Source organism: Diplodia corticola, assembly GCF_001883845.1.
Source record: "Diplodia corticola strain CBS 112549 chromosome Unknown scaffold64, whole genome shotgun sequence".
Taxonomy (NCBI): Eukaryota; Fungi; Ascomycota; class Dothideomycetes; order Botryosphaeriales; family Botryosphaeriaceae; genus Diplodia; species Diplodia corticola.
The window spans coordinates 1-52,812 of record NW_017971543.1 but is presented as its reverse complement, the minus strand read 5'-3'; the positions used below and the strand labels follow the sequence as shown (position 1 = coordinate 52,812).

General features: G+C 56.0%; 15 protein-coding genes across 15 annotated transcripts; 9 read left to right on the top strand and 6 right to left on the bottom strand.

Annotated features, from left to right (window-relative positions):
* Nucleotides 1-10,459: 10,459 nt before the first annotated feature.
* Nucleotides 10,460-12,598, top strand: BKCO1_6400015 (chromo domain shadow; the record flags this gene model as incomplete). Its single annotated transcript, XM_020278166.1, has 2 exons — nt 10,460-10,555; nt 10,676-12,598. The coding sequence occupies 2 exons, from the start codon at nt 10,460-10,462 to the stop codon at nt 12,596-12,598; spliced, it is 2,019 nt and encodes a 672-aa protein (XP_020126491.1).
* A 495-nt stretch (nt 12,599-13,093) lies between these two features.
* BKCO1_6400014 (uncharacterized protein) lies at nt 13,094-14,251 on the top strand (the record flags this gene model as incomplete). Its single annotated transcript, XM_020278165.1, has 1 exon — nt 13,094-14,251. The coding sequence occupies one exon, from the start codon at nt 13,094-13,096 to the stop codon at nt 14,249-14,251; it is 1,158 nt and encodes a 385-aa protein (XP_020126490.1).
* A 635-nt stretch (nt 14,252-14,886) lies between these two features.
* Nucleotides 14,887-15,714, top strand: BKCO1_6400013 (uncharacterized protein; the record flags this gene model as incomplete). Its single annotated transcript, XM_020278164.1, has 2 exons — nt 14,887-15,162; nt 15,325-15,714. 2 exons carry the CDS (start codon nt 14,887-14,889, stop codon nt 15,712-15,714), a joined length of 666 nt encoding a protein of 221 aa, XP_020126493.1.
* Nucleotides 15,715-21,495: 5,781 nt separating this feature from the next.
* On the bottom strand, nt 21,496-21,966 carry BKCO1_6400012 (uncharacterized protein; the record flags this gene model as incomplete). Its single annotated transcript, XM_020278163.1, has 1 exon — nt 21,496-21,966. One exon carries the CDS (start codon nt 21,964-21,966, stop codon nt 21,496-21,498), a length of 471 nt encoding a protein of 156 aa, XP_020126492.1.
* Nucleotides 21,967-22,599: 633 nt separating this feature from the next.
* BKCO1_6400011 (uncharacterized protein) lies at nt 22,600-23,955 on the top strand (the record flags this gene model as incomplete). Its single annotated transcript, XM_020278162.1, has 2 exons — nt 22,600-22,961; nt 23,013-23,955. 2 exons carry the CDS (start codon nt 22,600-22,602, stop codon nt 23,953-23,955), a joined length of 1,305 nt encoding a protein of 434 aa, XP_020126495.1.
* Nucleotides 23,956-25,991: 2,036 nt separating this feature from the next.
* On the top strand, nt 25,992-26,415 carry BKCO1_6400010 (uncharacterized protein; the record flags this gene model as incomplete). Its single annotated transcript, XM_020278161.1, has 2 exons — nt 25,992-26,183; nt 26,287-26,415. 2 exons carry the CDS (start codon nt 25,992-25,994, stop codon nt 26,413-26,415), a joined length of 321 nt encoding a protein of 106 aa, XP_020126494.1.
* Nucleotides 26,416-27,167: 752 nt separating this feature from the next.
* On the top strand, nt 27,168-28,304 carry BKCO1_640009 (uncharacterized protein; the record flags this gene model as incomplete). Its single annotated transcript, XM_020278209.1, has 6 exons — nt 27,168-27,245; nt 27,305-27,427; nt 27,489-27,633; nt 27,694-27,809; nt 27,877-27,991; nt 28,039-28,304. 6 exons carry the CDS (start codon nt 27,168-27,170, stop codon nt 28,302-28,304), a joined length of 843 nt encoding a protein of 280 aa, XP_020126498.1.
* Nucleotides 28,305-33,770: 5,466 nt separating this feature from the next.
* On the top strand, nt 33,771-34,943 carry BKCO1_640008 (uncharacterized protein; the record flags this gene model as incomplete). The annotated part of the gene is made up of 2 exons (XM_020278208.1): nt 33,771-34,042; nt 34,100-34,943. 2 exons carry the CDS (start codon nt 33,771-33,773, stop codon nt 34,941-34,943), a joined length of 1,116 nt encoding a protein of 371 aa, XP_020126497.1.
* Nucleotides 34,944-35,197: 254 nt separating this feature from the next.
* BKCO1_640007 (uncharacterized protein) lies at nt 35,198-37,335 on the top strand (the record flags this gene model as incomplete). The annotated part of the gene is made up of 2 exons (XM_020278207.1): nt 35,198-35,759; nt 35,864-37,335. 2 exons carry the CDS (start codon nt 35,198-35,200, stop codon nt 37,333-37,335), a joined length of 2,034 nt encoding a protein of 677 aa, XP_020126502.1.
* A 388-nt stretch (nt 37,336-37,723) lies between these two features.
* On the top strand, nt 37,724-39,539 carry BKCO1_640006 (glycosyl hydrolase family 43 protein; the record flags this gene model as incomplete). Its single annotated transcript, XM_020278206.1, has 3 exons — nt 37,724-38,242; nt 38,613-38,783; nt 38,847-39,539. 3 exons carry the CDS (start codon nt 37,724-37,726, stop codon nt 39,537-39,539), a joined length of 1,383 nt encoding a protein of 460 aa, XP_020126501.1.
* A 2,971-nt stretch (nt 39,540-42,510) lies between these two features.
* BKCO1_640005 (uncharacterized protein) lies at nt 42,511-43,741 on the bottom strand (the record flags this gene model as incomplete). The annotated part of the gene is made up of 2 exons (XM_020278204.1): nt 42,511-43,342; nt 43,419-43,741. The coding sequence occupies 2 exons, from the start codon at nt 43,739-43,741 to the stop codon at nt 42,511-42,513; spliced, it is 1,155 nt and encodes a 384-aa protein (XP_020126500.1).
* A 583-nt stretch (nt 43,742-44,324) lies between these two features.
* BKCO1_640004 (uncharacterized protein) lies at nt 44,325-45,612 on the bottom strand (the record flags this gene model as incomplete). The annotated part of the gene is made up of 2 exons (XM_020278193.1): nt 44,325-45,333; nt 45,401-45,612. The coding sequence occupies 2 exons, from the start codon at nt 45,610-45,612 to the stop codon at nt 44,325-44,327; spliced, it is 1,221 nt and encodes a 406-aa protein (XP_020126499.1).
* Nucleotides 45,613-47,054: 1,442 nt separating this feature from the next.
* On the bottom strand, nt 47,055-48,020 carry BKCO1_640003 (uncharacterized protein; the record flags this gene model as incomplete). Its single annotated transcript, XM_020278182.1, has 1 exon — nt 47,055-48,020. One exon carries the CDS (start codon nt 48,018-48,020, stop codon nt 47,055-47,057), a length of 966 nt encoding a protein of 321 aa, XP_020126505.1.
* Nucleotides 48,021-48,654: 634 nt separating this feature from the next.
* On the bottom strand, nt 48,655-49,893 carry BKCO1_640002 (uncharacterized protein; the record flags this gene model as incomplete). The annotated part of the gene is made up of 1 exon (XM_020278171.1): nt 48,655-49,893. One exon carries the CDS (start codon nt 49,891-49,893, stop codon nt 48,655-48,657), a length of 1,239 nt encoding a protein of 412 aa, XP_020126504.1.
* A 1,149-nt stretch (nt 49,894-51,042) lies between these two features.
* Nucleotides 51,043-51,987, bottom strand: BKCO1_640001 (uncharacterized protein; the record flags this gene model as incomplete). The annotated part of the gene is made up of 1 exon (XM_020278160.1): nt 51,043-51,987. The coding sequence occupies one exon, from the start codon at nt 51,985-51,987 to the stop codon at nt 51,043-51,045; it is 945 nt and encodes a 314-aa protein (XP_020126503.1).
* Between the last annotated feature and the right edge of the window lie 825 nt (nt 51,988-52,812).

The window sequence follows — 52,812 nt, the reverse complement described above, 5'->3', positions numbered from 1 at the left end:
GCTTACGACTGCTTTCGACCCTCGCCTTCCCTCCTTCCGATGCAACGAGCTTTTGGGCTCTGGGATCTCTTTGATCTGGCATCTTGGGCGACTTCGAAGCCGACGCCTCTTCTTCCGGCTTGCCTTTCTCTCTTCCCGGTCTTGCTTCTCACTTCCTCTGAGGCGGACCATTGGCATACGGCGGTCTTGCAAACCACAGCGTTTCGACACATATTTCTCTGACATCACGGCTCTCCGGCAGCTTGGACTCGTGCTCTCTCACTCTCTCTCTTTTCGTGCTACGGCGGTTTACGATCATGACTTCTCATTTCTGATCAAGCACGTTGCCTGAGTCCACAGCTTACGCCACCCGTCACCGAGGATCAGCGCTCTCTATCTGGTGCTTCTGAGCTTTCCACACCACGATCACACCCTTCCGATCGAGCACCTCGCGCAGATTCTCCGACGATTGTCACTCAGTGCTTCTCTCTCTTCATGTCCTTCGGTTTCTCTGGGACTTTGAACAGCACAGAGCGACGAACATTGCCACTTGTCAAGACTTTTTTTCTTAGCGGATATTCGACTACCGGACTTTCCACAGGCTTGGACTCGCGCTTCTTCTTTCAGGTGCTGCGGGGATTTCACACATCGTTCGTTCTCTTGCAACGATGTAGCACCTTGCACGAGTCCGACCAACGCCTCTTCCGAACTTCTTCTCATTGCAGCCAAGACTCTTGTCCATACCATCGGGCGTCGTCTAGCATGCTGAGGCATCTCGGAAAGCCGGAGTCACATTTTTCACATGGCGGATTTACGACACAACGGGTTCTCAGAAGCGATGACTTGCGCTTTCTCTTTCAGGTGCAGCGGGGATTTCACAACACGATCGCTTTTTTACGATCATGCACCTCGCGCAAGTCTTCGGCTTATGCCTCATTCTCATCTGCTGTTGCTCGCCTTTCTTTGAGCTTTCAGCGAACAGCTCACCTCTCTTTGGGCTTTCAGCGAGTAGAGGCTCGGAACACCGGTCGATCAACGGGATTTCCTACAACCAATTGGCGACTTTTGACAGATCTTCCTCATCTCAGGATGAGCCGAACTTCACTTGACTCTCATCAATGGCTTTCACCTTCAGTAAGCCGAAGAGAGACATTGTCGTCCCAGTGGGATCTCCCTTTTACATTTTCAAAGCGGCTCCAAACGATAGTCTCAACCGGTCTTCAACGTTCACACAATCTTCTCATAACTATGGACACAAAAATCAGACCAGAGACACGAGCGAGCCGCCGGAGACGATATGCCTTGCTTCAATAGCCTGGTCTCGCGCTTCACCAAGTTGTCCAGTGAACTTCGCTCAACACTTCACCCTCTCAGGGTCGGACACAGTGCGTAGGACCTCAGCTTTATGGCAACTACAAACATACGCTGCCAACGACCTTGCCCCAACTTACAAACCCACGACTCAATCGCTGCTGCCTGAACTGCAACCTCTTTGCTCTTATCCACAATCCAGAGTGCCTCCAATCGCTCTTCAAGACCTGATCAATGCGCTATCAAGCATACGGTCAAACGTCCAATCAAAATCACAAACAAGCAGAGCAGCGGCACTTCTCAAAGAAGATCTGGCAAGGTCACAAGCAGGCAACGTCTCCTCATTCAGGACTTGGTCGCGTCCTCATTTTCAGCTTTCCTGCTACCACGCAAACCACATATCTCGTTCGTTCCAGATTCTCTTCGAGCCCACTCTTTCATCTGGCCAGATCGAACTCGGTAGCAGGCAGCTCGACTCCTCAGTATCACGCAGAAGGGCTCAGCACAAAGTAGGTTTTCCATTCAGATCTCTCATTGCAAGGCATTTACTGACTTAAACTCGAACCCAGATTTTATCACTACCTCTCGCTTTGCCACTTCTTGCTAGCCATTTCTGGCCCCTCAGTAACATCAATGATCCCGGCAGCATCATGCTGCATTTCACGATTTTCTTTTGGCAGTGGACACAACGCGAATCGGACGACGTCAAATCAGGACCTCTATCTCTCCAGACTTCCTCGTCCCGACAGCCGTTTCACTGCCCAGTGGGAGAACGCGCAGGAACTCATCCATCAGAAGCGCCCAACTCCCTCCAAGCTGCTCCATCTGCCTTCCATCAGCCACGCACGACTACATCTGCGAACTTCGGCTTTGGCACAAGCAGCAAGCTTCCCGCCTTCGAGACCTCACTCAGTTGACTCCACGAAACCCTCACAATCGGGAATTCAACGCACTCAGGCGGAAGCACAACTTTGTTTTGCAGCCTCATAGAAAACATCAGCTTCGGCAGCAACACTGCAAGCTTCCCGCCCTCGAGACCTCAACAACACCGCGAGTGTTTAACGCCACGAGACATGTATCATTGGCGAATCAACACCAGCAGAAGAGGAACTCGGGCAGAAGCATAACTTCGCTCCGCAAACTCAGGCACTCAGCTCATCTGTCCGTCCGCCCACAACCACCCTTTGGGCTCTGGACATTCACGAAATCTCCCGACAGCCCAACAACTCTGTCACACGAACGCCGGCGCAAATCCATTCAGCCGCGTTTGCCCATTTCGGAGAACCACGAACTCTTGTGCTCAGCTCACTTACCATCCGTCCGCCCAACTCTACTCTCTGGGTTTCGGACATTGGCGAACCTCAGTGACCGTCAAATCAACACGTCACTCGACAACCGGCTCCAATCTTTCTTGCCGCGTAACGCCGTTTCGGAGAAGCGATACCGGGATCTCGCTTCATCCTTTGAGCAAAATAAGAGCACTTGACAAGCATGACAGGAGCACCGCGCCCATCGAGCGCGACACCGGCATCCAGCAGCACACCATCTAGCTGTGCAGCATCTCAGATCTTGGGAGCACGACTCGACTTGGCTCTCTCTCTCTCAAAAGCCACCAGGGACTACCTCCATCTGGTTCCAGTCGTCAGAGTCGTTGCACGAAACTCAGATCTTGAGTCTGGAACTGGCTCTCTCTCGAACAGCCATCAGGAACGATCTAATCAAGTTCCAGCCGGAGTCGCGATCGCGGACGCAAGGGAAGGGAGGCGTACGGTCAACCAGTCAGTCAGCATCAATCAGAGCAGCAACGACAACTCAGCTACCTCAAACCAGCTACTTCAGTCAGCTGTCTCGCTCGCACGACTGTACGGACCAGCGCTACGCCACCGATATCACTCAAACAAACTCCAAATCTCGGTATCAAAGGCAGCCCATCAAGCAGCAGCGCACAACGCCTTCCTTCCCACCCCAATAAAACCCTCAAGAATGAAGAAAAGAAAGTAAGTAAGAAAGGTGAAAGAAAGGGAGTGCCACCAAAGCCACTCCCTCAGTGTCCGAAAACCTAACCAAAAGGGACGCAAACGACCGACAGCGCACCACCACCCATCCACCCAGCGCGCGGTCATCACGGCAACAAAACAACGACCGGGCAGCAAACCAAAACGCCCGGTCTCAGCTCGACAAGAAGCAAGAGCCACCAAAAAGAAGAAAAACAGAGAGATCCGGCAAAAAACAGCCGGACAGGACTAATCTCGCCAAGGGGAGGAGAACAGAGGAGAGGAGAAAAATTCAACTTCAGCGCCGCAATCGCCGCCACCCAACCGCATCACTCCAACAGCCGCCGCACCACCATCTCCAAAGCCCGGCTGTGGTGTTCACTCCTCACAATCATCCTCCTCCTCCCCGGCGTGGACGGGTAAGCAGCCACGGCAAAAGCCGTACCGTGGCACCGTCTCAAAAAGAAAAGAAAAAGAGGGGAAGGGGGCGCCATCAAAAGCCCCGGGGGAAGCGTGGAGGAAAAAAGAAAACTGATGACCTGGGGGGAAGCCCTACGAGAGGGCGAAGGGGCCGCCGTCCGCGGGAGGACGGTAAGGGGGCCTCGGGTTCGGCAAGGACTAGTTTGGTGCTGGGGGGAAGCTCCATAAGGGAGCGGAGGGGCCGCCGTTCGCAGGTGGACGGTAAGGGGGCCTCGAGAGGGGAGGATTACTGGTGCTGGGGGGAAGCTCCATAAGGGAGTGAAGGGGCCGCCGTTCGCAAGGGGACGGTGAGGGGCTTCGAGAGGGGAGGGTGTTGGTGTGCTGGGAGGTTCGGGTGGTGGGCTTTGTGGTGGTGGTGGTGGCATGGAGTTGGTGACAGGCAAGTCTTCCCTTCCCCCTCTCCCCTTCCTCCCTTCTTGATCGTTTGTTTGACGGACTGTTGCTGACACATTCACACGTACGAGGGCGAGCGGATCGAGCCACAAGGCGACCGACCGAACGATTGACTGACCGACCGACCGACCGACTGATCAATGCGACTGCCTTCGTTGTCGACATGGTGGGCACTGAGACAATATTGGATGGGCTGTGATGGGAAGCGGTATTGATTTTGGATTTGAACAATGTGAATGTCGTGGGGTCTGGTGGAGGAATACACATTCAGAGACACAGTAGTTAGGCTGAAGGAAGCGGCTTCGGGCAGTTTATGGAGACAACACAGCTTGAGGAATTTAGATAGCGGTCAAAAGGACCAGAAGGTGGACTTATACCATGGGCACGACTCTGCAACACCAAGTAGATAGGAAATCAAGCAGAAGGCAACGAAACTATAACCCTCGTCACTATATGCTGCCTCCAGTGCTTGATGAGCAGTACACCGTTCCACGGGCTGTTACATAGACTCCATTCCTCTGCGGTAGAAGAATGCCATGCAGCTTCAAAACATCGCGGGATTCTCTACATTGCAGCTGTGGCAAGCTAAGACACCTCCGCAGAAGCAGTGGCGGACGATATTGAGGAACGTGACTTGTTAAGAGGCATCCGGGGATGTACAGAAACAAAGAACAAAGGATTTTATCAACTATGGTGGTTTACTCAGAGCTGAATGGAAACAAAGCCATGTTCTCGTACCTTCAGGTGCTTCTCATGGCGCTGTTACCTGCAAACAAAGGCCGTTCCAAAGAACGCGAACAAAGCAAGCCGCAGCTGGCGTCTGCTGGAGCTGAAGCTGGAGCAGTTGAAGCTGTCGAAGGCCAAGGCCACCGTAGCGTGGTGAAATTCGAGCACAGAATCAGCCCTGATGCGAACAGAAGTGCCATGGGAATTAGCAAAAAGTGCTACTCCTGAACCGGGGCAGAAAGAAAATTCTGATACGGGGACTCTGGGCAAAACAGTGATGAAAATTACCGCAACATGAAAACCGGAACTCAGAACACCCCGAGCCAAAGATCTCGGCGAACGGAGTAGGGGTTTGCTACGTCGAAATGGCGACCAGAGAATGGCAGAGACAGAACCATCACTAAATGCCTCAAGGCGAGCGGCGCGCGGATGCAGTATTGGCCCAGCGTTCAGGGACAATCTTTGTCAACCCGATTGATGGACAAGGTCCGCAATGAACACACCGCCTGCCGCAGCCGCAGGGTAGTAGGACCCTCTGAGCGGGCTAGCGGATAATGCTGTTGGCCTTCGGGTATGCTGCGGACGAAGCCGCCCTCAGAGCCGGTTCAGCGCGATGCTGGGCGCTGATCTACCGCCGCCCGCGCGCTACGCGCCGACAGAAAAACTTCACCGTGAGGTACGCAGATCGTGATGCGTGATCGGTCGGAACGAGAACGCGGGATACCATGGGTACGGCCAGCCAGAAGCCGAACCAGTCATGCAGTGAGCTGCGCTTGAGCCTCACGCGGCCTCCGCCAGCAGCGGCGCCACTCAGAGCGCCTGCAAAATCCAAAGTGAAGCAGAGAAGCACGGCTGTTTGACAGGCCGCAAAATAAAGAAATCCACGAGGGGCTTATTTCAGGCGGGTACGCGCCCGCATAGCCCGCTGAGAAGCCCCGCTGCAGCAGTTGAGTTGCGCTGTGTGGCTGCTTGGCTGCCAGCGCCTAAAAGACAGGCCCGGTCGCGCGAGTGCGTTGGGGGGGAGTGCGCCAAAAACGAAGGCCTAAGTTAGGCCCCTTGGCTCCGCGACCGGGGCCTGCTGGGCCAGGCTCCAGGTAGCCCACGCCGCCGCCGCCGCCGCCGCCGCCCATGCCACCCACCGAGGCGCCAAAAAAGCGCAACACAATCACGTCCAACCGAACTGATGCTGCTGCTGCCTGGCCGGAAGATCAACGGAAGTCGTTTCTGGATTCGCGGGTTGCAAAAAGTCAAAAAGTTAAGTATCAGGGACCAGGGTGGGATTCGAACATCCGCCGTCTCCAGAGTCCTAAGCCTCAAGATCCTAACTAATGCCACTAGCCCAGAGGTACTACGCAGCACATGTTTACATGCGAATGGCATCTTCTGGCAGTTAGAACCGCCGGCTACCCTTATAAATCAACCATTTCTGCCCAGCCACGCCTATGCGCGCCCAGGTGCCGGCGCAGCAAGTGGGACGCGCCCGCCACCCGGTTTCCGGTTTTCCACCCGAGCGCGACCTACCAGCCATACTGGACGGCGCCGATGCTGCATCGAATCGGCGATGAGCCGCGGACCCGACGGGCTGGCCGCCCACCAGCGCGCATATTGGGTCCACCACGGCGGATACAGGGTCTTCACATAGTGCACCATAGTTTGGGGGTGCTGATCCACGCGCGTGGTGCCGACGGATGGTTCTCGCGGCCTTGGGCACCACGCTCTCCAGTGATAAGCTCCCTACTGGCATCCAAGGAGAGCTTCGGCTCAGTGAAGTGTGGTCCCGCGCTTCTGTCCAGAGGAGCCTTGCGTGAATTCTTCGCCTTGTGGGTGCTTGAGTGTGGCGTGCGATGCCGCGGTTTGCCGCCATCCCGCTCCCGCCCGTGGTAGCGATGCTGGGCGGCTTCTATTTGTTTTTTTTTCCCGCTTGCTTGGTCCGCAACCTGAGACGCAAAGCTTGCTGGATGGATATGCCATGTGGCTGGCCATGCTTTACTACCTGGCGCTGTTCGATTGCTATATTGGTTCTGATCTTATTTAAACTGACACTGGACCATTTTATCGATTCCGCTTTCACCTCTCTGCTGAATTGCACAAAAATAAGAAAACTCTGTACCGGCACGACAGTGGTCTTTCAAGCGGAGCTAAGAGATGACTCTATTTTCGAAGCAAGGGACATTGATTGTGCAGCTGGCGGTTTCATGCTTGGTGCAGAGATCACGAGCATGAATGAATATGATGGTACCGTGATGGTCAGATGGAGCTTCTCGTACCGCGGGTGCAGCGTCCGGCTGGGTCTGCCGCGCCGTGACTAAGCCGCGCCGTGAGCAGGAGAGAACCTCACTCCATGGTGCGGTTGGAATTACATTCGGCTCAGAGACAGGCTCATGGTTTGGACGAGTACTTGTCCCGTTACTCTCCGTGTGGGTTGAGCCGCCGGCGGCTGCTGACGCATGAGTTAAACGCGCACCGCACACCTGAAGAAGAGTAATGCAATGAGCCTCCGTCCCGACCAGCCTCGCTGGAGCATCATATGCCAGGCCGTCCTGCCAGAGAAACCATGAGCGGACCGTGCGCCCGAATTCTCATTTGACCAGTCGCGTGGGCGCACCGCCTTGCGGGTTGCGCAAAACGAACGCGCCGCGCGCGCGCTTGTTGATCTGCCCTCTGGTTGATCTGCACTCTTGGACTGTTGCGCTGGCCGAACGGCTGCGTGGCTGCCTGCCCGGCCGAGTGTGATCAGGTTGATCGCGGGAGGCAGGCGCGACGTGATGGCCTACGCACGTGCGCAGGCCGGGGCTTCCATGTCAAAACCAATCTTCGGATCCAACCTAACCTTTCCCTCTTCATCCTCCTCCCACTCTCCTCCTTCGACGTTCAGCTTAGCTTGACAGCTCGCTTTGCCTTCTGCCTTGAATCAAGATCCACTCCCGTCTCCTTCACTCATGCCTTCCACCTCATCCTCCTTCGCTTTCCTCGAGCTTCGTCTCAGATCTTCGGTAAGATCCTTCTCTCTCATCACCTCACCTGCATACCCAATGATGACCAAATTTCACTTGAATTGAACAACAACCGGCTACGGCAAGGCGCATCACTCGATGTGGTGTCTCCATGGTTGTCCTTGAGAAGACTAGAGCTGCCTGACATCACTTCACTCTGCATTCACTCTTCCCGCCTTTTCGTGTCAGGGCTCTTGCTAACGTTCCTCAACTTCCAGATCTTCTTCAAGTTTACTTCATCTGACTTCATACCACAAGTGAGTCATGTTTCCCTTCACCAGCACCATCTTTCGCGCGATATGATGATACCCAAAGCAACCACTTGCTTGCAGGTGCTTGCCGCGAGACAACCACGGCCTGCCAGAACACTGCCGATTTGGGTTGCAATGCCGAACCGAGAGCTAATTTGACCCGTCGCACTTGGCTTCCTTCACCGTTTCTGCTCGTTTCTGACTGGAATATCTGACTGACTTCTACGATACCTCAGGTTCTTTTGTGCGTTGCGTCTCACCTGGCCTCGCTCCTTCTGTGCTGGTGCCCTCTTCAACGCCGCACTTGCCACACCTCACTTGAGAAGCATCACAAATCAAGGTAAGCCCTCGCTGTCCCCATTCCTTGTTGGCATATGATGAGGGAGCACGTCTCCCCAGAAGGCAAAGAATCTAAGAAAACCAGCTACGGCGGGACCTTCTACAGGGAGGTCAGGGTTTTCTATGGGTTGCAATTGAGCTCAGTCTGACCATGTCACCACATTTCCATGATGCTGCACGTTCGTTGATGTTCCATCGCTAACCACCTTGCAGGCGCCTCGCACTTTGGCCCTGTTGGGCACGCCCGACTTGTTTATCTTTGTGGGTTCTTCCTGTTTTTTGCCACTGTTTCACTTCACATGATGACCGACTACACTTGTCTAAGTCGACCTTTTCTGAGCATGCTGCTTGACAACACGTTACGAAGCAGCTTCCCACATCGCCAAATGTGAGGATCGCGCGTTTCTGGCGGCGTTGCTGGCGCAGGTTATGACGAAAGGTCGGCGATGGAAGAAGCGGAGCTACCTGACCGTTCCTCATCCAACTTCACTTTATTTACCTAAATTATCTTGAACTTGCGCTAATGACGAGGTACCATGCAGGTATCCCATCGGGCGCCTCTGCCACGAGTCCTCCGACCGCCTTCACTCCAGAGAGTACGTCACCCGCATTTCCAAACACACATACTGCACACATGATGAGGGTCTTTGCGCCCGAAAGAACAGTTCTGAGGACTGGACTGCCCACCTGCCATTGCGACACGGCCGTCCTCTCATCCCAGCCTCGTCCTTTGGTTTCAAGGTGCGGAGGCCGTGGCAATCTTCTGGAGCGTCTGTGACTTCACCATACAGGGCTGTCGTGGGCCGGGTCTCGCCTAGCAGCTTGATTCCCCAGCAAGAACCCGGTCGTTGTCGAGCTGCTCTATCGACATTTGCTGCTCTTGTAACCGGGAGGCCGGTGGATACGTGATCGCGATGGGGGAGGTGTCTGGTCCGGAGACGACGCCTCGTTGGAGGCCGAGCTAGCTGAGCCGTGTGCTTGTTTTCATCTTCTTCTTCCACTGCTTCCACCTATTTGGGAGATGCTGCTGCTGACTTTTGCTCATACCGCAGACAATCTCACCGTTCCTTTGTCCTCGGCGACCGAGAATTGGGACATAGCCTCATTGAACGATCGTGGGGGAAAGCGTCAGCGGACACATGAGGAGCCAAAGTGGATTGATATCAAAAGGCGGGATAGCTAGTGGGAGGACAAGCCTGAGGGCAGGTAGGGAGCTCACCAACGGAGGTACATGCCTCAGGGAAGGGAGAAGCCAACCAATGGAGGTATTAGATGACTTGGGAAGGTCAGAACTCTTTTTTTTTTTTAGCAGAATGAGACCCTTAGATCTTCGTGTGTCTGCTGTGTGACCGCTTGTCTTGCTTTTTCTCTACCAGAATGATTGCTGCTTCGCGTAGAGGTGGCTGCGTGCCGCATCACCCACGCAAGCCGGTGTTGAATGAGCCTGGGCATGAGGAGCCGGCATAGCCAATGCCCGAATGACAGATGATGGCTTCCATGCTGTCGTCAAGGACCTGGAGATGGTGGCCGGGCAAATCCCTTGTCCAAGCTGTCGGGAACGTCCATATCCTACATGCTTCAGGCCACAGCACGCATGCAACATCGCGATCATTGGGAAACTGGACAAAGGAAAAAAAAAAACAGCGCACGCGCAGCCCACATCGCTCCCTCCCTTCCCTTCCATCTCAGCAGTCCAGTAAACTGCGACTTCGTGGTGCGAAAAGCCCAATCAGCCCAAGGAACGCAACCGGTCGAACAAAACGAGGCGAAGGAAGCCACGACATGTCGTCGAAAGAAAGCCAGCTCGGTGACGGAGCGAGAGATTTTCCCGCGCTGAGGGCAGGGGCCGGGGTGCGCAAAGAGCGCCGCAGGAGTTGATTGGCCGAGAGGTGAGCGGGCGGGAGCGTTGGGTCGGTGTTTTGCGCGAACGCGTCCCGCCGAGCTCTCGAGAATCGCGTCCATCCTCCGACCCTCCGCCGCCCGCACCTTTACCATGTCCGACACCTCGCGCCCGGCGAAACGCGCGCGCAGGACCCCAGCGCCCACATCGAAGCCGCACCACGCCTCGCGCGCAGCCTCCTCGTCCAAGGTAAGCAATCATCCCATCCTCCTCCGCCATTGGCCCCGAGTCAGCAGCCACCAAGGTACCGCTGGCTCGCTCGCCCGCCCGCTCGCTCGCTGACCACCCACCCCACCCTCCTCCACACAGCGCAATGGGGTGAACAACAACTCCACCACAGCACCCAATGGCGCCACCAAGACCACAACCTCCGCCAGAAGACCCAATGGCGCCGCCGCCGCCGCCGCCGACGCAGAAAACGACGACCGCCCAGCCACGCCGCTGCCCTACGTCCCCAACCGCGCGATCCCGCCCATCGCCCCCACGCCTCCGTCCGCGTGCCCGCTGCCCCTCCCGCCCGGCCGCCGCGCCAGGATCGTCTCGCGCCGCTACGACCCCGTCTCCATGCAGCCGCTGTACCGGGTCCGCATCGAGGCTTGCTCGTCGCCGCCGGCGCCGGCGCTGAAGCAGCAGCAGCGGCGGAAGCAGCGGTATGAAGGTTCGCCATCATCGTCGTTGGGCGGACGCGGTTACCACGACGGCTACGACGACGATGACGACGACGATGCTGATCGGGGCACAAGCGACGCTGCGATACGGATGACAACAACACAAAATGGCGGCGGTGCACCGCCAGTAGTATTGCCCGCGGATGACAAGGACGACAATGACGAAAATGACGATGATGACGACGTCGAAGAACACACGGCGCCGCTCGCGGACATCCTGTCGTGGGTGTCGGCGGCGGAGCTGGAGCGGTTCGAGCTGGCGTGGGAAGACGACGTCGTGGTCATGGTGGACGAGGAGGGCGCGGTGCTGCTGGTGAGCAGGGAGGCGCAGCGGGCGATGATGGGATGGCGGGCGCAGGAGCGGCAGCAGGGGCAGCAGGGGCAGCAGCATGACGAGCGGAAAGCGGTGGCGAGTGCTGCTGCGGATGGTGGGGTGGAGGTGGCAGCGGCGGCGGCGGCGGCGGCGGCGGCCATGTCGGAGGGGGAGAAGAAGGGGAGGAAGCTGAAGGGGAAGAAGAAGCCAACGAGGGAGTTTGTCGATTTGCTGCCGCCGCGGAGGAGGAGGGGGAGGACGCCGAAGACGGCGAAGGTGATGATGGGCGTTGTGGGTGTGGAGGAGGAGGCGTTGCAGACGGTGGAGGATACGGTGGAGGGGGAGGGGGATGTGGATGTGGATGTGGATGCCCTGTCGGAGACGGCGGAGTATGGGGAGTGGGTCAACCCGGCGAAAGTGAGGGGGATGGTGTCCGAGAGTGGAGCGCCGGATCGCGGCAGCGGCGGCGGTAGCAACGAGAAGGATGAGCTGGCGCTAACGGATGCGAGCGAGGATGAGCATCATTTGGGGAAGTGGAGGGCTGGGGTAGATTTGCTCTCGGCAGAGCGGTCGGAGGCGTCGTCTCGTGCAAGTACCACCCAACGCTACATGACGACGGGTGATGGCAGCACACCTTTTGACGATACGCTCATGCCAGCTTCCCCGGTTCGTCGCTCGATGTCTAGTAGAGGTGCCTCTCTACGACGCTCGTCGTTGGCGTCCAACAATTCAGCAGCCCATTCTTTCCGCACCGCCGATAGCCGCATACGATCCAGGCAAGCCAGCGCCGCTCTTTCGCGGTCAAGCTTCAAAACGGGAGCGGAGAACGGAGCAGCCAGCCTACTTTCCGCCTTTAATTCGACTCAAAACTCATCGTCACGGCGGCAAGGCGCACAACAGAACATCGACGACTCTGACGCCTCGGCGGGCTCGAGCAAGCAGGCGGCCGCGAAACGAAAAAACTCGGAACGCCGCCGTTCACCAATCACCGTCCCTACTACGTCTACTCGGCACCAAGCGTCGAGCATGCTGCATCCTCCCGCGGAGGGCTCGTCCTGGGAGCCAGAGGTGGCAGAAGAGGAAGAATACGAAATAGAGTCGATCATAAGAGATCAGTTCTTCGAGGGCAAGCGGTACTACCTAGTCAAATGGGCGAACTGGCCACCGGACGAGATGAGTTGGTTCGCGGAGGAAGAACTAGACGGCGCTCGGGAAGTGCTGGATGCCTACCTTGAAGGCCGGGAGGAGTAAAAAGGCAAGAGTGATGGATGATGGTATGGTGAGGTATGCTGGGGATTGGTCGGGGCGGCGGAGGTATTGGATAGTTTTTAATTCCGTTGCTACACGCTTCAGAGGCTTGGGTGACATTTGCACGCGGCAAATAAAGGTAGAGCGGATACAAAAAAAAATTTCTTCCATGGTAGACGTAGCTGCTGCTTCTGCGACGCGACGGCTCTTTCTGTAAATCGCAACGACTTCTGACCAGCTCACCCAACACGCTCATTGCCTCTCTTCACACCCGCTACCCGTATGCGTCCTCGGGCTAACTCTAGTTTCCACTTGTCGTTGCATTTTTCGGGGTGTTCGTTCACCGTGGTTCCACTATCTGACAAGTCCTCGGCGCGCCGTGGCGACCACAGATCGCGGGTCTTCGGCGCCTACGGTAGCGTGACACCCTGAGCCAGTCCTGCAGCGCCCTGGATACCTGCTCTCACCTAGAGTCTCTGGCCCAAATTCGCGGAAATCATGAGGTCTTATAAGCCGCTGCCGCCGCAAGCGCCGTCGTTCGAGTTCGAGTTCTACACACCCCCGAACTACCCCAGATACCCACCTCAGAACAATATCCATGGCATGACGCACAACAACGGAGGGCGGCCAGTCTTTAGTCATGGCGACATGAACTACCGGCCTGCGTCACCCAATCCCAATGACGCACGGCATCAACCTCCTGCTCCTCCGACATACTACAACAACCCCGGGGTTCCCGTACAAGCAGCACCTCAGCTCCCACCTCTCTCCCAAATCTACAATGCACGACCGCCGCTAGGCTCAGCGGCACGATACACACTACCTCCACCACAAGCCATGCCACCTCGCCCGCGCCGCCACCTCGCCAGCAGCAATGCTCCGCATCCCCCCGGCATTGCAAGAGCCACACGCCAGCACTACTATCTCCCAGCGCCAGCGCCACTACAGCCGCCGCCGCCGCCGCCTCCCACACCCATCGCGCCCTGCACCAACCGGCGCTGCCACTTCCACCGCCTCCGCTGCGGTCACGTGCTCAAGACGCCGCTCACCGAGCCGCCCTCCTTCTGCGCCACCAACTGCGCGACGGAGCCCCTGTCCACCGCGTTCCGCGCCCCGTCGTCGTCGTCACTCTCGAGCCAGCGACACCACCCCCGCCCCGCCGCCGCCGCCGCGGACCCAGGCTTCGGCCCCGCGCCCTTCGAGTGCCCCGTCTGCAGGGCCAAGCTGTTCGCCGCGCTGTGGAAGATGGACGTGCAAGGCCTCCGCAAGCAGATGCCGCGGATTCCGTTCGAGGACTTCGCCGAGTGGGTGCATGACAACTACAACCTCGTGTGGGTGCAGCGGCGCGAGCGGAAGCTGGAGCAGCTGGTCGGGGTGCCGGCGGCGTCGCGGCGCACGTGCGAGCAGCTGGGCCCGGGGGAGGCGGGGATGGTGGCGTGGCGGCCCGGCGAGGCGCGCGCGCCGTATCCGGTCGAGGAGCTGCGGAGGCTCTATGAGATGAGGGTGGTCGAGCGCGGCTTTTTCGACTGCCGCTGGCAGGATCATACGGTGGTGGAGGATGAGCGCGGCGGCGAGGCGGAGCCCGGCGTCGTTTATCAGAGCGTGGAGCTGCTGGGGAGGGACTTTTTGGAGCACTGGGCGGTCGTGCGGGATTGATTGGTGGATGACGGACAAGATGGGGGAGATCGGTCTTGTTGAACTCATGTCTGAGAAGAGCCACTCGCTTCGGGAGCATTATTACGGGATACGTAAGGTAATGGATCAGCTTGGGGAAGGTCTTGGGGCATGTTACATGATCTGGCTAGTGCAGGCAGACACAAAAAGCACCATCCATTGTCAAAGCTGCCTCGTCGTTGCAGGAAGCTGCTCCATGTCGAGCTCACTAGTACTTTTCAGGTCTGCATGTGGAGTCTAGTCTCTTGTCGGAGAAACTTGATAGACTCTCAGGGCTTTGGAAGCCGACTCACAAAGTAATCGATCGCCTCTTTGTAGCAGAAATCCAGACCAGACCTTTCTGCGAGGGGCGTGTGGGATGTTAGGCACGCTGTGACACTGGTTGGCGCCTGACGCACACTTCAGGCGGTGCTTGATCCGCAACGAGCTGCGCCTGCCAATTCGGGTATCTGCATCTGCGCTGACCTGCCATCCTCGCTCACTCCCCTCACTCCTCTCGCTCTTCATCAAGACATCTTGTCACATTATTCGGCATCCCAGCATCGCGTCTTTTATCACTCCCAGTCTTTCCATAACACCAAGCAGGACGTCCCTTCGTTTACCACCCAGCCCAAAATATGGAGCGGTTGCCTGCATTCTTGTTTAACCCTACACTAGAGGTACCAGAGCAGAACGACGAGCTCCGCTTTTTCGCCGAGCTCCCCTTTTTCCACTCCGAGCTCGACTCCGAGCCCGAGCCCGAGCGTCCCATCATTGCCATGCGCTTCGACATGCCAATACCCACGCCACACTACATCACGATTATGCTCGCCCCTCATTGCGACCAGCTGCACCCGCCCAACCCTTCGCCTTGGATCTGGGAGGTGTCTCGGGACGCGATCCCCACCTACGAAGTACGTGCACCCCATTCACAACAACCATCGTTCGCCACTCATTCCCAAAGCATACCAAAACCAACACATTCACCAAAAGCCCCCCTCCCTCCTCCTTTCCCACCACCTTCTCCCCCCCCCTCCTCCTCTCCCTCGACAGATACTAATCCCCTCCCGCCACAGCTGCTCAAACGCACCGTCATGAACCTCATGCTCATCGGCAACTCCACCCGCTTCTTCGGACCCAGGTCACTGCTAGCGCTGCCCGAGCTAGAGCAGACCATGCACTTCCACATGACTCCCAAAAGACACCCGTGCTTCTTCGAACAGACAGCGTCCGCCAGCGAGCAGCTCAACCGGGAGCGCGGCGGCGGCGGCAGCGGCAGCGACGGCGTCGATGCCGACGGCATCATCACGGACGACAGGTGGCCGAGTGGCTGGGACTACGACCGTGTGCTGAGGGAGCGTAATTTCTTGTTTCTGCATGTCATGCCCGAGGGGCACTGGGCGTGGCAGGAGAGGATGCGTGAGAGGGTTGCGGAGGAGTTGAGTCGTTTGATTATGTGGGGATGACTTGCTGGCTGGCTTGCTTTTTTTTTCTGAGGCTTAGGGGTGTTTTGGCTTGTGCGTGTGTGTGAGTTTGGTGGCTTGTTGGTGGATGGAGGGGGAAGCTTGCGTTCGCTGTGATGAGGAACGTCGCTCTTTGAAGGGTCTATTCTTTTGGTGTTTTTGCTACCGTATGGTCAATTGGATTATGGGCATCACCGCTTGACTTCATGTGCAGTGGTCCGAGTGGGAAAATTCTCCGTCATCTTTAATCTTTGACCTTTTGTAAGGCAAATAGAGATGGAAGATTTGCAGCCATTTGACATCAGCTTGAGAGTTACTGACACCTTGCTGTCGCATTGCGGATCGATTCGGGAATGACTACGAGCCGAACTTATGAGAAACAGAGAATTGGAAGCACACTCCACTATCAGCTTCCTTTGGCAAACCTCACAAACTGGTCGAGTAGCGGAGCAAGTGGCATAGTAATTACAGACAAGATGAGACACGAATCGATCCGGTAGTACTGCGGAGTCCTACAGTCTCTCCTTACGAGATTGGAGTTCATAGGCCTCCTGTTCCCTCTACACTAATGCCTTTTGACTTCCATTAAGGGGAATATCTCCCCGTCGAAGTTTAGTACTGCAAAAAGAGAGCAAGTCCGAGCAAAAACAGGATGCGTGTAGTTCTTCCATACTATGGCGCTTTAGCTTACCCTCTTGAACTCTAAAGAGCTTCGAGGACTCTCCGATGAATTACGTGGATGCTGGCGGGCTCTACGAAGGCATTGTGTAGAGCCGAGGGAACAATCTGCTTGGGAGTCAGCAGGAATGAAAATTCGAGTCTTTTAAAACATTTCGGGGCCGGCTTTCCCACGGTAACATGGTTTCCATAGAATTGGCACTTTAATACTCAAATGCTGATTTAAAGTATTCCACGGTTAGGGAGCCACTCTACCCGACTTCAATATATTTCAACAAGCTAATATAGAATCTAAGCCATTTTACTAGCGGGAATGGGCGGTGTTTTATTCTCCGGATGAGCTATATATGGGTGTGGTTGGGCATCGGTCCCAACATTTTATCCCAAAATCTCTTGGTCAAAACTGTAAGAGCCAACTAGAAGCTTTTCTTTCGACGTCACCTTTCTCACTAAAAGCTCCGTAAAAGTTATGATGGCGTTGCTTATAGCACTAAAGCCTCATCGGTTCAACCGAGCGGCGCTTTGTCCTTGCTCAGGCGCTATGGTAACTACGCCTGCTAGTAGATATCATGGTGCTAAATGCTTCACTTTGCTATTGCTCATAACTACCTCCGTCCTCCAATATGCATCTTGGGAGTCCTTCATACCCCGAAACATTAGGGCCGCGCAAATCGTATCAGATTACGACATCTAACGGTCGAGGCTTACGGGGCTTTTGATATAGTCGCGTGACGCAGTGCGTGTGGAAAACGGAACTCAAAGATGATTTGACTTGTGTCTCGGTACCATGCGCGGCTTCGTCCTACCAGCGGCAAATAACACGTTGAGAAGCTCGTGACTGTAGGCTTCCGACATTTTCATTCCCGTAGTGCCCTTCAACAATGCTCCGTTGTGTCGTTCCCCACTGCATTTTCAGGTCTGTCGATTTGTGTGTGCAGGCTGTCCAACTACATGAATAGGGAAAAGAAAAAGCACAAGGTCCCAAGCTACGAAGTGACCGTTGCGAAGGGAAACAGCTGTATGAGCTACACGCTTCTGGGGACCCTGTAGGATCGACACTCAGCCTTCCTGTAGTACTAACTATGTTTGATGCTTCATTATGTTTCTCTAAGCAGTCACATCCCTGACGGGCGGGTCTGTCAGCCTGGTTAATAGATTCCTATACTTGTTACATGGAATGGTCCACTCTCTGGTGGAATTGTCATCCGTAACTCGTGCTGTGATCGAGCGGGAGTAGCAAGACAGGATGTGTCGATGATGCTACCTTAAGAGACTGTGTGGCCAAAGCTTATAGTTGGCGATGGTACCTTTGTGTTCTATGTCTGGCAAGTGTGGCTTTATTCCGAGAGGCATCGGGCTTGCGCCATTGTGGTGATAGGATAGTGAAAGTAGTATAGGAGGGCAGAGTCTACGTGATGTAATGTTGCAAATAAGAAGTGTGGTTCCACAAGCTCACGTCGGTAATGCCATAGGCACTTGAGGAGAAAGGTCTGCAAGAATCAACAGATAGTGTATAGATAGAAATCAGGAAGCAAGAGTAAATACATGACTTGATGAAGAAAGGACAAATATGTCCCACCGCATTTGCAACACTCAGCAACAGTCAAGGGGTTGCTGAGCACGACAACAAAGTCCATCGAACACGCCCGAGTGAGTGAACTCATCTCAAGCGGCCCCGACATTTCTGTCCGACTGGGAATCTTTGGTCGGGAGAGTCTGCGGTGGTGTATGCTCTTCGGCGTGATCTGGATCTGAAACGAGAACGTCGGAGACCCCGGAGACGGTGCCGGTTGGAATACGAGAAAGGAGAAAGCGATAGGAAGGAATAGACTAGGTGGAAGGGTCTAGAAGCTGGAAGGGTGACTAGAGCAATTCAATCGCCGGTTGTGAAGAGAAACATCGACAAAGAAAGGAAGGAAGGGGGGACGTGCAAGGGTATGTGAAGAAAATGGACAAGAGACAATCCAGAAGAATGTCCCAACCTGTCACTCATGCCTAGCCCGAACGCGAGAGACCCAGTCCCTACCCCCAGATCCAGACCCCGTGTGTTACGCATGAGAACGACGCCACTCCTGCAGAGTCCGGAATCCTCACGTCCGGGCTTAGGCACGGCCAAAGCCCACGTCGCAATGACAGCCCCCGACATTTCTGTCTGACAGGAAGCGTTGGTCGGTTTGAAACAGGTTGGTTTTGATCTGCGGCGATCGTGGATATCTCTGGTGTGGGAGGCGACCAGTGATTTGAGTACGACCGCCGAGGATGATTGGTGGGAGGCAAAGGCTTGTTGGGCTGGCAGATACTGATGAGCGGCAATGGGGCTGGGTGTCGAAATGCGCAGCAGAGAGCAGATGAAGCGGTAAATTTTGTCATTATGGTGAGTGGCAAGCATGATATTTCTGGATGGCCTGCCTACCGCGCGATGCGGTGGGGGAGTTCGTGTCAGCGATGGTCAGACCGGGTGAAGGGAAGCTACAACGACAAGGGTGAAGACATGCAGTTGAAGGTAGCCCGGCGCGAAGAAAAGTGAGTCCGAAGCTTACTGACACATGTTTTGCTGCCTAGCGAAGAATGTCCAGCGCAAGACAGGTGCATTCGAGCTAGGCTGACACGAGACGACGCAAGAATTTCTGAGCGCGTCAGCACCTTGTGCGAGGACACATAGCAAGAAGCGACTGCCTTGGATGTCATTGGAGTTGGTGGGGCGGTAAAGTGTGGTGGAGAAAAGAGGGAGTGGAGTAGAGTGGAGGAGGATGGGATCGAGCGGGCGAAATGAGATATTTGAGGGCCAGGCGCTGCCAAGCCTCGTCGCTCGGCTTCCCAGTCAGCTGTCGTGACGCGCACGTCGTAAAGAAGCCCATTTGGGAAGTCAACTATGTTCTGATTCTGTTGGACCGCATCATTTCGTTGAGGAAGAATTTCATCATAGACCCACAAGGGTCTCATTCAGCAACGTATCATCATCTTCAGCACCCTTGTTATCCCTTTTTCAAGCGCCTATACAAGACAGCCGTATCCTTCGGAAGAATCAAGGATCTTGATATGAGAACAGACCGAGCCAAGTGAGCCTATGAATTATCCGCTCCGTTTGCGCGCGCTGTTGCCAGAGCGGAGACGCGCTGTGTGGAAACAACACGAGTAAACAAACTCTGCACCGGCAGCTGTACCCGACGGTCTCAGAACCTGATTTCAGACTCTTACGCAACGTGTCCCTACCAATCTACTACATGCTAAACGCCTCGAGACGAAAATCCAAGGCGGAGGGCGGCGCAGCTCAGCAGCGGGAGAGGAGCGCGGCTATGGCAGCCATGACGGAGAAGTGCGCAACGATGACAAGAACAGTTCCATCCAGCGTCCAATCTCCAGCGCATAGCCTCGAACCATCTCCACTCCGTCCTCTCCGGTGCTTCAAAGAAATCCGCCGCGCATATACGAGACAGTATGAACCTGCAACATGGGCGCAAGGCGGCGGGCACTTGCACTTGCAGGTACGGGGCGACTCGCGCGGCGCGAGCGGGCGCACAACACCACCATGCTCGCCCGCCACGGCAGAACGCCCAGCGCAGCCAGCCCAGCGGCCGGCCGCCCCAAAGCCTGGCAGCCAGACACCGCATCGCGCGGCCAACACAGGGCAGGGAAGCGCAGCGCCGTGCACATCGGCGCAGCGGCGCACTGATCTGCTTCACTCCCCAGCGCTTCACCACAAGCCAGCAAGCAAGCAAGCATACAAGCAGGATCAATTCAAATTACTCAAGCGCGATCAAAAAGAAAAAAAAATGTCGGGCGCGAACTAGCCGATACCCCTCCGGCCACAATCTCAAGCCGAGGAGCATTCAAATTTCCCATTTCAATCTACACTCTCGATGAGTCCGAGAGACCATCGGGGAAATCAGCTTATGGAAACCGAGCGAAGCAGTTTCCCAAAAAAAAACTAAAAAGAACTTCCACTGCAAAGACAAGAAAGAATGTCCTGAAGAAGAAAAGGTTTGAGGAGGAGGGGGGCGAGGAGGGGTTTATATGTGTTTCGGTGGGGGGCCGGCACGAGGACGGTCTGGTGCTCGCTTAGCTTGGCGTGGCAACGCGGCCAGCAGGGCAACGCGTGCCCTGTTTATGAGCGCGGATGCGGAAGGAGCGTTAGGCAGCAGTGGCGTGGTGGTGAAAGTGCGGGTGGCGCCGGGTGAGGAGTCGGCCCAGGCCAGGCTGCGAGTTGAGAGGGTGCGGCTGGTGAACCTGGGGCGCTGTGGACGGAAGACACTGCTGCTTTTTCACGTTGCCTTCTGGCCTTCCTCTTAGGCCTGAAGCTTAGCAATGAAGCTGCCGCTATGTTGGCTTTGCGTGGTGGTGCTCCCCGCCTACCGATGTTCGCAGCGCTTGACCATCTCTGGGCAGATATTGAGCATTTCTTGCGATAACGATAGCTCAAGCAGAATCATTCGTGTTCACGCCCACAGGTCGAAGGCTGAAGCAATGCTATTACTTTCGAGGAGCTCACGCTGTGCGCGGCCCACGCTGCCGGTATTCACATGCTGAATCCATGCGCGGATCTTGTGTGATCGCACCATTTCGAGGTTCTTCCTCATGTATTGACACATGGACAGGATATTTCAGCGAAAGACCTTTCATTGACTACGGACCCATGATAGCATCAAGCAAGCCATCTCATCATTCAGCAAGCAGCCCTGTGGCGAAAACAACTAGCCGTGTCATTGCTAACATCATACAATATCCATCCCTCAATCTTTCAAAGGCGTCCCACAAGGGTATAGAAATCAAGAGAAGGAGAAAATGTGAACCAGCGGTCGGCCCCGAACAGTACATGGGTGGAGGAAATGCGTCGAGCGGTGGCTAAGGGCGGAACGTAGGTCTGCACTGCTAGCTTCCAGAAAGTCAGTCATGCTCCGCAGAGAACAGGCAGGGTCATTGACACGAACAGTTTGTGTAGTCGATCCTCGAGCATCCTGCCGTGTCGAGCTGCGTTGCGAGCCTTTCTTTGGTCCTTTTGCCGTAAGTGACTCAGCGGCAGCCTTCAAGAAGAGATGCAGTGGAAGGCATGGGGCCCGTAGGCAAAGGTGAAGCCCGATACGAAGCGTGCCAATGCCCAGGCGGTGGTCAATTGTCCTCGCGGTCAGTCTCGTAGCCTTCCTCGGTGAGTCGTTGGTTGCGAGCGGCGCGCTCAGCCGCATCGCGCTCCATGGCGGCGGCGACCTCGGGAGTCAGGTCGTCTTCCCAGCGCGGCGGAGCGTCTGGGCCATTGTCATCGAAGCCGCGAGCATGGGCGGGGTAGAAGACGCCCAGGATGACGCCAAGGGCGACAACCAGCAGGACCAGTGTGGTATCGGCCATGTTCCAGGCCATGAAGGCCCTGTAGTTTGGCTTGAACGGCATCTGCTCGACGACGGGAAACTCGGGCGGCGCGTAGTCAGTGGGCTGCGTCAAGGACGGACGCGGCGTGGGAGACTCTTGAAGGATGCCGGTAGGCAGTACGGTGGTGATGCTGGGGAGGGAGCTGTGGGAGTGGTGGCTGCGTTGATCATAGAGTCTACGGTAGGTGCTGTCAACACGCAGGCGGATCGAAGGCATCGGGTCTGCAAAGGTTTGTTCGGGGACGCGTGTTAGAGTGAGGATGGCGAGGATGAGGATGAGGAGGAGAGGCAGCTTCTGTGCGGAAGCTCATCCTGTGGACTCGGCCGGCACCTCGCATCGAACGAGAAGGCGCAACCCTGCCACCTCCGCTACGCAAGTACACTCGCAGGAACCAGCCGTGCTTGTGAGGGGAAACGCCCGGAGCGCTCTTAGGAGGGTACGCAGCGATCCGCGCATTTAGACTGGGAGTCTATGAGTAGTTCGGGATCCACTCCGCCTTCTCCATGGGCCCGGCCGTCCACGACCATCGCCTCGAGTCCGTTATCTTACTATGAGTTTGCAAGATATATGTTCAATTTTCTGAGCTCATTCCCGGCGAACAACGTCAGAGAGGCCTCCCACATGACCTTCATCGGTGATGGCCGTTGCCTGTGCTTCTTAGTGGAGCAGTGTTAGTTGCAGGTGGCAACAAAAAAGCCAATGTGTGCACGTGTGTCGGCGGGTTAGCACATGGGTGGTGACTAAGCAACAACGTAACAACGTTGGCGGCGCACAAAACAGCTTCACTCGAACTTTCATTTCTGTCCACCTTACTACAACCTCAGATCTTCCGCCCATCCACAGCATAGCATGGAGGCTAGCACTCCGCCTCTGTTGAGGCTCAACTACGACTGCCTCCTGCACGTCGCTGAGGCGGTCGCCATTCTCGACTTCGACCTTTGGACTGAGCGCCTGGATCACCTCAAGAACCCTTGCAGCCCATCGGTCCTTATGGCTCTCAATAAACCCCGCCCGCTCATTGCCTTCTCAATGATCAACAAGGAAATCCGCGAGAAGACGTCGTTGATCGTCTTCCGAAATGTGTTCCTGTGCCTCGATCTGCTCTATCCGCGCGAATTTCGTTGCGGTGGGGGCATCATGGAGCTCAACGCTGGTACCGCACGCTATGAGAGAACCATCCGCTGGCCAAGGGACTTGATTGTTCATGCCAAGTAAGATTCATGAGACCGCTACTATGAGCTGAACTACGCTTACATATGCAGGTCGCTGTCACTGGAGTGCATTTCTTACCACACCAGCGCGGACGATCTTGATGTGAATGCTCGCCAGGAGGTCCTACCTCCACTCGTTCCACCTACTCTGCTTGATCTACTCAGGACACCGCGGATGCTCAAGCGTCTATGCATCAGCGAGCTTCCAATGCGCTTGCTAAAAGACATCAAGATCTACGCCCGCTACCTCCGCCTCGAGCCGCTGCAACAAGTCGAAGAACTCGTCGTCTCCTTCGGTGCCGAGTACTTCATGCGCATTTGCCCAAACACCAGGACTCTCTATCTCGCCGAGACCAACTGTCCGACCACAACCAGGTGGCGTGCTGGTTGGCTCCACACATTGGGCGAAATTCACAAAGAGTACAAAGGCCCATTCTATCGCTACGCGTCCGCGCTCACGAAGCTTCGCTCCTTACAGATAGGTGTGATGTGCTTTGCCCTCAACCTCCACAAGCTCCATGAGCACCTTTCTGGTCTGGAACACCTTTATCTCGAGGCCGTCAACACCGTACGTCAAGAATATTCGCTTGAAGGCCTCAGCAGAATCGTCCAGGGCTTTGACAAGCTTCGCACCTTGACAGTCGACGTCTGCCCAATAAGTAACGTCGGAGGGCACGCAGAAGAGATTCGTGAAGGGATGGAAATAGACGACTGGCCGCCGCTATTCCTATCAGAGGATTTTCCAGGTGCAGACTCCTGGCTCAGCCGGCGCGCCGAAGTCGCAGAAGCGTTACTGTGCGGTGGTCATCCGGCATTGCAGGCTGTGGAGTTGCCTGCTGATGATGACTGCTGCATTTATAACAACGCCACAACCTTCCGCTACTCGAGGTTCGTCAAGGGCGCAGGCAAGCGTAAAGTCGACTTGGAGAGAACCGTGGTTAGGTCTTCGACCAAGTTCCTGGCCCGGCACTGGCACTCTGCGGACTTCCAATAGGGTGCTCAACCACAGCTTTTGGGGCTTTGGCAGGAAGAAAGTTTGGTAGCGTGTCGAGTGCAGCATAGGATGGCCATTTGGGCGACACGGAAGCGGTATGCGATCCGAATTGGGCTATGGTCTTAATTTTCAACCAAGATAGAAAAGTACAAGTACACGAGCCCATCTCCAGTGCAGCTTTGTGTGACGTGCAGGTGAGAACTGATACAGTGACGAGTGAAACACCGCGACTGTCGCAGCGCGTAAGTCGCCATACAAAGCGGTAGCAGTTCATGATCGTAACATCATGCGCTGACAAGTCCACTTATCCGGTACTTATTTCCCTGCCATATCTGCGTGGTGCCGCCTCCTCATCCACGCGCTGCAACCACGAGTCCACACCGGCTGATATACTTGTAGAAGGGAAGGCCATTGCTCCCCTGGAAAACAAGTAGAGGGCTAGTGAAGGCCAGTAGGGCGCGATTTCCATGCGATATGAGCAAAGAGGACTGTTAGCAACCATGATCTGTGGCTCTCAGGGCGTCGTGTCAATTTGCAAAATCCCATATGATGATTGTTGCAGAACAAAGTGTTGTTCACCTGGTGGACTGCAGTGAATGGTGAATGCGGGCTTGCACTGCGACAAAGAAGTCGGCTTGCGTAGCTGCGGCGGAGTGATGAGACAGAAGCCAGGTATAGGACCTCTCGTGCAGCTTTGCATCAATGTAATGCTCCGTGAGCGTTTCCAGAGTAGGTCACGCAGCTGCATATATACACCCAGGTGAACAATCGTGCCACTACCCATCGAGGGCTACACCTTCTTCCAGACTCTGGTATGAATTATCGCTATGGCAGGTGGTTTTGCAATTGCCCTAGCTATTACCAGTTCTTCGTATTATCTTTGTCGACTTCGTCATAGGAGTACACGTTTGGGATTACGAGGCAGTCCCTTATTTCAGTCAGTCAAGCTCGTCGAGTATGTCCTCTCGCGTGTTTCGAAATCCTCAAAGTAGGACTGAGCTGGATCTTACCGACCATGATAGGACAAATGATTTCCATATGGACTGATGTGATCTGCTGCTGTGCTATCAGAGCATCGCAGGCGTTGGACGCATCAGTGGCGCACGGTATATACAAACGGAAGAAACAAGGACTCGAGCAAGGCATGATGTGCGATGTCCGCTCAACCGCTGAGGCCTCGAGTGTTCTCAGTTACCGAAAAGTGTTACTACCGGGTAGCAGGTTATGGAAGGAGCTATCGTGGGTGCGGGGCGACGAGATGATGGGGGAGAGGCTGGCAGGGACATCTTCGACATGGGAGTCAGTGATTGTTAGCACCCCTGTCATCCGCTAACGACGTATGATGGCGCACCTGGGAGACTCGCAGTTAGCGCTTGCACTGGTGAGACTATACTTAACCGCAGCCGTACCGCCTCATGAGGAGAAACAAGTATGATAACGCTACCTGACAGTTAGCGTACGTGACTTCGAGGCCTGTGCGACTTCCCAGCATATTGCATGGCACTCCCAAGCGCCGTTGCAGAGCTGTAACTTGGCTCCCAGCTCTTCCGGTTCTCATTCTCCTTGTGCCGTTGTTCCATTGCGTGTGGTATGTCCTCAAGTTCGAGTATTCGAGAGGTTTCGCCGCTCTGCAAATTCAGTGAATGAGAAGGGTTGTGCCGCGTTTGGCGAGGATGGATAAGAGATGGTGAGGCACGGTGACGTGGTAGTCGGGTTGGTGTGTGGGGGGGACAGCATATGGGAGAGGGAATATCTGCGATTAGAAAGCCATAAGCGCTGGGAGACATGGCTGCGTACGGAAGGCACTGCCTCACAGAAGCTCGCCGCTCCCGCCAGCACTCAGGGCTGGCGCATCACGCGCCTGCAGGTACGCGAACTCTTGAAATTACATCATAGCCAGCTTGGGCCATAAAACATCCCATCGTCCATGCACTTTCGTGTACACCCCCACCAATTCCTCCAGCACCGCCAGACACCTCGACTTCTTTGAGGCCTCTACAAGCACACCACACGCGCCCATCCGTGCAACTCACGCAATGCCGTCTCCTAGCCTTAGTCGCAACTTCTTCACCGCGACGCGCTTCCAGTGCCGTTGCATGGTTCAGCCGCCGCAGAAGATGATCCGCTACCCTCTTCCTACATGCCCCATGAGGGGCCGTCGCATCCGTTCCGCTGACGGTATGGGCTCGCGCGTCTGTGAGTTCCGCAGCAAGCCCGAGGACGTCCAGGTGAGTTGAGTCCGTCCCAGCTGAGGCACCTCACTAAACGTCACTGCGCCCACGCTGCTTCATGAACACGCTCTGCCACGACGGGTAGCTGACGCAATCACAGTACGACGACGTGCCGGAATTCGACCCATTCCTGACCCCCGAGCACCCGTTTGGTGGCCCCGACGACCCTCACTACGGCCCGCCGATGACGGCGCGCATTTGGCCCATCCTCCCCTGGTTCACGAAGTGAGCACCCAGAGTACACTGCTGCTCCCACAAGAGGAAGTTTCAGCGTCAAAGGCGGAAGATGACCTACACCACTGGCTCGATAGCTTCACAAGACGCTGATCAACTGTTTGCACGGATCGAAGTCCACGGTGGACTCCAAGAATGCTTGTCTCGCATACTTCCATTCACATGGCTATCGAAGACATTTCAGGACTGAAAAAGGCTGTCCATGCGGGCAATGGCTGGCGTTGCTTTACACTGCGTTCGTGTGGTATGATTCACCGAGGATAGTTGAGGACATGGCTTTGATGCTACGGTTATATGCTCTCTTAGTGAATACAAACGTGCCACCTCAGTTCTTGCTGTCTTTGCTCTCAGACTCTGTGCCATTGCAGAGACTGGGATGGACCTTTATAAATCGTGATCTCATTCAAGCGCGAAATGGTAGGAGTGTGGAGTTGCATTCATGCGGCTCCAGCCAACATATTGAATGTGCCTGGACAGGGCAGGCAAGGCATCATGCTTACGGGTATTTCAGATCTTCCTGAAGGTATGAGCTGCAACGGTGGCCGAAAGCGCATGAATCGAGAGCAACCGGGCGTGTAGAACGTGGCGCTGAGCTAGAAATACAGCACTGGTCGGAAGCCAGTAAAGACCAAAAGCATGCCACAGTCCTCGGGTTCTACGTTGTCGAGGGCAGCGTGGCCTGGGAGGCTGCCGCTGATCAATTCCTGAAGACCGTCCGCCATCCGAGAAGCCACATCTGGCAGTCATATGCAAAAAGGGCACATACTCTACACGAACCTGGCTTGGCGCATGGACCGGACTAATCCTCACCTGATAGGCGTTGAGGTGTGACTGCCCAGGGCGTGCTGGGCGCGACTGCCGTTGGGCCTTCCGCATGTGACCAGGCAGCGATTCGCGCGCTATTTCAGCTCCCGCCGCCTTTCTCGTCTCTGCTTTCTTCTTCACCATCCTCAACAACAGCGAAACCCCTCTCCATCTCCCGCGTGCGCGCCAGAGCGTATCCAACAGTAAGTCGATAACGTCATCGCCACTCTTCCTGTCACCGATCTCACTGACGTCTCTGAACAGGCCCCAACTGGGGTATCGTTCCTGCGCCCCTCGTCGGGCTCTCTTTCAACTTGCCGCCTGGGTCCGCAAAGAAAAGGAGGACCTGGGCGGCAGCCAGCTGCCAGTGGCAGCGCAAGCGTTGGGGCTGTGAGGCGCCACCCTTGGGGTACGTTTCGTCTCCCCGTCTCTGCTCGCAGACCTGAACTTACTGACCTCGGATCTACAGTGGCCTTCATCGACAACCGCCCGATGAAAAAACCCGGCCGCTGCCCGGGTCGTAGAAGCCTATCGGTACCGTCAAAGGACCTGGGCGGCGGCCCCCTGAGCCACAAACCCCTGCGAGTAAGTTACCATGCCTTCCAGTTCTGAGCCTTCCTCCTGTGAGTCAAAGCTGATGTTCCTACCACAGTGTCACACGGCGGCCGCCATCACCGCCACCATCACCGCCACCATCACTGGCTGGCCCTTGTTTTCCTCCTCCCACCGCCGCCAGGGCCCCTCCCTCGAGTGGATGGGAAAGCACAGTCCGTCCACTCGGTCCTGGCGGCGGCTAATACAAGGGCCAGGCCAGACCCCAAGCCGCTTAACGCGTACTGGCGGCCCAACCAGGTCTCACATCCACGACTTATCCTGCGAGCCTGGCTGAGACCCAAACGCTACCTCCAGCGGACTCGGCCAGGCTCCGATGCCACCTCAGTGGGCCTGGTTGGGCCCGCCAGCTCAACTGTCTTGGCCCTTGGGCCAACTACGAGATTTTACACTGTGGAGTCTGGGCATCATGGAAGATACACTGGCTGGGTTGGTGGGAAAGTGGCTGAGGTGGCCAATGGGGACTGAAGGCATGTAGCCCTGCGGCTCCATCATGTCTTCCTTTTTTTGTTTCTCTCTTTTTCGATGGGAAAAGGATCATACGCGCTGGGACATTGAATACAACCGCGAAGTCAATGCGAATCTATCCCTACTTCTCTAAAACGCTGAGCAATCATGACTTCCTGTAACTAGCACCCCTTGCCTTGGTGTTCAATGACCTTTTGTGAGCCCCTGCTACAAGTAGCGTGTGCGAGAGCAGCCACAACTCCACGAAGCCCACAGCTGTCAAATTCTCTGCCGCAATACCTCACACCCAAGCACTATCCCTACTCAAAGCCCTCTAATGCCTCATTGGCAGCAAGTCGTGTCTCCACACTCATTACCAACACCACGATCAGCATGATTCATCCCTGAGCCGACTAATCCCGCCACCACTTCCTCAAAGACCCAGCCCCGCTGACCCTCTCTCCAGCATCCCACGCAAGCACCCAATCCGCATGTAGGCCCAGGCATGAAACCGACTGCGGCTCCCGAAATCTCCGGTACCGCCACGTCTCGCAAGCTGCCTACCTTCACGACGTCTCTCACGCAAAAGGGGTAACAACGTACTGCCCACCAGACGGCCGGCGGCAGTCGAGGAAGCCCGCTCGCCAGGCGGCGATGGCTGTACATACCCATATATACCATCGCACACCCAAGCGGGACGTGGATGTTTGGTGGCGCGGATTTCACGGCTTTTACGACCATGGCCGGCGACGGCTGGATCACTTCTCAGCTATTGATCTCGATCTCGCCGGTGAGTAGTAGTTCACCTCCCAAGGCAGGGTGCCAACACAGTCGCTGCTGCTGCGAACCTGCGGCTCTTTTGTGAGCTGTGATGCTTGGGGTGATTGTTTCGGTAGGGAGGACTGAGGGTCTGCCGTGCGGAAGGTCCTTTGGGTGCAATAGACAGGTGCGATATGGGGAACTGCGCATGCCATACATGTTTTTTGGCAGTCGGGAAGAAGGACTGGAATCACGGAAGTGGGGTTTTGAGTTTGCAGTGGGCAGGAGCTGGTAGTGGGTCGCGTGTCACAGGCAATGTATGTGGATAATTTCTGGAAGATGAAGGTGGTCAAGGACCGGATGTATTTGGGTGCTATGGATGAGAATGCAAGCAATGAAAGCAGACGATACCTCCCTCGATCTAGCCCAGGTACCACTCTTCCACCTTTTGCGACAAGGACCCAGGGGCCCTTCGAAGTTCTGGAGAGAGGGATTGGCTGCTCCTCTGCCCGTCTGCCCCGAGTCTCATCTGGTTGGATGTCGCACTCAGCTTCAAACTTCAAACTTTCAAAGAGCGGCGTACCACTCTTCCATCTTCCTCACAGAGACCAGCAGCTGTTCGGCGTGCTAGAGACTCGACTGCCTCGCTCGTCCGGGCCGAGCAGCAGCTAGTCGGTTGTCATCCTCAGCTCCGGATTGTCCAGAAGGAATCTCATTGTCCCGCTTGGCAGGCCCAAGAGACCCGAGAATATGGGGGCGCCACCCCCGCCACAATAGTGGCTCTCGAGATACCCTCCTTCCCTGCTTGTATGTTAGTGAAAGCTCCTTGATGCTTGAGGGGCCAGTGAATAGCTCGTCGACATGCCTGAAGAGACTGAAGGCCTGGCCATCCCGTCCAATCTCTTCCCCCGATTCCATTCTGGTGTTGATTATCCGACGCCTCTGTTGGCTCACGAGGAGCCGATACATCTCTCAAGCCGACCTTTCGTCTTGGGTATGAATGGAGGTGAAGTTGTCGAGAAAGAATGTCAACGTATCGATGGTAGAGATGCGGGAGGGCGGAAATGTTGATGTAAATATGTTGCAATAGGAATACGGACGGCGGTCGGGGCACCCAGTCGGCCGTATTGATCTGGAGTGAGCGCGTGAGCGGGTGTCTGCAGAGATCACTGAGTGGGATGCGGGAAAGCACTCACATATGCTGAAATTGACGGAGAGCAATGAGCGGGCCCGGCGGCGGCAGAAAAAGTGCTTGATACTACTGCTGCGGTTCTAAGGTGAGATCATCATCACTACGTATCCTGGAAGGAGCGTGGCAGACCTCAGTAGGATTTTGGTAAAGATGATGGGGTAGTCATGTTTAGGTATGATGGTTCTTGCTGGGGCTCAGGCGGTGGTGAGCTCATATGCAAGCAAGGGAAGATGATGAGACTCACAAGTGTCGTAGAAATGAAGCGGTAGGAATATCGACCGGCCGGCTCAGGATACTGAGGAGGCGCATGGCCGTTGAACGAGCGGCGCTCGCTCAAGAGGACAGGCAGGCAAACGCCGCCGGTGGGCCTGCTGTCATGACTGTCAGCTTCTGTTCAGCACGCTGGATGAAAGGAGGGGACGATACCCACGTCGGAGCACCAGGTTGAATGAGGTGGCTGGAAGGCCTTGAGGCTGGATGGGCATGTGGATGAAACAAGAGGGTGCGGTAGTTTACTACCGGTAAGTGAGTATTGGAGCAGAGATAGAAAGAGGGCGGTTAGGCAGCAGCGGCTGGCACGTTGGGCGCACAAGTAGCAGACAGCCAGTTCGGGAAGGCAGCACTGATCTGGCAGCAGCGATCGAGCCTCAGCCGCACGTTGGGCAACGGGTCGAGTGATGGCTTTCGGGCCCTTCAGGTTCCGCCCACACTGGGCTACGCTCAGGGTGCGAGATCGAATATACAACGAGGACATAGAGCGTCATCTACGCAGTAGTCATTTGACCTTCTGGCTATGAGGCGCGTAGCACTGCCTGCCCACAGCTGTCTAGCTACGTCGATCAGAACGCACAAAGAAAGCGAGAAATTCATTCAGGTGCAGTTTTTATCATCCATGTACGATTCATGATTTCTGAATTCTCGCACTACGTGTCTCCAGGTTCCAATTCAGAGTCTCCATCGGTCCCCTTTCCTTCACACAGCCCATTCATTGCCGGAATTCTAGGTAATATCACTCCAAATCATGATTTCCTTTCGTGTTGTGGCAGCGGAGTCATGAATTGGGTGTATGAGCTCCAGCACAGGAGGGCGTTCGTGGGAGAGTGCCTTGCCGGTGGTTGGTACCGGTGGGATCACTAGCCGTGAGCTTACTAGACCTTGAATAGAGAGTACCGTGTGTACGAGAGCGTCCTGGCGGCGGCTCGACTGGGATGAGGGAAGCAGGCTCGGCGTTTGGCGTAGCGTCACTGTTGCCAAACAGATGCACGTTCGGGCAAGTAGAAAGACATGCAGTGGCCCTATTGCTTGTAGTATCCCGGTATCTCCAACTTCTCATGTCATTCCATCGGCGCTGGTGGTCAGGTCGGAGGACTGGCCCATCATTCCCGTTCAGGAGGGTGCCGGCGGGGTGGAGGGAGTCGATATCCTTTGAGCGAAGCGCTCCTGTCAGTAATCGGATGGGCCAAATGAGCTTTTCCAGGCCTACTTACATCAGTGACCTTGTGTAGGACCATCAGCAGTCCTGAAAAGGGCACGAGCATCGCTGACCGAGAAATTCCACCCCGAAGAGCACTTGGCAGGATTTGCCCTGCCATTCGGAAAACGTGCCCTTAGGGTGTAATATGGTGACCATCAGGGCGGCGGAGCCTTTTGAAGCAGAGGTAGGGTTCTTCTGGGGATTCATTTCTATGATATGCCACGCGTAAGTGAAGTCCGCATTGAGTGCCGGGGGATGTTTTGGGAGTGTTGCTCACTCTTCAACCTTTCTTGGGAGATTTTCTTTGTAGCTATGTGCAACAGGATAATCCTGGAGTGGTCGAAGGAGGGGATGAGAGAAGAGGCGGAGGGGATTGGTTGAGGTGAAAAGGCGAAGGTTCGATGTGTGGGCTGGAGAACTAGCGCGGTCACCGCAGAGGGAAGGAGCGGCAACATGTTGGAGCCCTCCCAGCCTCGAACATCGCCAACTACTTGGGAACTTCAAAGACGTGTCCGACTCACCTCCAGGGTCGCGCGCGGATCGACCTCACCAGAAACAGGACAATGCCATCGGAAACCCACTGAGCAGGCATACCAGCGCTGCGTTCATTGCTGAAGACAAGAACTTTCCCGTACCGCCTCATGGACCACGACTATCAACTTAGGTCTGAATTCCATGGAGCTAACAAGGTTTAGGCTTCTCTCAATTTGCCACATCGCCCTAGACCTACTTTCAAGCCTGAGAAGCGCGAGAATCCACGTTCGGCGGTTCCTATGCCGTCGCCACGATGACATGGCCCTGTGTTCTCTTCGGTGGATACTTCTTCTGATTCATACACCACGGCGCAGGCTGCATGGCTCAGGAACAACCGTGAGCTGTGTGCACGATGACAACAGCAAGCTCTAGAGATCCGGGCCGATGGAGGCCCTGCAAAGATCTCAAGCATGGAAGGACTGGCCGTGTTCGCTGCACCATATTGCGCAACATGGCTCTATGGCTTTCGCGCCTTTCATTGCACAAGCAAAAAACCCTCCAAATTGACGTTGCTAGAGTTACGGCACAGTTGTTGCGTCTGTGTGCTTCTCGCAATTCCTGGTCAGTACATTCTCTGACACTAACACAGCAGCTAACGAGATAGCTGTATGTAAACAATCCGCATCCACACATCACAAAGCCACACTTTCGAAGACACGGGTCAATCACCGGACCGAATACTTGCCCCTGGAATACAATCTGTGGAGAAGCGCGGCAACGCCGCCGTCTCCTGAGGCACTGAACGTTATGCTATGACATACAAGGGACGAATATAACGGCTGGATCGAGTGGGTATGCTTCGGGCGTGTGATACAAGTTTGGCGAGGTCGAAATTGGTCTTTCACGGAGAGTGATTCAGGCAAGAACAATTGCATCAGAGATTCGGGTACGCATTAGTGATGGAACTGGAGCTTGATAGGGTGTCTTCGCCAATATCATACAGACGAGGTATCTTGAAATGCTGCATCGCACACATATGGCATAAGAATCCGATACTTTCTCTGGACCAACTCGAAGCGCTGATGCGTTCGGCCGCAAATTTATGAGGCAAGCGTAGTAAGGGTCGAGAACGGACGGCCAGTACCAATGTGTTTCAGAAGTTCAGAAGGACGAGCATGTCAAGAAATCTGTGGCACTGATCCAGGGTCCCGAATCCCATCTAAAACCGGGGCGTTTACGCGCTCATGGGAGGATCCCAGAGCGGGACATCTACTATCCTGCTCATGAAAGGCCATAAGTACAACTCAATATCCGGACGTAGACATGATGCTTGGACAAAGGCTGTCAAGTCCAGTCAGTGATTATGGGTGTAAGAAAGGAACTCAAACATGCATGGGCGGTTGAATCCAGAATGGCGCAGTTGTATTCAACCCGAAGATGTGAGCCTTGAAGGTAAACACAGCGAGGTCAGTTAGATCTAACACGCGCGCGTAAACTGCTCCCTCAATCACTGGCAAATCGCGACCCAACTACCACCGCCTTTTCTTCTTCTTGCAACACACCGGCTTACAACAACAGCTTCAGCACCATGCCAGGTCTACTCCTGCCACAGAATGCCACTGTGGCTTTCCACAGCATTGTGCGCCGATTCTTCACACAGTCAGCACAGCAACCGTCCAACAGGGTTGAGCATGGGGTCTTCTTCCTGTTCAATGTCCTTCACGAAGTGCTCAACACCCGGAGGACCTATGATCAGTACGACATGACTCCGGAGCAATGGGCCTGGCTCCAAGACACCCTCCACATGCTCGACACCTCCGAGCTGGCCGTACTCGGCGAGTTCGCAGTACAAATCTTCTCGTGAGTTTGACAACCCCCAGCCCACGCTCCGACAACAGCAACTAACCACCTCACCAGTTTCGACTACAGCATCGTCGAACGCACCATCACGGTCCGCTACCCGTCCGAGACCCAGACGCGCTTCGTCTGCTTCCTCAACAACACCCTCGAAGAACAACTCCGCATGGCCATGCACCGCCAACCGGGCTACGAGCACCGCATCGCCTCGTACAACCCGCGCGACGACTTCCCCCTGCGCCACATCGCCAACGGCGTCGACTCGCACTGGACCACGGACGGCCACTGGATCTTCTCGGTGCGCACGCCCAGCATCGTCGTCTACGACCACACGCAGCGGCAGATGGGCCGGCCGTTCTACCCGCTCATCATCGAGGTCGGCGACGCGGGCATGCACGCCGACGAGGAGGCGCTCGCCCGCGACTACCTGCTGGGCGACGACGAGAGGCCCAGCCTGTTCCTGTGCATCACGCTGTGGGACGAGGCGGACGCCGAGTGCCGCGTCGGCACGTACAGCCTCTGGCGCAGCGAGGTGCAGCCCGACGTCCAGCCCCAGGCGATCCACGGCTTCTGGCCGCCCGGCACCGTGTGGGAGCCGAGACGCGTGGTGCAGGACAGGGCGTTCACGGCGAGGGGCGGACATGTGGATGTGGGAGATGGCGAGATCGATCTCAGGTTCAGCGAGTTGTCGGCTAGGTGCGAGGAGTGGACGAAGACGGAGCCGGAGGGGACGCGCGACTGGCTGTGGCTGATGGATGGGATTCAGATCTCGTTTGAGAGGCTGTCTCATATCTGGCAGCTGGCGAGGGATGGGGAGGAGTATGTGGAGTCGAGGGAGTTCTTGGTGTGGGAGGAAGAGGAATGGGCGGAGGGGTATGGAGAGCCGGTGATGGGCGGGGAGTAGAGGCCTGGGGGTGGTTTTTGGTACGGATTTGGGCACCTTGCAAGCGGTGCGTTGGATAGGATTTGGCCCCCAGTAGCTCTATATCTCAGATCGGTCATTGCCTCGCTAGGAGGGCATGATGTCATTAATAGAGCATGGCCATGGGACCTGCTAGTGCGCAGTGTTTGTTTTTGCTGTGCTCGCTTAATCAGCGGGGGGGTTTTGTGCGCGTCAGCTTTCTTCCTCCGCCTCACACCCGACACCCTCGCCACACCATGCATCACTTTGCATTATCTTCATCTTCTGGCACTGACGCCCTCTTCATCTTCTCCTTTCCATTGCCGTGCATGTCGAAGCACACACGGGACGACATGCCATCTGAACAAGCGGTGCTGCACCTCAGCGCGGCCAGCAGGCTTGCCCCACAGTGTGAAGACCACTTGGACACCAAGGACTTCATCGCCTTTGTCCTCCAACTCGTCACTGGCGGGCAGCGTCGCCCTTCACTAACGATCGCCGGCAGGCGGGATGAGACCCATGAGACTGCGGTCCTGGCGATGCCCGATCCACCTGTGCAAGCTCAGAACGGTAACAGACACGCGATGGCATCCATCGTTTTGCGTGTCAAAGTGTTGAGACGGCAACCTGACCCGCACCTCACTCGGAACATCGACGTGCATGCCAGTTTCGTGGCTACGACGCCTAGGCCCGCTTTGTCTGAGAGCATCCGCCCGCTCTGGTCCCTCACTGTCACCTTTCTTGACAATCTTGCCGCAGACGACAGTGAAGAGAGTGACACGTATGGTCGTCTCGACACTTATCCGAAGTATTCTGCAGGTAATGTCCTACAATCTCATCACCTGTCTTCCGTCCAGCCTCCTATAAGCAATGGAGTCTTGGTTCTCCACCAACAGTACTTGCCGACTGACATTCTGATGCAGGGTTCACCTACATCGACAAGATCTTCAACCACTTGATGCATGGACATCTCACCATCTACGACAGCTGCATCAGGATCAGTCACATTGCTCGGAGCATGCCTGCGGCAGTAAAATTTTCATTCAGCCCTGCGACCATCCCAGGCGCCTCCCGTGCCGTCAGTTTGACCCAGCCCAGCCACGGTGCACCTTGCGGCAGCCTCATGGCGATGGAAACTTTCCTTCGATTGCAATCGGCGAGTTTCAATCGCGAACCCCAGGACCCGGGCGCTATCGCCACGGACTGTGGATTGTACACAGGTGAAGAAACAATCGTATGGAAGAAGATGACTGCTAGGTTCGAGATGGCAAGCGCGCTCCCCTCCGGGGAGGCGATGTTGCTGGGAGGCTTGAGATGGCTGGTGGACCACCAGTCCTCTGCTTGCTCAGAGGACACCAACCAGGGGACGGTATGGACAGCCCACCCTCGCACGTGTCGGCGCATCGGCGTCGACACTCGGCCGGGGAATATGTCGGCCCGGGGGCACAGTGGGCGCAATGGGGGGTGGTGTTGCAGCACGCCCGGCCGCACACGGTCGCTGCAACACCACACCCCAGCCATGGAGAGCCCACAAGTGAACCTGGCGGACGCCCTCGGGCTGACAATCGACCACGGCAAATTTCCCGGCACCATCAGCGGCATCCCTGGCCGCTTGAGGCACGCCACCCGGGAGTCCAAGTCCGAGCGCGCTGGCGCAGTCCGAGAGATGATCCAGCAACAGAACCCGCGCCGCCTCATCCTCTACACAGACGGCTCCCAAATGCCGTTCAGCCGGATGGAGTGGAACATCGAGACCAACACGATGACGGAGAAGTGGTATGCCAAGGTGGGCATTGCGGTGGGATGGCAGGAGCAGAACCGGACCACCGGGAGGATGGACTGGATGGAGAAGACGCAAGACATGACGGATGTCCTCCTCCGCGGGACTTGGAAAACCGACCGCATGGAATTCGAGGCGGTGAGGTGCGCGATCGCGAACGTGGCGACGTCCATCCACAAGGGCATCAGCCCGAAGGCAGACGAGCGAGGCTACCGCATCGGAGCCCACTCCAACCCGTGGGTCGAGACTGCCGGCCCCAACATGACGAAAATCACCCTGATCACCGACTCGGACAACGCGCTGAAGTTTATCGAAAACCCGACAAAGCCGTTGCGCAAGCACCGCGCCTTTTGTGGAGCCGAGTTCCCTCTGCGCCGCCTCAACGTGGCGGCTGAGGAGCTGGTCTCCCAAAACGTCAGCGTGGAGTTGATCTGGTCACCGAAAAACACGACGTTTGGCAGCATCTGGGCCGACTGCTGGGCAAAGATTGCCAGGGGCGCCGACCCGTGGAATGAATTGAGGCAAGAGCTTCTCCACGAAAGCGAGAGGAAGGCCCATTGGCGGCTTTGGTGGAAGGAGATGTTTGCTCAGGGCCGACAGGGAGAGTTTTACTGAGTGCCGTCGTTGGCACAAAGTTTAGCGCCGGAGAAGGGCGCCGTCAACCAACCCATGCGAAAGCTGTCCAATCAGCCGCTGGCATGAACACGAGGGACCCGCCCCTTGCGGAGTAGCATTCTCCGCAACTTTCCACATCCGAGCCCGCCCTGTTTCCTGTTTCGCGCCACTGACCCTGGCTTCCGCCCGCCGCCCGGACCGCTCGGACAACCCACCGGAGGGGAATCAGCCTCTCATTGGCGCGGGAACACCACTTCCACATCACCCCACCGCGTTTCAGTTCCGTCGGCACGAAACTCCCGCGTGAATAAATCAGCCCTCTGCGGCCCTGCTTTTTTTTCCTTCGCCGCTGTCCTTCGCTCCTGCTTCCCCATCGTCCGCCTTCGTCATGCGTACCCCTTCTCTTGTGAGCCTCGCGCTGGTCTCATCGTCGGCCTTTGCGTCGCTGCAGGTCATTCCAGGCGCCACCTGGACGGCAACAAACACGGGCGAGCACATTCAAGCCCACGGCGCCGGCATCATCAAAGTCGACGACACATACTACCTGATTGGCGAGGACAAGACGAACGGCACCGCCTTCCTGAACGTCAACTGCTACTCGTCCACCAACCTTGTCGAATGGACCTACGAAGGCGCTCTGCTCTCACAGGAGGCCTCTGGCGACCTCGGTCCCAGCCGCGTGGTCGAGCGCCCCAAGGTCATTTACAATGACGAGACAAGCAAGTACGTGCTGTGGATGCATATCGACTCGTCCGATTACAAGGAGGCGAAGACGGGTGTGGCGACTGGTGATACCGTTTGCGGATCCTACGAGTATCAGGGGAGCTTCCAGCCGCTGGGTTTTCAGAGCAGAGACATGGGCTTATTCAAGGACGATGACGGCTCGGCGTATTTGCTGACGGAAGACGTGAGTTTTTTTGCTTTTTGCGTTTCCTTATGTAGACTCGATGGTGACGAACACCCATTTTTCTTGATGATCAAATCCATCCTTTTCCTCACAAAATTTCATTATTTCAAACAAGTTCCGTGGACGTCTTTCGTATTACAACAGCCAGGTGTCGGGTCAGGGCTTTCTACTGCACTCTGGCCTTTCTCGTGCCTACTTCTCTCAATTCTCCCTCTCATTTTTATGTACATGCTTTTGGACGCCGGATGATCAGCTGGACGGTTGCCCCCGAAAGACGCGGCAACTCGGGCTCTTCTCCACGAAATTCCCACCCTACAACGTCCTCACGAGGGCGCCTCGGTGCAATCCGCTAACCTCCCACCGCCTCCAGCGCGAAAACGGCCTCCGCATCAACGCCCTGACCTCGGACTACCTCAACGTCACGGGCGACTCGTCCGTCTACCGCTTCGACGAAAAATACGAAGCGCCCGCCGTGGTCAAAGCCAACGGGACCTACTTCCTCTTCGCCTCCCAGCTCTCAGGCTGGGACCCCAACGACAACGTAAGCCCATCCCTCCACGCATCATCCCCCCTCCCACAACTCAACTAACTCCCCCATCCACAGTACTACACCACCGCCACCTCCCTCTCCGGCCCCTGGACCAGCTGGCGCACCTTCGCCCCCGCAGGCTCCAAAACCTACTCCTCGCAAACCACCTTCGTCCTCCCCCTCACCGGCACGTCCGGCACCGCGTACGTCTACCTCGGCGACCGCTGGGTGTCCTCCGCCCTCTTCCGCAGCACCTACGTCTGGCTGCCCCTCTCGCTCGACGGCTCCGCCGCCACCGCCTCCATGTCCGACAGCGTCAACTGGATCCCCGACGTCGGCGCCGGCACCACCTCCCCCGGCCCCGGCGAGTCGCAGCCCGAAGGCGAAGCCGCGACGCTGGCGGGCGGCGCGCAAGTCGTGTCGTGCGCCGGATGCAGCGGCGGGCAGGCGGCGGGGTATATTGGCGGGACGAGTGCCCCGGGGGGGTCGGTGACGTTTTCGGCGATCGCGGTGGATGCGGCGGAGGGCAAGACGACGGTGCGGGTCAAGTATCAGAATCTGGACGCGGCGGCGCGGTATGCGAGCGTGGTGGTGAATGGGGGCGCGGGGCAGACGGTGGCGTTTTTGCCGACGGTGCAGGGGACGGTCGGGAGCAGCGTCGTGCATGTGCAGTTGGAGGGGGGCAGCGGGAATGAGGTCGTGATCGAGGGCGTGGCGGAGGGCGGGTGGGGGCCGGATGTGGATCGGATTATGGTGCCGAGGTCGTAGGGAGGTGGTGGGTAGGCTGTGCTGGGGTGGAACGGGAGGGACGGCGGGAGGAGAGTGGGAGCGGCGCTGCTGCGTGGGTGCGCGCGGTCAGCGTAGGTACTGTGGATATTTCCAAGCAGCGAGGTCGTCAGAGGAGGTGTGGATATGGTACGAATCTGACAATCATCTCTCACAATAATTCGCTCCATGGTGACGTTTCGGGAGAGGCAATGAAGCGCTGTTTCCGCGCCTCCAAGTATCTCTCTCCATCGGCGGGGGCGCCAAATCGTCCATCCAGCCTCTCTCCGGCGCGAATGACGCCATCCGCGACAGCAGAAGAAATTAAGCTTTTTTTTTTTCGTTTCCCATCTCCCGCCGCGCCGCGCGAACTGGCCGCGAACAAGCCAAGCCGCGTCTGCGTCGCCCTCCCGCCGCGCGCCGCCGGAGCAGCCCGCCAGCTCGACAGCCCGCCCGCCCACACAGCAGGCGCGCGCGCTGGCCGGGTGCCCAATCCAGGCTCTAAAAATCACCTAGCTGCGGGCTCGCTCCTTCTGTGAGGTCCTTGGCTGCTTGCGCCGCAACTCCCAGTCAAGTCAACGCGGTTCGCCAGGTCCACGCGCCACGCCTTCTTTGCCTGGCGGAAAAAAAAAATTTCTTGCATTTGCCCCATACAGCAATCCGTCTCTCCCATCCCCGCCGCAGTCCGAGAAGCTGCGCCAACGTGCGCGGCGCGGCGCGTTAGGCAGGGTCAGTTAGTCAGTCAGTCTGCGGCGGCAGGGCGCGATCATTGGCCCGCGCGCCGGGCGACACCGCGACAGACAAGTAGGTACCTGGTGACGTCATGAGGCAGCAGAAGTTCTGTTGGGAGTGGTCAGCGGTGGGATGGGTGGCCAGAGTGGCAAACGAACGGAAGCGGCAGGTACGCGGTGCGCTGCGGTGTGGGCGTAAGTGCCGCGGCGGGTGGGTTGCGGTATGGTGGGCGGCCATGTTACGCGCGGCTATATGCCCGGCGAGCAGAGGCGGCGGGGCACGATGGCGAGCAGCAGAAGTTTTTTTGCGCATAGGCTGCGCTGCGGTGGGCGGCCAGAGTGGCGAGCGGACGGCGGGAGAGCGATGCGCGATGCGGTGCGGGCATAAGTGACGCGGCGGGTTGGTTGCGGTGCGGTGGGCGGCCATGTTGCGCGCGGCGATGCGAGCGGCGGGCGGGAGGCGAGGCGGCTGGGCGCGGGTTGTGGGTTTTGGCGAACGCGTTGACTGGGGGGTGGCGTGCTGTTGGCTGGGTGGGGACCGGGTGGTGTGAGGGAGCGCGGCGAGGTGTGAGGGAGCACGGCTAGGCGTGAGTGCCGCATGGTTGATACTTTGATCATCCGCGTCTACGATAGATGCTGAAGTGGGCTCGTTGGCTGGTTAGAGACGTCGATGAGGGCGAAATTATGGCTCAGACGAGCGGTGCCGCCTGATGGACTCATAACGAATATTCATAAGGGGAAAATCAACTTTCTACTTAAGACTGGATGAACATTTCTAAACGTGTGCTGTGATTTGTATTAAGGAATCGGGGAGTGTTTATGGTATTGTTCTTTGCTGGCTTTTATAATCTAATCGTCAGATACATGTAGTAGCTCGCTTTCTCCCTTGCGTAAGACCGAAGAACACTGTATATGTTTAAGAAGAGCTATGTACAGAGATTTCAGTCTAATACAGCTGCTGTAGCCCAGCTCCTCGACTCATCGCTATTGATACTTTGTGACTACGATGTGAGACGTGAGTTTTCGAGGAATAGACGGCACCAGAAGGGACTACACCATCATTTTCACCTTTAGACCTTCTATCATCCGATGTGGATTTATTTATCTACCATACCGGTATCAGTTGGCTTGACAAAGGGGCTGAACAAGTGTGTAAAGATGGATAAAGAAAATAATAGTCTTTGCATACCCCATGAATGAAACGATGGCTCACTTTTACGTCTGTTTGCATTCATTTCGTTGGCCAACTTGACTTCCCCGTCCAGAAGTACTTCCGTTGAACCCCTGTTGCAAAATAAACAGAGAAATAATAGTCGACGCACGAACATCCACGATTTCACTGTTCGCGTTGAGCCTCCTAGCCCTTGACATTCTATCCCATGGAAGATCGTTTCATATGCAGGAAATGATTCGCAACCCTTTAAAGGACGAGGTAGAGGGGTCCCGGTCCTGAGAGATTGAGCCGGGATGACCGACAGACTGCTCATCGTGCTCTTACGCCATTCGAGGCAGAAGAATCTCAAACACTTTCTGGCAGAAAGCTCAACTTCTACGCGGACGTTGTCGTCACCCAGCGTACGGTAGCTGAAGAGAACTGCATTGATGTGAGCGATTGAATATGTCGAAGAGGAGGAATGTAACACAGTGGAGACGACGCCCACGGCTCTCCTTGACGATTGCTGAATCGATACGGACCGAGCTTTGGGGCTTGATGACGCTTTGGATTATGGAGGCAAAATCAAGTAGGCAACAACGCGGGGCCTGTTTCGGGAAGTGTGCGTAACGGAAGGGAGGTTGGAAGCCAACATGAGGCGTAGTGTTAAAAAGTAGCAAGCTCAGGGAGAAAGGACGTTTTGCGGACCATCCGTGTCTTGCAAACATGTGATGACATGGTTAGGGGATTGAACCAGGTCAAGCTAGTGCAGTAGAGCGGCGTGGAGCCTGCATGGGAATGAATGCTCAATAATTGGTTGCTAGGCTGGCAATGTGAGCGTCAATCATCATCAATGATGGAAGCATGACCCCCGATTATTTCGAGAGACACCCCTACGGCTACTCATCGACTTTTAGTCCGGATTGATTTTTCCCAATTTACATAATCCAGATCAATACGATACCACAGGGAAATCAGATTCGATAGAATCTGTGCGCGCCAGGGAAATCATACCATTCGATTCTCCTACATTAGTGCCATAAGGCCAAGATGCTGGTCCGACTCAAAGTCCAGATTAAAGCTCAAATCCTCAACGGTCTTCATAACCTGCATCTTCGTCCCAAATTCTCTCCGCCTCCATTTCCATTTGCTCCACCAACAACCTCTCCCTCTCCCCATCCACTCTTTCCCGCTCCCTCTCCCTCACCTCCTCCCACGCCTCAAACCCCTTCATAATCGCCGCCCAAGTAATCTCCACCCTCCTATCCAGCATCGCCCGCGTCGCCCCACAATCCGACTCCGCAATCGCCTCCACCGCCCTCGGCGGCAGCAATTCCCGCAACGCAGACGCCAACCCCACACCGCCCTCCCGATCCCTCACCAACCCTATCCCCTCCTCCTCATCCTCCACCACGCCGCCGCCGCCGCCGCCCCGCGCCCTCCACACCCTCAGCCCCCACCTCGACCCCTCCCCCCCGCACACGAACCCCACCACCACCCGCGTCTCCCCGCGACCGCACTCGAGATACCACCGCGCGCGCTCGGCCATCTCCTCCGCCTTCTCCCCGCCCGCCGCCGCCACCTCCACCACCACGTCTGGATACCACTCGTTGCGGTACGGCCCCACATACGACACCCCCAGCGCCGGCATGCGGAACAGCGACCACGCGTCTGGATAGTCGTGAACGGGGCAGGTGCTCGAGCCGGCGAGCAGGCGCAGCCGGGCGTTGTGGCGGGCGTCGCGGATGATGGGGCGGCGGGCGCCGGCGAAGAGGCGGGCGGGGAGGCCGGTGGCGCCGGTGGCGAGGCAGAAGGGGTTGAGGGCGTCGAAGAGGGCGTGGGTGAGGGCGCGGGTGGCGATGGTTTCGAGGGGGGTGGCGTTGTGGAGGGTGAGGAGTTGGGTTGGGCGGTGGTAGTCGTGGCTGTGGTGGGGGGGACGAGGCGGTTGCGGTTAGCTGGCTGGCGTTTGGCGTGGGGAGGAGAGGGGGGCGGACGAACGAGAGGTCTTGGGTGAGCATGTGGTGGAGGGCTGGGTCGTTGCGGGGGTCTGCCATCTTGTGCTGGAGGAGGAGGTAGCTGTCCCAGGGCATCCAGAGGGGGATGAAGGCGTTGGGGAGGGGGTAGCTGTGTGTGGCGATCTTGGATGCGGTGGCGAAGCCCTCGAGGGCGCGCTTGATGATGGTTTTCTGCGGGTGCTGGAGGTCGTCGGCCTGGGATGGCAGCCAAAGGCGGTTGAACATCCGCATGAAGTTGTTGTCTGCCCAGTCGGGAATGTTGGTTGGCCTGGCCTTGCGTCTGGAGTGTGCGTAAGGTTGATCCATGGTTGTGCTGGAGAGGTTGTCTGAGGATGAACGGTGGGAAGGCGCCGGGGCTCGAGGTATGTGTGCGACAACGGAGTTAGTGAAACCATCACGTGCTGAGCGCAACTCGCGAGAACGGGGTATTAGGCGCAGCCGGGATACTTCATACCGCCACAAATGATATTACAGTGCTTGTGTTATAGAAGTGGCCAGGCAATTTCTGTAGTGAGGCGCAATGAGTACAGAAAATGAAATCCACGCGAATAAGTATCAGGTCAAAAACACCCACTGACATGCTTTACTGGAGACAACGGCGCCAAAAATGGCATGAGAAAATCTCCAGTCACGGTAGCTTGTAGTGACGCTGACAGTGCTGTGTCTACACAACCAGCAAGCTTGGTGTTGTTGGCTGGTAGTCACGCCCACATGTGAACAATGTGTTGCAACGTGAGGTGATTTTTGATCTATGAATGCCAAAGTCCCAACTCCAACAGCTCATTCCAAAGGACATGTCCAATGCTGGCACTAAGCACTACGAACCCACCGCTAAGAGATCCAAAAGTACCCAAACTCCGTCCAAACCGGCCGAGCCAGAACCCAAAACTCACTCGTCCTCGCTCTCCTCACTGTCATCGTAGTCCTCGAGCTCCTCCTCCGCATCTTCAGGCTCATGTCCCACCCAGTTGTCGAAGCTCGTAGCTCCACCCTGCGCAACGGCACCCTGGGTGCGCGTCTCCACCTCCTCGAAGAGGTCGTCCATCAGCTCCTCCATACTCAAGTCATCGTCCTCGTCATCCTCCTCTCCAGCCTCATCCTCCTCATCCTCCTCATCAGCCTCATCATCCCCATCAGCCTCCGTCTCCGAAATCTCCATATCCATACTTCCAATATCCCCACCCCCAAAGATGTCGACCGTCTCCGGATCGTTCGCCTTCTCCCACAACCCCGTCAACTTCTCGCAATCCACCACAATCGACCTGCGCATCAACCCATCCACCACCTCCTCCTTCACCCCCCGGATCGCTGGCATATCCGTCGGCAAAAAGTCCCGCAACTTCAACTCCAAACCCTTCCCCTCTTCGCCGCGGACCCCGCGCCACGGCACCTCCTTCTCAGTAAGAAAGCAGCGACGAAACTCCCTCCCGTCGACGCGCGTCGGCAGGAAGCGCAGGTACCGCCACACGCTGTAGACTCCGCGCGTCGTGTCGAGCGCGACGACGGTGCGCGTCGCCTTGTTGCCGGCGGCCATGTAGCGGGCCGCCAGCCGCGCCTCCAGGTCCGCGTGCTTGACGTCGTTGCAGATCTCGACGATGAGGGTCGGCTGCGTCGGGGTGCTGCGGGCGTTGGTGGGCCGGGCGGAGTTGCCGCGGGGGGTGGTGGAGAAGTGGTAGGTGAGGTCGGGGTGGTGCGAGTTGAAGACGATGGAGGCGGCGCTATCGTCGCGCTCGGCGTTGATGGAGGTGATGCGCCCGAGGAACCAGTTGGAGGGGGATTCGATGGCGAGGTGGAAGAGCGCGGTGCTGATGTGGTCTTGGAGCGCGGCGGTGAAGAGGACTTGCGGGACGGAGGGGAGGCGGAGCGTGAGGTGGGAGGTGAGGAGGATGTAGTCGGAGCTGGTGGTGCGCGTGTGTTAGTGAGCGTGCACGTGAGGTGAGGTGGGGGATGGGAAGGCGGGCTTACCGAATGCTGTTCCAGGTGTCGAAGAGGTCGGTGTTGTCGCTGCGGCGGAGGTAGGTGCAGAGGCTGGTGTACTCGTCGCAGGTGAGGTTGAACGTTTGCCAGCTCTCGGCTTCGACGAAGCCAGTGAGGTTGTCCTGAACGGTGCGCAGGACTTCGACGACGTCACGGGAGTTTTGAGGGAGGTCCATGACCGCAAGGAGGTTTCCAGACATGATGTTGAAAGAGGTAGAAGCTCTGCGAGTGGGTGGTGAGGGTGTTGTTGTTGGGAGGAGGTGGAACCGCAAAGAGCTGGGGTTTTGTAGGTGCGCCCTCACACAGGCTGCGGGCGGACAACCCGATTCGGCAAGTATAGATTCTCTTTTCACATTGTGTTAGTGATATGACCTGCTGAGTCACTTAGAATGGACGTCCCAATATGGCGCTCGGCGCCCACACGCGGACTTGTAGTTGTTCACGCCTGCTCACAGCTAAGACATGAGTGTGATGGTAACATGCTTTTTCGACGGACTACTGACATGATATACTATAGTCCTTGCTGCGCTGAGGCTGATGTTTGGAATTTGGGAGTGATGGTGTCAAGTGAAAAATGGTCGCAGATCACTGGTAGTGGAATCATTTATCCTAATGGATTTCGATAGCTTTAACACTCTCGTCTGCATCCGTATATTCTCTTCATCTACTGTTGAAACAGGGCCGCTACCATTCACGTTTGTATCAGCATGTCTTCTTCCACTACCGACGAGACAACTTTGCTGAAGTCTACATTTTTATCAGGATATATCTTTCGACTGCGGTATCTTCATGGTACATGGACTTCTCCGCCCAGACCGGCGCAAATGCCCTCTCTTCGAGCAGTGCATAGCCCCTCCCCCTCAATATTTCCCTCCACCTCGCTGCCACCTCCCAACAGCGTCATTGTTCAAAACCAGCGCGTCCTCCCACCCAGGCGCTCCATGTCCATTCACAGCCCTGCAACGACGATCCTCTACCTCACATGCCCCACCACCCGATACCCGCAGCCCAAGGACGAGCAGTATCCGCATGTCATCGTCGAGACACATAAACACGCGTCGTCCTGCCGATAAGGTGGTTCTGTAGAGAAATAAGGCCGAATTCGCGGCACTGCAGCGACGCGGAGCGGAGAGGTGCGGACAGACAGCCCGGACCGAGCGTAGGGCAGGTCGGTATGGTGGATGTGCCAGAAAGGAAGCGGAGGGTTGAGTTGTGCGAGTACGCGTTGCGGGCAATTTTGTGGCAGCAACGATGGTAAGTTGGCGGGATGGCACGCAGGCGATGTGAGTTGGTAAAGATGGGAACGAGAAGCAGCTTACATGCTCTGGTGCAGTTCTGATAGAGGTTGAGGAAGGGATACTGATGTTGAACCAGTGGCGGGCGCTGTCGTAGTCGGCGCTGCGGCAGAGAGCTCGAGCTTCCGCTGAACAGGCACGGGCACGTGTGCTTGTGGGATGCGAATAAGGGTGGCTGAATCCGTGATTTGCGACCGGATACTACGAACTTCTTGAGATCTACATTCGAGATAAAGACCTCACTCCTCAAATATGCCTTTTCTTATTGCTATAAAGTACAAACGCTATGTCGTGCCACGTTTCCTAATCCATTCATATCCCCCATCACCCTTTATCTCAGATGCGCTTTACGAGGCTTGGTTCAACGCGCGAAGCTTGCGCGCATGCGCATTCTCTGCCATTTCCAAGCTCATCCAGAGCTCGTGATGCGTGATGACGATGTCCTCCTCCAGAATTGCCACCGTGACCGGATCGTCCTCGTTGACGAAGCGCACGTGGCTCGACCAGATCAGGTCCCTGACGGTGTGCCTCGACCCGATCATGTCCCTGATGGGAATCCGCAATTCACCGTGGCGCTCCTTGCCGTTCTTATGGCGGAATTTGACGCGCGTCCGGCTCGAGATGAAGACATAGGGCTTCTTTCCCAAATCTAAGTTCTGCTGGGTAACCTTAAGGATGGTGTAGTCCGCCCTCTTGTGCTCGCTCTTGGTATGATCGAGCTCCATGCGGCTATTGCTCATGCGCACAAGGATAGCCATGCCAGGACGTCCCTTATTCGCTGCCATGAGTCTCATCATCCTGCGCTCCGCGACGTTGTAATCCACCGCATGGGCGGCGTCCAGCGCAAAGCAAAGCCTCTTGGCTTGGGCGCCGGAGCCCCAGTTGAACTCCCAAACGCCGTCTGCGTCAATCCCATCGATGTCAATGGCGCGAACCTGTGTGATGGCGCTGGCAACGTTCTTGAGCACGTTGCCATCGGCGTCGCGGCGGGCGTAACGCTCCGCCACCTCGGCAATCTTGGTGTCGATCATGCTGCGCAGGAGCCCGGCGAAGAGACGGTGAACAAGATCGGGAAAGCTGTAGAAGAGCTTGTTGCGCGCGAAACTGAACTTGACGTGGCGGGCGACGGAGCGGTAGAGCTTGTCGTTCGATTTGATGAGGCCCATCAAATGCTCGAACTGGTCCTTGTAGATCCGAGTGACACCCTGGACAGGAACCGCGTCCCTGTCCCCATTGCTTCGGCGGAGGATCTTGTCATAGATGGCCTCCGGGTGCTTGAGTCTGCCAGGGTCGACGGTGGTTGAGGGATCCATTGTTGTTGTTGGATGTTGCGGGTTTGCGCGCTGGTGAAGAAGTTTCGAGCCATTTTGCGCGTCAGATATTTGCGTCATGCGACCGTAACTTTAAGCTACTGTTCATTCACTACTGACCTGGAGTAACCAGGAAAAGAAGGAACCAATCACACTGTGAGTCGAGAGGTCTCGGCTCTCCATTCACAAACCAGCATATCACGACTTCAGCAACACAAAAGCGAAAAAAACGGTTTAAAAAGTAAGAACTTCTTCTTCAATTTGCCAGTACTTGGCTGCGTTCCTGTACAAGCAGAAAAATACCTTCTGTTGGCATGAGCGTTTTCCAGGTCAAATGTATATTCGAGGCCATCAGCTTGTAGTATCACATCAAAAGAATTTCACTCTCGTCCGTGCAATATTTGTTGGCTTGATATGGATTGTACTACAATAGTTATCAAGTCTCCGTGGAGTGAATGGAGGCAATCTTCTATCCTCCCTATCCATTCCTTTTCCCCTTCAAGTGTTTGAACTGTACAAGACTTTGATCAGCCGTAAGCTATTATCGTCAAAAGTTTTCAAGCAGGAATACCCTTCTGATCAGTGCAGCTGCCAGCCTGTACCACACTTGAAGCAACATCATCCCCTCCCACGGTGCTCATGTCGAGACACTATCCGCATCAGCCTCCTCGCTCTCCTCCTCAAGGACAGCGTCCGGTCCCTTCCAAGGCTCCAACCCAAGATTTGAACGGATCTCTCGAATCCTCCTCAAGAGGTCGCCGCTATCAAAGGGGCTCTCATTGGTGTTTTCAGAAGGAATCTCCACTGGCTTCCTATCCTTCTTCTTGATAGTCCCGCCCATGGCGGGGTCCTGCGCGAGCTTGAGCTCCCAGCTCTCAGCCTGCTCCAGCCATTTGAGCATGTCCGAATGGTCAATCTCAATAGTCTCCTCAAGCACACTCCAGAACGCCTCATCATCCATACTCGGAATGTGATCTTCAACAGCTCTACCAAGGAAGTCTGCGACGGTGAACGACAGCTTCCCAGGGACAAGACCACCGCTGCTGTTGCGGAACGCCCGCGGCATGCCGACGCGAACGACGCGGCCCTCAACCGATCCGTCCTCGTCCTCAACCGCAATCCACTCGTAGAGTGCATACGAAGCTTTGCTGTTCATGTCCGCCGGAGGGTTGAGCCGCATCTCGGGGTTGGTGTGGCGCATGTTGATGATCAGCGCCATTCCGGGACATCCATGCCTCTTCAGCATGACCTCCAGAACCTTGCCCTCTGCGGCAGCGGATCCCGGCATGAAGCACATCTCGAAGATGAAGCAGGCCATACGATCGGAGGAGGGGGACTCAGTGGCCGGCTCGATGGCCCAGATGCCGTCGGGGTACCTCTGCATGCTGGCCTTTTTGCCTGGAATCTCGACGCTCGAACGGGGCCAGCGGTCGACTGAAACAAGATCGAGGAGGTTCTTGGCCGCGTCGGACTTGGCCATGATGTCGTTCAGCTGGTTGGTGATCGCCTGGTTCAAGGCGATGGTCATGTCCTGACGGATGTTGGTAGGCACCTCGTACGATAGTTGGCGCCGCAACCGGTTATAGGACATCTTGAGGTCCTGAAAAGCGGTTTCCTCGAGTGCCGTGTCCTTCGAAAGGAGTTGCAGGAGCCGCTCATAGCCAGATTGGCGGAGGGAAAGAGTGCCAGCAGTTGGAACGTCCATGCGTCCTCCTGCCGAACAACGCAAGATCCTCTCGAAGATCCCGTTAGCCCTTGCTCTGTTGATCCTCAAGGAAAACTCGCTGGATGGCTTTGGTTGAGCCTGTTGTGGTTGATGGCCGCCATTGGAGTTCTGGGGATCCTTCGGTTCGGTAGCTGGGTGGGAGAATGACATGATGAATCCCAAATCTTGAACAGATTGTAAATGGGTTACAAGCAAAAGGGGTTTCTTGTGGAGAGTTGCAGAAGGTGGATCCAATCCTGCGAATGGGTATATTATATAGAGGAGCGCTGGCAGAGCGTGATGCATTGTATGGGCACACTGAGTGATGAACTGGTGTGTTAACCATCCGATTCGCTATCACCAGTTACTCTAGACGCTTTGTTTAGCCCCGTGATGTACTTGAACAACAGCCTTGTTGGGAAGGGTGTTCTGGTAACACTACGCGTCGTGAGCGGCGGCTTGAACTCTAAGCCTGCAGTCGCTCCAAACCAATGGAGAAGGCTTTGGATCAGTACTGCACAGGCTGCTTACAGTAGTTTGCTCTCTTCTTTTAGCTCTGGGAAATATCCTCAGGGCTCAGAGGACATGGCGAGTACGGACACTCACCAGCTGGTTTGGTGCTCTACCTAGGGCATATTCAAAGCAACCCCCAGCTTTCCAATTCCTCCAGAGGCTATACATTGCGGGCAGACACTATATAACTCCGAGCCTCTGCTGCTAATGCTCATTCATATATATTTCAACATATGAGTGGGAGAACGAAAGATGACAACGAAGAATGATAATATACGGATATTCAATTCATAAACCTACTATCTTCCAGATCATCAAGCTTACTCTTATATCTTACGTCTATCTTACGCTTCATTCCTTTTCTTTTTAATGCGCTGCCCAAATGATTGTTTGGGAGCAAATGGCTTTACGCAAATGCAAGATTTAGAAGATTGCTCCCGCGGGCAATCCTGGTACATTATGGGAAATTAATTTTTCCGTACCGCGTTTGGTATACAATCATCTTTTCTAAGTTCCGGAGTATTTCCAACATCGACCACGCGGGGTAGGCTGGAAACCTACATACACGAGGACAATGAATCATTTTTTCAAATAGCTCTCATTAACGCACATATTAATCTATCTATTGCTCAGGGGAATAAACCTCCTGATAGGCCGCGAGAAAAAGCATTTTGATGTAGGCAGAGTCTGAAAATATAACGACTGCATCCAGCTACGGTCTCTCAATCCATATAGAACAAAAGGTGATTATCGAGCAGCTCTATCAAGGGCTGATGATAAACGCTACGCCAGGTTGTGATCCCACTGTCAGAGGGAGTCCTTGTTCCTACGTGACAGCTTCTCACCTTTCTTCCTCCAGTTCGCGATGTCGGCATATGTGAACGTGATCTTCTCATCAAGAAGCTTTGCCGTGTTTGTGGCGACGATAGGATTATTCGAATCAAGTTTGGGTTGATAGATGTTTTTGTTGGCCGGACCCAGCATCTCTTTGACGGTGAATGAGATGACGCCGTCGCTGGGCTTGCCGCTTGACTCGCAGATGACCTGCTTCCGCTTCTTGTAGCCTATCATGCGACTGACTGACCCGTCGGTCTGTGTCTTATCGTATGTCTGGAAGAGGGAGAATATGGTCGTGTTGTCAGTCGTCTTCGCCTTCGGTCTGTTGTAGTTGGTGGTGATGACCAGGACTAATCCAGGCCTGCCACCGGTCTCTTCCATGGAATTCATGACCGTGCTCTTTACGTGCTCATATCGTTGAGAGCTAGCGACCTCGAGAGCGAAGCAAGACTGGGGTGGGTCCCAAGCGTAGAACAGCAAGTTCGCGTCTGGCGACTTCTTCTTCCTCGGATGCTCCCCCTGTATGATTGGCGTGATGCTGTGGGGTACAATCAGCTTCGCCAGGTTCAGGTGAGGCTTGCCATTGATGTCGGGCAATTTCCATTTCCTCTCGATGGCTGATAGTTGATTGTGCATGCTCTTGTTCAGTTGCAGGCAAATTGTCTCGTGGACAGAGCTGATGAGGTCGTACGAAAGCTTCCTGCTGCTTGGTCTGTAGATGAGCCGGAGCTTGCGGAAAGCGAAGTCTTGTAACTCAGGGTCGTCTTCCAGAAGGCGTTGAAGCTCGCTGTAGTCGGACCGACGGATATAGCATGCATATCCTGTAGTAAGCAGTCCCGCAGGGTTGCCGTTGAAGAAGTTGCGAATGACTTCCAGAGCGATGGATGCGTAGCTTCGCTTGGTGGGGGGAGCCATGCTGGATCGAAAGACGGTGTATTGGCGCAGTCGCTGGTGGTTGTGTCGCTGCTGCGATGTTGTGGAGTGCGAGGAAGTTCGTCGGGTTCAAGACCATGGGTTGGTGTTGGATCGCAGAATCGTAGCGCGTCGAAGAGCGGGCGCGCTGGCTGGACGGCAAGTATGCGCCGCTGCCCTGCGACCGAGCGGCGAATGGCTCCAGCGAAGCGAAGCAGTGCGTCAGCCACTTGAACCGGGAAGCAAAAGGCCGAGTCTCCGAGGCGGAAGGCGACTATGGCTAGGGAATCCTCCTCAGCGCCGTTTGTTCATCATACCATTCCGACTCTACCACCCGATCGTTCACCCTTCTGCATAGCACCAGCGCAACGGAACCTACTGCAGAAGCGCCACCACTGTCTCTACCTCTGTCGCCCTCGTCTAGCATCGTATCATCAACGGCACGTTGCAGTTAACACTGCTTCCATCTCGGGCCCTGACATTTCGCTGATCCCAAAGAGCCTGAGAGACGAAATTCCCACGAAAGCGAAGAAGGGCCCAGCTCGAGCGCCGCCTCATCCCAGAGATCGCTCATGTACTCTGCATCCAAGACACCGTACGCAAACTTCTGTCCGGAGCCAGTGATACAGGATATATGCACATGTTGATGAATTTAGGGTTCAGGAGAGGCCGGGCAAATTGTTCAAAATAGAAACAACCAAACCCCATTCCTCTGAGTGATTTGAAGTTCTGTCTTCATCAGCCTTCCCAGATGGCTGTAAATGAATTCCTCAATTGGAACCCGAAGCTATTTTTCGGTCGGCTTCTCCACCGCTGGTTCAGCTTCCC